This window comes from Falco cherrug, chromosome 6 (genome assembly GCF_023634085.1).
Source record: "Falco cherrug isolate bFalChe1 chromosome 6, bFalChe1.pri, whole genome shotgun sequence".
In the NCBI taxonomy this organism is placed as follows: domain Eukaryota; kingdom Metazoa; phylum Chordata; class Aves; order Falconiformes; family Falconidae; genus Falco; species Falco cherrug.
In genome coordinates, this window is record NC_073702.1 from 1,703,358 (window position 1) to 1,775,446 (window position 72,089).

The 72,089-nt window shown below is 38.5% G+C and overlaps 2 protein-coding genes across 2 annotated transcripts; both read right to left on the minus strand.

Moving 5' to 3' along the window:
* Positions 1–3,170: 3,170 nt before the first annotated feature.
* Positions 3,171–34,881, minus strand: FHL5 (four and a half LIM domains 5). Its single transcript, XM_027800444.2, has 6 exons — positions 31,617–34,881; positions 13,987–14,168; positions 11,562–11,736; positions 8,592–8,761; positions 6,261–6,447; positions 3,171–5,005 (listed from the first exon to the last, which is right to left on the minus strand). The coding sequence occupies exons 2-6, from the start codon at positions 14,143–14,145 to the stop codon at positions 4,854–4,856; spliced, it is 843 nt and encodes a 280-aa protein (XP_027656245.1). The 5' UTR covers positions 14,146–14,168; positions 31,617–34,881; the 3' UTR covers positions 3,171–4,853.
* Positions 34,882–35,018: 137 nt separating this feature from the next.
* UFL1 (UFM1 specific ligase 1) lies at positions 35,019–58,744 on the minus strand. The gene is made up of 19 exons (XM_055713027.1): positions 58,595–58,744; positions 57,670–57,815; positions 56,567–56,595; positions 55,696–55,793; positions 54,713–54,827; positions 53,410–53,540; positions 52,692–52,750; positions 49,239–49,385; positions 47,889–48,064; positions 47,006–47,185; positions 46,465–46,585; positions 44,133–44,255; positions 42,065–42,185; positions 40,923–41,086; positions 39,675–39,805; positions 39,453–39,533; positions 38,608–38,693; positions 37,979–38,159; positions 35,019–37,275 (listed from the first exon to the last, which is right to left on the minus strand). Exons 1-19 carry the CDS (start codon positions 58,669–58,671, stop codon positions 37,063–37,065), a joined length of 2,379 nt encoding a protein of 792 aa, XP_055569002.1. The 5' UTR covers positions 58,672–58,744; the 3' UTR covers positions 35,019–37,062.
* Positions 58,745–72,089: the final 13,345 nt, after the last annotated feature.

Sequence of the window (72,089 nt, forward strand, 5' to 3'; positions counted from 1 at the left end):
TTGTGATGAGGCCTGTGAAATGTTTGAAACCACAGGTCCAGAAGGCCTTTCAAAACATCACCACTCCCCTCCTAGTGTTCCTGGGGTTGTACTGAGCCACTCTTACCAGAAGGAAAGCCCGGGATGGTATCCACTGGTCGGGTACAAGGACCAGTTGAACTTGCATGTGCTGAGATACTGAAAAAAACCCCTACGTGATGTGACGCCCACTTCACTGATATGGCCAGACTATGTCGTAGCTCTTCCCCAGCCTAGACTCACAGATTTTCTTTCTGGAAAACCAGGGGACAAGGAGAGAGGATTAAGGATGTCTAGGTTTCATCCTAGATATGTCAAGTCTGGAGCATGTGCCACTGCCTGTGAAATGCAGGCAAGTGGTCCTGGTTTCCAGCATTACCACTCTGTGTTGCCTGATACTGAAAACACACCTGGATTTTAAAAGCAGTAGTCCAGGAAAAGGCTGATCTCTTGCTCTCGCTATATGAACTTGTCTCAGAGTGAAAAATGTGACATTCAGAAATACGGGTAGAGAAGGGTTACTTGGCAACAATACTGTAGGGCTTGTCTTTGTATTTTAAGCATCTTATCTCTGGGAGTTCTCCGTCAATTAGGCAGTAGCCGAAGAAAAACTTTAGCCTTAAGGACTAAGGGAGGTAATAGGGCACCTACTTCAATCTTCAGAAGTTAGTTCCAGATAGCATCCTTCCTTTCAGTCCTAACTGAATACAGCAGAGATGTGATCAAGGCATTGGAGACATCACTGCACCTTAGGATAATTGGGTTTGACCATAACAAAGGCAATGTGATTACCTTTGAGCTGGGCAGCTAATACACAAGGAAGATCTAGATACGTTTTAAAAAATAAAATAGTGCAATATTAAAGAAAAGCACATGATGTTAAAAAAATTTGACTTAAAAGTATTTTTTTTTCAAACTTCAATCCTCTGAAGTTTATTTAATAATATTGAATTGCACTGGAGTCTGTACCCTGATCATCCTGAATTAAATCAAATATTAGCATCAAAGACTGAAGCTGACTATCTGGTTCATTTTGCACAGTGCTTTGCTATCCCAGGCAATCACGTTGTGTGTACCATTTAACACACTGATCAAACATCACTGTGAAAATGATTGCATAGCTGTTCCCCTCTTGGTTCTGGAGAGAGGTTCTCCTGGACCCTCACTGCTCAGCAGCAGCATCCTTCTAATTTCCAGTTTCCAGTCCTGAGGAGTTTACTTGCCTTTGATCTTCAACCAAATGTAGCCTCTTGGCTTGCAGTAGCTGTCTAAAGCCCTCCATGGTCTACAGTCCTCCAGAGACATACTGTTCCTTCTTGCAGCCCTTCTCTGTACCTATTCAGGTTGGATTTTATCTACATAAGCAAAGGTGACCCAAACTGTACAGAGTTGTATCGGGTCTGCATGGCAAGGTTTTGCTAGTGACTGGGCTACAGGGGCAGCTTCTGTGAGAAGCTGCCAGAAGCTGCCCCTGTGTCCACTAAAGACAATGCCAGCCAGCTGCAAGATGGACCCACCGCTGGCCAAGGCTGAGCCCATCAGTGATGGTGGTAGGACCTGTGGGATAGTGTATTTGAGAAGGGGGGAAAAAAACACTGCAGAACTGCAGCTGGAGAGAGGAGTGAGAATATGTGAGAGCAAAAACCCTGCAGACACCAAGGCCAGTGCAGAAGGAGGGAGAGGAGGTATTCCAGGCACTGGAGAAGAGACTGCCCTGCAGCCTGTGATGAAGCCCATGGTGAGGCAGGCTGTGTCCCTGCAGCCCATGGAGGTTAACGGTGGAGCAGATACGCACCTGCAGCCCGTGGAGGACCCCATGCTGGAGCAGGTGGATGCCTGAAGGAGGCTGTCACCTATGGGAAGCCCACACTGGAGCACGTTTGCTGGCAGGACCTGTGGGCCCCTGGGGAGAGAAGACCTCACTGGAGCAGGGGAAGAATGTGAGGAGTCCTGTCCTCGAGGAGGCAGGAGCAGCAGAAACAACGTGTGATGAATTTGCCATAATTCCCAATTCCCATCCCCTGCACCACTGCAGGGGAGGAGTTAGAGGATTTGGAAGTAAAGTTAAGCCTGGGAAGAAGGGGTGGGGTGGGGGGAAGGTGGTTTTAAGATTTTTGTTTTATTTCTTATTATCCTACTCTGATTTGATTGGTCGTAAATTAAATTAATTTTTCCCCAACATAAGTCTGTTTTGCCCATGAAAGTAATTGGTAAGTGATATCCCCCTGTCCTTATCTTGACCCACGAGCCTTTCATTACATTTTGTCTCCCCTGTCCACCTGAGGAGGGGAGTGATAGAGCAGCTTTGGTGGTGGCGTCCAGGCAGGGTCAACCCACCACAAGAGTATTACTGTATTTTTGTTTAGGCATTGGTTGCTAGTGATAGACACCAGGAAATGTCAACCTGATATCTAATATAACTTTTATTCCAAGTATTTATAGCAATCACATTTATTTCTTATTATTATTTTGAAGTGAAAATGCTCAGTTTCAGATTTGATTGTAGTGTATTTACTGCAGGAGGAATAAATAATTCAGTTGGTATTTCTAAAAATATAATTAGTTGATGAGTCAGAGAGGAATTTCATTTTCCTAAATGTTAAGGCTGAAAGATGGGGATTATCATGATCAGTGTGTCTGACCTGTGACTTTGTCATGTCTTAGGACTCTGCCTGGTAATTCTTGTGTCTGTTTGTAATTAAATTGGAAGATTGCTCAGACAAGACAGAATAAAGGGCCCAACCACATTCTTGCACTTTGCTGAATGTTATTTCACACAACACAAACAAAAGTTATACCCCACAGACAAGCCTGAATCTAGTGATTCATCATTTTCATTTAAAAATTTCAGACAATTAACATTTACTAATGGGCTAATTTCTGATAACTCAGTGCACATTTTTAGAACATCATACATAACTGTGAACCGCTGTATGTGTGTATGTGTATATACATATATATTTAAGGCAATGAAACATATTTCTATTTATGGGAATGCAAGTCTTACCAAGAACCTGTATCAGCCATGTGAAATGTGAAAATAGAAAAAGAAGCAGCTGGGATAAAATGAAAAGGCATAAACTAATCAAACTCTAGACCGCAATAAAAGCTGCCATGAAAGCAGTAACTGAAAACCAAAAATGAACACCATGCAGAGGAAAAGATCAATATTTTATTGACTGGAAAACAGACCGCTATGTACTTGTTGGTCAGTCATTATCCATATTGATTTTATGCCACTGCAGTTCAGCTCTGGCTTAGCTAGGCACACATATTCTTTTTTTTTTTTTTTTTCTTTTTTTCACTTTTCTACCTAAAGTAATGGCTGTCTTCAGTCTGGATAAAGCCCACCACTCAGGTCAGCCCATTAACTCTATGCACTTAAGGTCAGAATCTAAAGGAGAATATATGACTGAAAGACGTGAGAGATGAGGACTAAAACAGTGCTGAGTAATGCAGAATCCGCCGTTCTTAGTATCACTGCACCATTCACAATGTCCTGGTACGGGCACTGTAACATGAATTAGGCCAGTGTAACTTACAGTATGGAAGAAGAAAGAAGAGAAATGCTTGTAACTCAGCTCTAGATGACCTTTAATGATACACACTTGAGTGCTGAAGCTCAGCAAGCAGGTATAACCTCCTCAAAGCCCGGTACCTAGAAACTAACACCTTGTACTACAAGAAGGGTTGCCTGGCTTGCAATGACAACGTTACCAATTCTTGTCATAATATCAGCAAATGCACGTGGCACATGGCAAAATGAGTTGGGCATTGGTTCTGAAGAGCTTGTACCCTGGTATAGACAAGCAGGCACTTACAAGAAAAGGGGCAGGCTGTGCATCAAAGACCTAGCGGGGTGGAAATGGTAAGGCCATTTACAGTGCTTTAATTGCTGGCAAATGAGTTTTGAGGGGAGGAAAAGTACAAGGTTAAAGGGACAAGTGTAAGTTGGTTCTTTGTCTACTAGCAAAAATATATATTTCATGTGTGTATTTCAAGGTCTAGTGAGGACAACAGAGACAAAGTCTTAAGGCATATTAGATATGGGAAAGTGTAGATCAGCACTATCCAATCTGGGGCAATCATCATCTCTTACAGTATCTCAGTGTATGGGTTTATTTACATTGTAAAGAAGCTATGCCTGAAAAATTAAGTACAGTTAACCAATATGGTGAAAGGACCTGTCAGTTTTTTGGATGACTAAAGACTATATTTGTAAGGAGGAATCTCAGTAAGGAGAGGAAAATGACCTTTTTTCCCTTTATCTGGCCCTGGAATGGGCCTCTGTGACTTGGAGGCCCTCTGTGAAAAAGTACCCCCTCCTCCCACTTTCTGCCTGCTTTGTCAACAACTTTTTTGCCCAAAGTATGGAGAAAGCTGATATTTACAAGTTGTTCTTATCAGTGTTATGACCCAATAGAAAAATGCACATGCTTAGCTTTCCACACCAAGGTCTGCATCTCTGAAGCAGTGCTAACGCCTCATCATTAGTCATATGCCATATAGGCTTTCACAGTCCTCCCTGGTTCATAGGAAACAAAATGTAAATTTTTAAGCTTCTAACAGCAGAGTGCAGTGTGTTACAAGGAGAAAGATACTGTAGTTATTTTTAAAATATATACAAACCTCTTCCGCATTATTTCTTAAACAGTATACAGCTGTTTACATTTTTTTAGAAGCAGTTGAAAACTATGATAGAATTAAACTGCTGGTGGAAAGTTACTTCAATGACTAAATAACTGTTAGACCTTTTATATGGTTTTCTTGCTGCAGAGTAAAGAAGTACATCATTACAGAGCAAGAATAATGCAGCTGTACAGCTCTCCACAGAACTATGAAGCAGAGCCACATCTCTGACAAAGGACATCGTCCAGCCGAGTGAGAAATCCCTGGCCCACCAGCGAGACAGAGCATTTTGCACATTTAAAGCATTCCCCATGCCATTGGTGCTCTTCAAATGAGATAAATTTGCCACCTCCAAGAGCTGAAAGAGATTACGAGAAAGAAGATGTAAAGCCAGTATTTCTGGACATGGTTCAGAAACGAAACAGGTTGTTTTCTGATGTGTGATCAGGTTGTCATTCATATAGCAAACAAACAAATCAACAAAAATCCATAATCTGAAATATCCTTTCTTGGCTGAATTGACAAAAACCTTTAAAATTAAATACAGTAAGAAATATTTTAAGCAAAGCCACAACTTGTTTTCATATCCCATTACAAACTCTGAACAGAATGAGTTTGTCAGAATGTCCACTCAGATTTGCTAACTTCCCAACAAACTCTCATGAAAATTATTTGCAATGTGTTGATACATGTAGTTCCTTACAACATTGAGTGAATTTAATTATTTAGACCTAAGTTTTTTCATAATGGAGTCTGTAGGAAATTACTAGATCATGGGATTCCTAACGTAAGTGTCTGAAATAAAATATCGGGGAGTTGTGGGGTTTGGAGTTTTTTCAGGATTTTATTTTATTGGTTGGTTTTGGTTTGGTTGTTTGGTTCTTTGTTTTGGGTTGGGTTTTTTTGGTGTGGTTTTTTTTGTTTGTTTTTTGGTTTTTTTTTTTTTTTGTAAAAACATGCCCATTTGATTGGATATTCTTCATTTCCTTTGTCCACTTAAATATACAGCATGCACCTGTAACAATCAGGTGGTACTTTTCAACAGCTGAGTCCACACATAACAGAATTACGATGCAGAACGCCAGCAAATGCTCCCCGAAAGCTTCAGCTATCACAGACTAGTGACGTATGTCCAACTATAAATCAGCTAAGTACACAAGGATGCATGGAATAGAGCTCTGTTGCATTTGGCAAGCTTTCTAATTTGGCAAGTGTGATTTAGCAACAGGCAGTTAATTCATGTCCAGTTTGATTGCATTTGCATTTAAAAACAAAGCTAAAGAAATTGCAGAGATGAGGGACTTGTGTGTACTGTCCTGAGAAGAGCCAAAAGTGCCTTTTTTGTATTCTTAAAGATGAATTTTGGTGCAGAAGGCACTAAAACAATGGAGGAACTCCTTTTGGCACATAAACCAACTCCTTAGCAGTTAGGGAACACGCATGACCAGTAGGTCCTAGCACGATATGTTGCATGTGATGGGGAGAGTGTTCCTCTAGTAGTTAACTCCTTCAGTCTTTCATTATGATGGGACTTTTAATGCTGTTTTCTAAAGTAAAGGCCTGCTTTGAGAGGATACATCAGTTTCTGGCTCCTTCTAGAAGATGAGACTCACCTGTAATAGGTTTCTTGCAAGCAGCACACTTCTTGGCATACAGTCTGCTGAAACAGTCTATGCAGTACGGGTACTCGTCTTTGGAAATAAACCTTTGTCCAGATAGCTGGGTGTTACACCCAGCACACACAAAGCATTCTTTATGCCAAGGCTGGTCATGGTAGGTCAATCCCCCAGAAGTTATTACCTAATGTATTGACAAACCAGGACAGAGCAATGAGACTGTGAATTGTGAACAACTGTGAACAATGAAAAGTGAATTGTGAAGGATTATCCGGCCCTTCATAAGTCCTTCTGCTTCATTTCTCTCTTTCCACACACACAAGAGAAGACAGTTGTGGTCACATCAACTGTTTTTCATCAGGAATATCAATCTGACTAACTGTAGTTGAGCTGAACATGCCACTGGTTTGTTATTCTCAATTTTCTGTCACAGGATAACCTCATTGTTTGTAATAAACAGGTTAGCTTCTTCTGAAATTTTCCTCTTATACATGTGGATAAAACCTTGACATCAGGTACACTCTCAGAAGAACAATTCTCAGTGACGGACAGTGGATGAGAGAACATACGCTGAGATTATGGCTAATCTCCAGCTGGAACTGGCAGTTTGCTGTCTCCCACTGAAACAGTATTTTAAGTAGGAAGAAAGACAGTAAAGAAGCAAAAGTAAGGCAGGAAGGAGATCTACACTGTCAGAAGAAGAAAAAATGGTGTTTATCAGTGTCATCAAACTTCCCAATCCCTGCAACTCATTCACAGCTCTCCACTGGTTATTTATGAAGAGGGAAATTTCCAGTTGCTTTATGGCTTCCATATGTGTGGTAAAGAGCTGGTTTCACAGAATTTGTGAGAGACTGTTCAGAGAAATTTCTGTAGAGATAAAGATGAGCTGTGAGATAGTGTTTCTACTGTCAAGTCACATGCATGACAGTGAATGGATGCATGAATAATTGGAACAGGAGGAGAAAAATTTGGAGAAGCTTCATTAAGAAAAAACAGTGACACCATCAAATTTCCCAGGGAAATACAGTTTCAGGGAAATAAAGAATAATACTGGGTGATGTCAGGCAACAAAGAAATCTAAGTAGTTCCCAATCCCCCTAGCATTTCAGTATCGGGCTATTTCTAACTCTCATTTGCTTTTCCATTAAAATCTGAAAATCTCTGGCACAAAATTCAAGACTCCAGTTTGGCAATTTAATCTTTTTGGGCTCCATTCTTATTGATGGGAACTGAGGCAAGTTTAAGTAGTAAAATTGCTTTAGCTATTATGTAGGGGACTTGTTGCATTCCTAGAATTTTTAAGAAGCAAATCCTGATTATTTCACATAAGTGCTAACCTCCATGCCTCTAATAAACATAGAGCAGAATTACTATATTTGCCATGTGATCTTTTAATGCAAATTAAAGGCTAGATGTAGAGACATGGGAATATATAAAAGTACTTTCTGAAGTTTAACTACTGAAGAAAAAAAACAGGCAGCAGATTTTTATTACATTAAAAGCTTTTGTTAGAGTTTTACAGATAAACATTAAATAAGTACAAAAATTATAAGTTATTTGATGAAGTGATAAAAACCTAAATAATTTTTGCTTCCATAGTGATACAGGTACTAAAAAATAAGTTAAATTCTGCCATAAAAAGCAGCCTCAAACATTTCCCTAGAGAACACCTAGAAGAGTGTTTTCATCATCCAGAGACAATTTTAAAAGATGAGAAATTGAGGGAGGAATGAATTGATTTATTTGTATTTGGGGGGAAAAAGAAAAACCCATTTGAATTCAAACTTTCTGCTACCCACAGGGGAAGCATCATATGTTGAAACAGTGGAACTCTTGAGTAGTATTTTCACGATGGAATATTACTTAACCTGATTATTGCCTGATACATTTCATGAAAAAAAAACAACCAAAACAAACCAGGCAAGACTGTGAATGCTTTGCTTAGCTTAGGTGGCTTATTATGCATTATATATATGAAAAACATCAAAAAGGGAGGTATGTTTATCAAGGCAAAATCAAAGATTATCAGGGTTTTGCATAACTTTCAGAGAAAAATTCTACCTTTGTTAAAAATCACAATCAGTAACAAAAGAACCCTAAAGTATTTGTTCTGGTCAATAAATTTATTTCAAATATAATCAGGCTTAGATCAATATTAACTAAAGGGGACAGCAGACACTGTCACACTTGGCTTTCAGTGGCCGATGCCAAAAGGAAGACTCTGCTCTTACTCTTAGTTCACCATGCATTTTACATGTTCCAGCCCCTTCCCACATGAGCAATATTGCCTCATTAGGGCAATTTTTCAATTTTATGTTTAATTACCTTTTTGCAAGAGTAGCAATGGTGAGCAAATTGCTTCTCAAAACAGGGCATGCAGTAATTCTCATTGTTTTTGGTGATCAGTGGTTTTGTTCCCAATGGTTGCCGGCAATACTGGCAAACGAAGCAGGATTCATGCCAGAAACTTCCCTTAAATTCCATTTTACGGGAACCTGCAAAAACCCAAAGTGAACAATCCCCCCAGATATAGCTTGTAATATAAGTTTTAAATGCTGGGAACACTCCTGTTTTTAACCTTCTATCTCGGTACTGGATTACCCAAGAAAGCATTTATCCTCTGATAAGTTTCTCTGCATGTACTTGAAATTTCAAGAACACATTTGATGACATATGATCGCCTGGCAAAAGAAGTGCTAAATTGCCTAAGCTGTGATTTTTAGTCTGTCCTTATATAAGTCTTTTAGTGTTACTTCCCTGTGATATGCTTTAGTTGCTCAGAGTTTTTCTCAGACCAGCCAACTCAGTGATAATGTTCAGGTACACAGCACTTTTATGAATTACAGATTAATTTGTTGGATGTTTAGTACATCTGTTAATGCACTAAATTTTGGCTTCCTTAAGTGAAGGCCCTTCAGTTATAAATGAATTATTTATCTTATTCAGCATAAGATGGCAAGTTTTTAAAAGTAAATACTTTTTTGTGATAAAGCACACTACACTGCCTCGTCTCATAGCTCATTATTTCCATCCTAGATAGACAGTTCTTTTTATCATGTTCAACTAGATGCTTTTGATGCGGCACAAGGATAGAAAGTCACTCAGTTAAGTGTCTGTCAGAGGAGTTTCAGAGCTCTTAGCTCTGCGTACAGGTGCCCTGTACACCTTAATGTAGATGTGTAAGTCCAAGATATGCACATATATCCAAAAACGATTTTTCCAGTGACTCTCCACCATAACTTCCTCCCCTGCTGGTAGCATCAGACTGCAAAGGGAGGTGCCAGGTGCTTTGCCATCCTTTCCACACAAAGAGGAGAATTGCTGATACAGCTGATGAATCCTGAACACCTGTTTCCTGCACTGTGAGGCTAGTGGAGAGAGAAACCTCCACTAGTGGCTGTATGTAAACATAAATCAGAAGGCTGACTTTACTGTCTTTGTCTGCTGGGTAGTTTCAGCACAGAGCTAGAAAGCTGATGACAAAGAAGTTAACGATATAGAAACTGGTTGGCATTTTCATGCTACTTCAGTTCCCTATTTGCATTGTTACTCCTAGTCTCAGCACTTGCTGCAAGGATCTAGTCTCCTGGAGTCTGGGGCAGAATCTGTAAGGCAGATATACATCAGAGGATAATAATGCAAACCCGAGTATATTCTTGAACTATTCTTGTCACATCTGGTAAGGTGTACCTATTAGACATTTTTTTTTTTTTTAACTATGTAAAATGTAAGCAGTGTATCATCCTTCAACTGAACACTATTGCTACAATATTCATTTCTGCTAATACGGCTTTTACCTGTAATGAAAAGGAAATAAACTGTAAAAACACAAATTAATGTTACAAGTTGAACCACGACACCAGTAACCTAGTATTTATACTAAGACACTTAATTCTGTCAGCCTATACCTTACTGTTTGGCATTAAGATCTACTGACAAAGAAAATTCCTATGTCACTGCCAAATTTACTGATGTCGTTGGCCAAAGGATCCCAAACTAGTAGTCAAGCAGCCATGGCAGATAGTTTGCAGCTGGTATTTGGAGCTACATATGTGATCTGTAAAAAGGTTCAAGCTTTGAGGGTACTTCACTCTTCCAAATGTTAGGGAGCCCCTTTCCTAAGCAAGCTGCTTTGTTTTGCCACACAAAGTGCTGTGGCTTCTCTTAGATACCTCTGAAGAGGCAGATTTTAGGCAACCTCTCTGCTGTATGAGCTTTACTGGTGTGGTAGCAATGAAAGGTCTAGAGGATGTCCTGAACAGATCCGAGCAAAACCTGAAAGGCAGTTTAGTGGAAAGTGCCGAATTTTGAAGTTTGCTAATGGCAGGAAAAAACCTATTGTAAACACAAATGTGCTCGTATTCTTTTTAGTAAAGATGCCAATAATGATTTGAACACGAAATGCCATGTTTTGACAATTTAAACAAAAAATATTTCTGAGTGAAAGAAATGGTATAAAGAACACAAACTTAAGGTCTGCTCAATGTGACAGACAAAAGTGCAGGTGTCTTGTCTAATCCGGCACTCCTGCTAACGTTAGCTCTGTCTACCTACGCTCACAGCAGGATATGCTTCCTAAGAACAGCAACAGAATCAAGGACTCAACACGAACACATTTTACCCTGTCTTGACCTGGAATACTCCTCATAAGTATTCATAAACCCCGTCAGTGCTAGACAGAGGCAGTGTGTCTGGAGAAGGGCAACGGAGCTGGGGAAGGGTCTGGAGCACAAGTGTTACGAGCAGCAGCTGAGGGCACTGGGGTTGTTTAGTCTGTAGGAAAGGAGGCTGAGGGGAGACCTTACTGCTCTCTACAGCTACCGAAAGGAGGCTGTAGGCAGGTGGGTGCTGGTCTCTTCTCCCAAGTAACAAGTGAGGAAACAGCCTCAAGTTGTGCCAGGGGAGGTTTAGATTGGATATTAGGAAAAATTTCTTCACTGAAAGGATTGTCAGGCATTGGAACAGGCTGCCCAGGGAGGTGGTTGAGTCACCATCCCTGGAAGTGTTTAAAAAACGTGTAGATGCGGTACTTAGCAACATGGTTTAGAGATGGAAGTGGCAGTCCCGGGTTTATGGTTGGACTTGATGATCTTAAAGGTCTTGTGCAAACTAAATGATTCTATGATTCTGTGTTGTGGCGTCTCTTCACTCCCGGGAGGGTACTACAAACAAAGGAGAAGTAGTTACCTGAAAGCTGTTCTGAAAGTCAAGGACCTTGTAGCTTGGTTATTCAAGGTTGTGCTTATAATTAGAAATGCTGTTCCATTTTCCACCAAAGGGTCCCTGTAATCTTACCAGGCATAATAGTCTTCTGGCAGTGGAAACACTTAGATGAATACTCATCAGAGTAGCATTCGGTACACAGCAAGACCTCATCCTTGGCAGCAAATGGTTTCTCCACAAGCGAGCGACTGCATCTGGCACACCTGAAGCACCCCTCATGCCAGTGGCGGCCTTTGTAGGCCAGATCCTTGGAGAAAGTAAGGCCATGTTAATGAATGCATTTCTTTACAGTGTTCTTATCCCTCCGCTCCTCCCAGAAATAAAGTGAAAAATGGCAAGCATTGCAACAGCGACTTGAAGAGATGACAAGTGTGTCCGTTGGGAAGTGTGCTCAGAGATGATATAAGCACTCAACGTCACTGTATCAGTGTATTTTGTAGATCTCTTGCAGAGACCATTAGGAGCCGTGTTGGCGCAGGCAATTGTCTTTCCTTATGTAACACCAGAGATATGCTTTTATTGGGAGAATCATTTTGTATTTTGCAGTTGGCCTTCAAGGGGAAACAAGTGATCAACATTTTTAATGTGCATGGGCCACCTGACAAGAGGTGCATTCTCCACCGACTCCGAGATGCACCTCATGTGTTTTTCGACATTACAACTTTTTCTTCCAGCTGACACTATATGACACTAAAGAAAGATCATATTATTGCAGACAACAGGCAACTAAAATCTCATTGAGAACAAAATGATTCTTGGGAAGATTATTAAAAAATCATTGCTTTTATTTATACCTAATATAACTCCTCCTAAAAACTTGGCAGAAAAATGTTTAAGACTCAGCAGGCTTAGGGGACGAAAAAGCTAACAGTATATGCATGAGACCTTGACTAAGAATTAAAAAAAAGGAGCAAACAGCAGATTTTATTTTTCCAAGATTAAAAAAAAAGGGAAAAATGCACCTCTCCACCCACTCTCCCAATTAAAAAGTAAGCCAGACCCTTCCAGTTCTCCTTTGTAAGAAGCACAAAAGGGCAGAAATCCAACCTCATTTTTCTCCATTGTCAGAACCCCACCCTTTAAAGTGCTACATGCTTCATTCAGTTCAGGAGGTGCTGAGAGCTTCCCACTTTCCTTTGCTTTAGTTAGCACTCTGAACCTTGCAGAAAGTAGGCGAATGACCCCAGTGCAGCCTGAGGCAAAGGCTGGGTAAGAAGGGGAGGAAGACAGCCAAGCTCTAGCACCTTGGCAGAGGTGGGACAACCAGCTATAGATCTCTGTGGTCCACTTTTTCAGCTGACTCTGGCCTGTTGCACTCCTGTCTTATTATTCCTGCTTTTTTCTCCCAGCTTTTCCTTCCAGTTAGTCCAAAGACCTGTTTCTGTTAATGACCTTAGACATCGGTAGTCCTAACACTTAATTTTAAACTTTAAAAGTGAAATCAGTGAGTTCAGAGCACCTGTTCTTCAGGTGACCCTGATTGGTGCTACATGTACAAGTCTGCTGTTGAAAAATGCTGATGAGAGTTTGAGGAGTGTCAGCCAGATCAGCGTTTTCCTTGGATGATTCCTTTACAGTTCTGAGCTCTAGTCAGACAATGTGCTTTGCAAACCATGAAGTGCTTTGGCCAGGGAGACCTCCCGAGAGGCTTGTTTTAATAACTTTCTGACCTTTTATTTCAAAAGAGCATAGGCAAAGCGAGCGTGAGGAGGTGAGCACTACACACTGAACTTGGCAAAACAAAGGCATTTTGATAGGTTTCATCTGAACTTAAAAATTCAAAGTCAAGTGTACAGGCTTTAAATTGGAGTACAGGGTACTGGAAATCCTGTCAAAGGCCACAGAGGAACTCGTATTATTAATTAATGTTCTAAAAAGGGAGAGGTGAAAAGAAAGACAAGCTCAGAAACACTGCCACTAACACGCCTTCTGCGAGATAGGCAAGGTAAGTATGGAATTAAGTTAAAATTAAAACATACCTCATTTCCAAAAGACAGAGGGAATAATATATAAATTGTAAATATGGGTTTTCCTCAGCTTGGCATCTGCATGTCAACACCTATAGTAAAAGTAATTTATCCAATACTCAAAATATTTTTTCCATGGACATCTCTCAGATATTTCAAAGTGTCATTCAACTTGATCCACTGCATTACACCATCCCCCTACCGTCTCTCAAGCACTGCACAGTCTCTGCAGCCAGTGAGTGACTGGAGGGGAAGGATGGAGTCTAGTTGTGCTCCACACATACACCACAGCCTTGCCGTATGTTTGAGGCACATGTATGTGCAGATTTCATGACCTTTGGCCCCAGAGCTTTCCTATTCTTGGAAAGCAGCACTGTTTCTCTTTGCTGTGCGTGGCTGTACAATGGCTATGCTTAGGTCTCTTCACCAGTACAGGGATATGCAGAGGTCTGGATATAGAATCTGCCATTAAAGAAATGGGATTTGTATATAATTTAGAAAAGAACAAGAAGTGAAAGCTAAATGCTTACCTTGGAGTCGCACTCAATAGGTTGCTTGCACTCTTCACAGGGGTTGGCAAACAGGCTGTCATAACATGTAACACAGTAAGCGTTTTCTTCTCTCAATGCATATTTCCTTCCACGAAGAGACTGCAGGCAGTAATGACAGTCTGTGTGACTGCTGGTCATTCTGGTGGGGCTCTCCACGTGCTCTGGAAAGATGGAAAAAATCATTCAGTGGAGGACTATTTGCTTGCTCAGATAACAAGTAATGCTGCCTTACCTGTGGAAGTCAGGACAGGTGTTTCTCGGTCATTTGCAGTGCCCTGAATTTCTAATGCTGGTCTGTTCCATAATAAAATGGTAGTCTTTAACAACGTATACTGTTTATTTTGTTACCTACATAACAGGGAGCAAGAAGGTTGCCTCAGCTTAATCTAATGGTACTTACACTCTTAGGTCAGATGCCTGAAGATAAAGCTGTCTTTGCATTCTCTATGTATTACTGGCATTATGAGCATTACGTACTGGATTGTGCGGCACGGTTTATCGAGAAATCAGGGAACAGAGAGAGAAGCAATAGTTCAAAAAATAAACCAGCTATGGAGTTAAAAGGCCCAAGAAAAGTGTCAAGCACTTTGTAATGTGTTCCTGGCTTTCTCTTGCCATTCCTATCTTTTTGCTCATTCCTTCCTTTTCAAAATACTCCCCTCTACCTGACCAAACAGAAGGAAGACAAAGGAGTCCAAACTATGTGGCTGTTATTCACATAATCCCAGCTATGCTGCTAACATTTGGTGGCAATGAAAGGTGACACAAATACCTCTGGATAGCAAAAGAGCGATCTCATAAAGAGAAATAAACTAAATCGTAACTGCAACTCCCAGAAGGTTTCCCTTGTTGTTATTGGAAAATATTTTCTTTTCCTACATATTTATTTTATTTCTTTATTGCCAGGTTCCATGTTGGCAGTGCCAAAATGCTGTGAGATAGGTTATAGTTCTGTGCCAGACAAGTGCAGGAAATACCACAAATCTACTGAGAGCCACTTGTACGAGTTTCCCATCCTTCGGTTTTCCAGGCTAAGAAGGCTTGGATAAGCATGCAAACATCAGCTGCTTATAGATCTGCAATGCTGACTGTTTTCAGGATCGTGGAGATGAAGACTTAGTCTTGTTGCTGGTTGGATTATCAGCACTTTGCTAAAATTGGGTCTTGGTTCCTGGGAATGAAGGAAGAAAAATCCAGAAAGTTCCCAGTGAAGCAAACCCAGAAACATCTGCTGGACTCATTGGATTGCACTCTTCATTAAACTTGAGTGTAGCTGCAGACAGCGCCAACAATCATAAATTTTAGAGGACTTGAGAATAAGTCCTCTAATGGGGATGGTCTCCTAAAATGTTTAAGTATCAGTGACTTTTAGCATCTGAAATCCTTGTGCTTTGAAAAACAGTTTATCCTAACCAGATGCAAAGCCTGAAAGTAAGGAAGAGACGCACGTGAAGAACAAGATTCGAGGGAGTGCTTAGCCATCACAGAGCTGAAATCTAGTCCATTTAGAGTTACTCCCTCATACTTGTTTTTTATACACTCACTGCCTGTCCTATACCCATGGTTCAGTTTTAAAAAGGCATATCATCTATTTCTGGGTTTCCACTTTGTGAGATGTAAACCAAAATGATCATTTGAACTATGAGAAAGAACAATTACTGCAGGTCTCCACTGGCACCAATGCATAAAGTCAGGCATTTATTAATTTAATCCTGGAGGGATAGTAGTAAGGCAGTGGAAAAGGGCAGGGAGAGAGGCGATAATGCTTATTTCAGACCAAAAGTAATGATTCGATTGTTTGGCACAAGCTATGGAAAACTTGTTGTTCCTGTAAATTGGAAATCTTTTGAGTTGAATTGATTTACTGCCTTTTTCTGACTGCCTTAAATATTTGTGCTAGCCAAGACAGAGTGTAGTAAGGAAATAAAATAATCTGTAACTCAGATCAGTGGGAAACATGCTTTCTTAAAAACATTACAGGTATGTTTTTTGTGATATCCTTGGAACAATAGTATAACAGGGCTTGAATCTGACCTTCCATTTCCTTTAAGACCAGAGATGTGGATGTGAAATGAATGAGGCCATGTATACAAGAAAATGACATCCGTCAGCTTGTACATTTGCACAGCATGACATGTAAAAAGTAGACACAGCACAATGCATTTGGTACACAATCACTACATAGTCATCACCAAAAACAAGTTTAAATTTTGCTCGTTTTCTTCCGTACTGGGGAAGCAGTATAAACTGATGGCTAGGAAGACAATCAAAGAATGTTTGTGGTTAACTGGGCTGCATATTCAAGGTCATAGGGCAGACTTGAAACTGGATTTCAGAGGAATTTTCGTTCTTTTTTTGTGGGAATTAGACTTATGAACTGTCTCTGAGGGCAACCTTGAGTCAATCACCTTTCTGATCTCCTCCCTGCTGAATCAGTACACCAGCTTCCTAACACAGTTTCATCTCTGCCTAAAAGTGGCAGCAGCAAAATCCTAAAAGGGCATGCATGAAGAACCTATGTTACTTACAGTGGATTTTGTTGCACAAAGCTCACCAACAAATAGCTTCTGATATCTGCAGATATATCTCTGTCTTTTCATGCTAATGGATGGTGATAGGTTTTTAAGTTATCAAAAGCTCTGCATACCCATCAATTTTCCTAAAAAAGTGGTCCTCTTGATTATTATTTTTGTTTTTCCCCAGGAAACCAACCTGTTACAGGAAGCCTAGTTTATATGCACAAACAAGACCCACTATTGTAATACCTCAGAACTTCTGAATTTGTAATTATCCTCTTAAATACCTATATGGACATGGGAGCAAAGTGCCATTACTCCTGTTTTACAGATGGCAGTGGTTGCTTGAGAACATTAAAAGAGTACCCTGAGACTACAGTTAAAGCCTGGGGGTGTCCTTGAGCTGCTCCTCTAGTAAAATACTCAAGTCTCCCAAAACTTTGCTTCAGAGAAAGTCTTCAGAGTTCAACAATGATGATATGAGACCATATTTGGCAATGAAGCAGCAATGGTATGAAAAATAATGATGATTTTTGCAAATCTCTTGGCAAATGTCTGGGTAACCTTTGTGAACTACATTTACCATTAGCCATGCAACAAAAAAAAGTGTATCTCATCTGCCCCAGCACTGCTTACCGTTGCTCCAATAAATAAGTAATGGTATGAGCACCATGTAGCTAAGTAGAATGTTTTTCTTGTGCTTTGATCCTAATCTCTAGAGAAATATGTTTACTTTAAGTTTGCTGGAAGCTAGACTTTGTGTTTTGAAGGTCAGTTAAGAAATCTCTGGAGGTCTGATGCTATTCAGTCTCATGGAACCAAACGCTGACTCCAGCATTCCAGCTGCTAACTCGTGTCCTAGGCACAGGGAAAGACTGTGATGTTTCCATTCCTTGGGAAAAGAGGATTTTGCTATTTAGATTGGAACAAAGCTAAATACTGTTGATTTCTATGTGTCTAGTAGGCACGGATACATGATATCATCTGTAGTGTTAGAATATTCCAAGGGGGCACAGAGAGATGCTGCTGAGGATGTGAGGGTATTGCAACTGGAGTCCCTGGGGTCACATTTGAGCATGCAGCAGTGTCACGGTATGAATTATAAAGTAGATGAAAATAAAACAACAGAGCTGGCTAGTCTACCTGCTGTTCCAGCAGATTATTGCAGAAATTAGTCACAAGAAAATAGGAGAGGGACTTTCTGTAAAGTCACGTAGTTTCCTATAAAATGCAGAGCACTAGAAGACGTCCAGTGAAGAAAGCCATAAGAAAATGACTGTGAAGTTGTGAAATCTGATAAATGTGGAACTTTCAGGAAAAAAATGCTTGTTTCCTAACTGGAGCTAAAAAGCTCAGCCACAATGTTAACGTATCTCTTAATAATTTATCTTGATTTTTTCTATAAATGTAGGTTAATCCCCCTTATGTTATATAACTATAAAAAGTCCAGAAACATTAAGACTGCTTAGATGGGAATGAATATACATATGCATGTAGGTATATCCATACGTGAAAAAATATTATATCTTTTGCTTTATGGTGATTCCAATGGAATGTTTCCTGATCTAAATAAGCCTGCCATTGAACTGCATCATCTTTTTCTTTAAGAACATGCAATGGTTGGGATAAGAGTCTATTAGAGAGGCAGAAAGAAAGAAAAATGAAGGCAAAATAAATCATTGCAAGAACAGTGAGGGATAAGAAAAAGAAATTGATCTATTATGAATGGGACATGCCTGCAAGCCATCCCAGGCACTTGTTTATTTTCAGGTAAGCATATATTTTTATCTTGGAACATGGTTTTGCTTATTTACATGAATTTGCTGACTTCATTTTTCCTTTTTTTTTTTTTTTTTGTGAAAGCTTCTGAATAATTCATCACATACATTTTCAAAATACATTAGTGACTCAGGGTTACAACTGCAGTATAAAGCTAACAATATTAAAAGGAAAATTTGCTAACAATATCACTATTTTATAAATAAATGTTTCTAACAATGTTCTGCAAGGAAATTTTTCCTCATTTCAGAAATCACAGTTTCTTGATTTCTCTGGATGCCGGCTGCCCTCCAGAAATCGGCTATATTATCATGAATAGTCCTAATAAAAGTCCTGATCCCTCAGAAAAACCCCAAACAACCCCCAAGTTAAAGAACAATGCATTTTCAAAGCACTGGCAATACCTTTGCTTTGTCTCTTCCCTCCTAGAGTAACTGCATTTCCCAGTGACACCTTTAAGTTATAGTTGAGTGTTTAAGGAGAGTAAAGTTTTACTTTTCTAAAAATGGCTAGAGAAGCAACAGGAACTATGGGCAAATATTATATATCAAGTAAAAAAAAAGTACCTACAGGAAAGCAGCAACACAGGTGCTAACTTTGAACAAGCTGTTTTATCCCTGTTGCACAGCACAGTAACACAAAACCAGGTTCTGGAAGCATCTGAGTGGGTCCAGAGCCCTCACTGATGAAGTTATGCTTTAAGCAGACAGGATGGATGCCAACCAGGACAGTGCTGTCACAAGAGACATGATTTTGGTGGACCATCTAAGCAAAGCAGCTCATTTAGAGGTTGAGCTGGTAACTGCACTGTACTGCACGGCACCGTGTTCAGACACCCCATGACCACAAGCAAAACCAACAAGAACTCTGGCTTAACCAGGGGACTGAGCGTCTCAGGAATTCTGTAACTTTCTCCTTAATTGGTATTGCTGTCTGCTTTGTTTACACCATGCAAACTCAAATGTTGGTGCAGTCATCTAAATTCTTCCTTTATTCCAGTACAGCATAATTTACTACTTACCTAAACATCAAACTAGGACAAATTAGAGCAGTGAAAGTGCCTCAACTAAGTGTTTTCAGCGGTGCAGACAAACAGAAGTGCTGTTGCAGAAAAGGCTTGAGTAGCCTATGTCCCTCAAACTCTCTTTACTAGCTACAGAGTAAGTTGGAAGAGCCTGGCCCCATCGCCTTTATGGCAGCTAGGTAATTTGCTTTAATTCACAAATCATAGAATAGTTTGGGTTGGAAGGGACCATCTAGTGCAAACCCCCTGCAATGAGCAGGGACATTGTCAACTAGATCAGGTTTCTCAGAGCCCTGTCCAACCTGACCTTCAGCGTTTCCAGGGATGGGGCATCTACCACCTCTCTGGGCAACCAGTCCCAGCGTTTCACCACCCTTGTTATAAAAAAATTCTTCCTTGTATCTAGTCTGAATCTACCCTCTTTCAGCCTAAAACCATTACCCCTTGTCCTATCGCAACAGGCCCTGATAGCAAGTCTGTCCCCGTCTTTCTTACAAGCCCCCTTTCAGTGTTGAAAGGCCACAGCAAGGTCTCCCTGGAGCCTTCTCTTCTCCAGGCTGAACAGCCCCAGCTCTCTCAGCCTGTCCTCACAGGAGAGGTGCTCCAGCCCCCTGAGCATTTTCATGGCCCTCCTCCGGGCCCACCCCAACAGGTCCATGTCTTTCCTGTGCTGAGGACCCCAGAGCTGGGTGCAGCACTGCAGGTGGGGTCTCACCAGAGCGGGGCAGAACCCCCTCCCTCGACCTGCTGGCCATGTTCCCTTTGATGCAGCCCAGGCTACAGCTGGCTTTCTGGGCTGCGAGTGCACACTGGCAGCTATTGTCCAGCTTTTCATCGCTCATCATCTGCAAACTTGCTGAGAGTGCACTCGATCCTGCTGTCTGTGTCACTGATGAATGTACTAAACAGTACTGGTCCCAGTACGGACCCCTGAGAGACGCCACTTGTTGCTGATTCACCTGCAGAACTTCCCCCAGAAGCATCCAGCTCATCCAATACAACTTGTACTTGTTACCAAGATCAGCCTGAGCATTTAGTTGGCAAAGTTCAAACTAGTGGTTCTGTATGCATCTTCCTAATGGATATTTTTCCTCTATTACAAGCCTTGCTAGTGAAACTCAAGAATTACCATCACAGTAAACCCACTGTACAGAAAAATCAGAGATCAGAAATAAGTATTTCTAATATAGTAGCTGAAAGCTGACTTTTTATGAAGGGGACAGAAAAGTTGCTAATGGCCTACAGAATTAAATGTAAATTATCTGCTGGTTTTCTTTTTTTTTTTTTTTTTAAATTAATCAACACATGAGTCAGGGAGTGCAATTCATCATTTGATACAAGTACTACAGTAGTGGCCAGAGATTCCATTCCAGAATAACTGGCCTTGTTATTCCGAACACCACAAGCTCTGCTGATGAGCAGTATTGCTGGTCAATAATGCAGCTCCGCCTTCAAGTAGAGACAAACTGTCTTTGGAGTGTTTGGTATCGATTCAAGTCTCTCTGAAGCTATTACCTAAGAACACAAAAGCTTTTCATCTGTTCACATTCCTGGGTCCTGTCAATACCTTCACCAGCAGCAGTACATGAAAAAAAGAGATTAATGCTATGGCTCAGATAATATCTTTTATTTTTCTGAAACTATTCTTACCCACATTTTTTATAGGTTTTCACAGTCTGGTAGAGCCAAAATTTTCTCCTGTGTTCATTATGGAACTCATTCCTTTCTGACTCCTGTCAGATTTATAGAATCAAATAAAGTCATGAAGTATTTCAGCCATGCATTGGTGTACCTTTTCATGTAAAATCTTGGCAGTATTCTCAGTCATACTCTCTATATTCAACCACAAAAGAGGTTTGAGGGTTGCATCTGGTACAAAAGGGCCATGTGATAAAGTATACCCAAATTAGCTGGTAAGTTATGGACTTAGAAGACATTTAGACAGTTTTAAATTGGTTAGCTTCAGCTGCCCGAGTTCCAAAGGCAAAGCAGCCATGAGCCCAAGATGTGGATGAGAAATCATTGCTGTATCATAGGTACAGTGTTAAAGGAGACAATTTAAAGTAATGTCATCAATGGTGTACCCCAGGGGCTGACACTGGGACCAATACTGTTCAACATCTTCAGTAATGACCCGGAGATGGGACAGAGTGCACCCACAGCACATTGGCAGATGGCACAAAACTGGGCCAAGCGGCTGATACACCAGATGGTTGTGCTGTCATCGAGAGGGACCTCACCAGGCTGGAGAGGTGGGGTGAGAGGAGTCTCATGAAGTTCGGCAAGGGGACATGTGAAGTCCTGCCTCTGAGAAGGAATAACTGCAGGTACCAGCACATGCTGGGGGCGAGCCAGAGGGGAAGTAGCTTTGCAGAAAGGACCTGGGGGTCACGGTGAACACCTAGTTGAACACGAGCCAACAATGTGCCCTTGTGGGTAAGGCCAACAGCATCCTGCAGGGCATTAGAACGAGCATTGCCAGCAATTCAAGGGATGTGATCCCTCCTCCCTAGTCAGCGCTGGTGAGACAAATCTGGAGTGCTGGGTCCAGTTCTGGGCTCCCCAGTACAAGAGAGATATGGAGCTACTGGAAAGCGTCCAGTAAAGAACCTCAAAGGTGACTAAGGGACTGGAGCATTTCTCCTCTGAGGAAAGGCTGAGAGAGCTGGGACTATTCAGTCTGGAGGAGAGAAGGCTCAGAGAGGTTCTCATCAATGTATACAAATACCTGAAGGGAGGGAGTGAAAGGGAGCCATGCTCTTCTTAGTGGTGCCCACCACAGGAGAAAATGCAACGGGCACAAACTGATGTTCCAGGGATTCCATTTAAACAGAACAAAAAACTTTCACTGTGAGAGTGGCTGAACACTGGCGCAGGTTGCCCAGCGAGGCTGTGTAGTCTCCAGTCTCCATCCTTGGAGATATTGAAAACCTGACTGGACATAGCCCTGGGCAATCTGCTTTAGGTGATCCTGCTTAAGCAGAGGGTTGGACTAGATGATTTCCAGAGGTCCCATGCCACCTCAACCATTCTGTGACTGTGATGAACCACAGAAAGGTTTATCACTGCTGAATGATATAAGAAGAAGGGTCAAAGAGTCCACAAAATGTTAGTACTCCCTTATGTGCATTTGAGCTGGAGTGGGGTCATTCCCATAACAACAAAACAGGTCTTCTGTAGATGACTTACTGTGAATCCTCATCTAAGCTAGATGTGCACATAGCCTAAACAACGAGACGATGCTATTGCTTTCACCTGTAATATTTACATGCTTGAAGCTGAACTTTGAACTTTGCTGCCTATATACATGTCAGCAATTAGGTTCTTCACAATTAATGTCAGTGTTTCCTGATATTTCACATATGGTAAACATAGTCTCTAAATTCTCAATTGAAATACATTCAGTGGAATTGCACAAATTTGGTTACAGAGGAAAAAGCAGAGGAAAGAGCAAAGGAAACTAGGGATTCCACGTGATTTCTATCAAAGAAAAAACTGGTCTCAGTAGATTCAGCATTTCCACAGGGAAAAATCACTTCCAACATTCTCATGTCCCAGCCATGCGTGAAATGAAGAGAGAAACATACTATTTTCTGTGTTGTCACTGTGTTCTGTGTGGAGCATGAAACGAGATCGATATGTCCTTAGTCAATCATTCTGATACTCAGATGTCAGTACTGCCCAAAAGCCGGGCCCTTGTTGATGGCCAGGAGTTTACCAGCTTGTCTGCAGTACCTGGTTTACCATAGTAAAGAAGATTCTGTTATTTCTGTTGTTGCAGGCTTGTGCAAGTCAAAACTCCTTTTTCTCAGTGATCATTTCACATTGTAAGCTAATGTTAATTGTTATAGACCAGGCTGCAGAAGAGATGTAAAGGTTTGGATGCCTTCAGTAGCCTCGGCTGTTTCAGTGACCTGGCTCAGAAGGGAATGCAGGCAGCGCTCTGCTCCAGCGCTCAGCCACCGCCCGGTACAGGACAGCAAGGAATAAAGGAGAGCTCGCGGCACCAACATCTATACTAAGTGCACTCTCTATGAGGATTCAGCAGAGGAAGCAGATCTAAAAATTATTGTGTGATGACTTAAAGACTGTGTGAAGGAAGATGGCTGTAACTGTACCTATCTTTTTTTTTTCCAGTTCAGCAAGTGAAACCACCCTAAGATGCAAGAAATCCTACAAGCAACAACCTGCTCATGGCGCAAGTTTCCTAATCCCCTTTAGAAGATTAAATTCATGCTCTGAAATTTAAGCATTTATAAGCTTCCCAAACTAATATATATCAAAAGAAAAGTTATTGCATCAGGGTATTTTTGGAATAAAAAGGAGTTTTGCTAACACTTTTATTTCTAAAATTTTGATTTTTTTTTAATAGAAAGTATTTGTGGATAAAAAATATTTCATGGTAAACCTAAGTTTATTTTAGAAAAGCAGGATTCAAAGAAGTGAAATATGAAAAATACTGGTTAAAATTGGATCGTAAATTATCAACAGGAAAATTTCTAGTAAAAACTTAAATTTCACTTTTGATATAAAGTTAAAAATTTCATTTGAAGAAGCAATTTTATTGTTAACTTTTATTCTAGGAAAAAAAGATGTGAATCTAAGTTAGAGTGATCTCATTTTGAGAGAAGAAATTTGGTAGCAAAAGGATGTTTATGCTGGGTTGCAGTTTCTTCAATTTAAATGGTGGGAATGTAGATAATAACATATTGTATTTGCATGGAAATATTAATGTATTTTCCTCCTGTCAACCTGCAACCCAGCAAGTACTACATGTTTTTGAAAGAGAAAAAGAAACATTAAATATCTGGGGCTGAACTGATCAAGATGAGAAGTGATCACTGAGGCCACAGACAATCTCTGGCAATGAATAGGAACTCTTCCTCACTACCCTTTCTGCCTGTTTTTCCAGTCCTCTTTCCTGCCTCCATCCTCACCTACAATCCCCTAATCATAGAAGATACTTCAAAAGTGCTTAAATAAAAAGAAAATGAAAGTTACAAATGAAGACATGTGGTGAAATCCCGATCTGAGACTTTTACCAGTGAGTTCATCCCCAGCGTGCAAATCACAGCAGCTCTTCTGAGCGAGCTCTGCTAGAACAGCATCTGCACATCAAACATCTGCCACCCGATTCCCCTCTATCCGGTGCACTGAAGTCAAAATGCCTGCACAGCTAAGCAGAAACTCACTGAGGAAACAGCAGCATCATAGCTGTACACTAACACCACCCGGCAGGAACACATCTACGTGAAAACAACGTTAAGCCTGCATTTGGGACTGAAAGCTTTCCTGGAGAAAATACTACCCATAGGAAATGATGCCTGGGGAACGATGTGCTCACAGACCATGAAACGAAACAGCCCTGCCACTAACAAGAGGTAACAGACTTTCAATAGGCAACATTGATGCTGACTGCAAACTTTTAAGATCTCAATAAAAAATAGGTAATTTCTTGTCTTTGCATCACCTGCAGAGACTGAATTTCCCTCACCCTTGCGTTTCACTTCAGGGACAGAAAGGTGGATGAAGAGTACCGTGTTGTGTGAGAATGGGTACATCACATGAATTAGAATCCTTTAAAAAAAAAAACAACCAAACTTCAACTGACTATGCAGTACAACTTCTTCTAGCTGGGTTCTTTAGAAGCCTGTGACCTACTTTAGAACTGCTTTAAAAAATAAAATTAACAATAAGAAAAGATCATCACCAGCAGCAGCAATGCTAGCAGCAAGTGAAAACTGGAAAGGATTTTCATTACCCTATTAAAAAAAATAATAATAAAGACCTCCTTCCCCTGAAACCAAACATAAAACCCCCAAGTCGTAATAAAGCATCTGATGCAGTGGCACAGCCTTTCTCTTTTCTCTCCCAACTGCACTGTGCCAACCTGACCTAGTTTTCTGAGGAAAAAATAAACTGAACCGCAGCACTTTTGTAATAAAAATATGACACCTTATAAAAATGAACCAAACCTGAAGATTTCTGATCTGAGCCCCGTTAAAAGATTGTCATGAGCTAGGTGGCATTACAGCTTAGGAAAAGCAAAGGTTACTGTAAGGAGAATTGGTATGTAAGATCTCTACATCAGTTATCGTTGTTTCCAGGTATTTAGATTTGTAGGCCCAATGAACGGCCAGTTGTGTTGCCTGAGGAGCTCCATCAGCCTTGGCTGCCACCTTCTTATGGAACCTGTCACTGAAAACAGAGATGATGTAATTCTGCAGACGAGCCCTAGGCTGCTTATTATGCCCACAGGAATATACAATCTAAGAGATATTGGCAATGACAAATGTAGCATAAATACCCTCTCTTCACGCTACCTATGAACTGTTTAGGGTGACCACTGCTGTGGCCATCTCCTTCCTGTGGAGAGGGACTCCATGATGTGCCTCCACCGACCTTCCCAAGGGAAAACAGGCTTCAAGATGGGCAGTCCCAAGGGGTAGGAGATCAAGGAGAGAAGGAATGGGCAGAAACATTGAGTAGAACTAGTAACAGCCTGATTATAAACCAAGGCATTTTTTTCCTGCATTTTTTCTGGCAATTAACACATAGGTATCGTTATGACACCTAGCAGTAACGATCCTCTGCAATTGCACTGTCTTTGGAATACAGGGATCCAATAATAACACAGCCTTATTAAAATACATACATATATATTGTAACTGCTAGGTGGGCAGACCATGAAAGGTCTAACATGGTGAAGAAAACCTGAAAGATGTGGTCCTTTTTTTGTGCCACTACCACTTTTACAGTAATTAACTGTTATACAATACAACTGAGACAGAGGGTGAGAAAGGTTTCCAGGAAAATGCAGAATCACCAACCAACATGAAAATACATGGAATGTATTTAACTTCCTTCTGTTTCCCTCCGCGTTACACGAACACCTGCTTTGTCTTCTATTAGAACAGGACCCCAAAACCACTTGCATACGTATGTAAATTAATGTAGCTGAATAAGTTAACTCAATTAATGCATGTCAAATTAGGTGATTTAAAATTTTCTGGACTAGGTTTTTACCACTGCATGTTAGGCTTGGTGTCCTCACATCTGTTTGGGAGCTCTAGGCACAACTCACTTATGAAGTCTCAACATCTGGACCGAGGTTGCAGTCACAAACTAGTACAATTCAGCTGCATGTGCATTTTACCAAAGCTGTGGAATTATAGCAGGGTAGCTTTGTTCTTTTATTCTCCACCATGTATTTGGTTTAAACACACTGTAAAGCTGGAAAACATTACTAGTTTAACTATGCAGGTGCATCAAGGGTGGGCTGCTGGTCTTTGGGCTGGGAGAAAAAAAAAATAAAATATGCAGATATACACATTTTCTATGATGTGTCCTATATTCACTGTTGATAGTAAACCAGCACATTTCATTCCATCACAGCAAAAGTATATATGACTCAAAATGTAAAAACTCAGTTCTAGAAGAGAGCTGACAACAGGACTTTTGAAGGCAGTGAACCCCTTTAGGAACGGGGCTGATATGGAAGTAAGGGCAGGAAGCGGAGGCCTTTGGCTTCTTCTTTGTTCTCTTCCAGGGAGGAAAAATAATGAAGTGTTACTAGTATGAGTATAGAAAAAAATGTTAAGTTTCATTGGGTTGTTGGTTGTTTTGGGGTTCTCCCCCCCCCCCCCCCCCTTTTTTTTCCCCTTTTCTTTAAATATGTGGCTTTGTGCATCATCCAATAACCAGAAAACAAATGTTAATTAAGATCTCTTGGGTCTTGAGTAGTTCAGTAGATACTGTCCTGTCAAACAAGAGAAGGGTATATCACGGCATCGATTCTGTTTTAATTTCAATCCTCATGTCCTGTCAGCAGCAACAGAGAGACTCAGCCCTGGGGTTTGTTCATGTCCTGCAGTGACCTTTGCCATGTACTTGAAATCTTTGTGCCCCTTACGTTACCTGTTCTGCATACTTAGAAGATAAGGTCTGCTGAAGGATTACGTGACTGGGTCTCCTAACATTTCCCTTAAGCCTTAAAATCTCTGTGCCAGACATTAAACATATTTCTTTCTATTTTAACATAGTCTATCTTCCTAAAAGGGGCTATGGTTTAAAATTAGACCCTGCAATGAGTAGACCATGGTATTCTGTCTGTCTTTATTATGATGTGAGGTTATCGACCCTTCAGTTACTGCTCTGCTGGGATTTTTGTAATGTCCTGGCAGGTGAAAAGGTCCTTTTTGTTTGTTTGTTTTTGGCACTATGACTTTCAGAATGGATTTTTTTCTATGATTATAAATACACATTACCTAAAAGCTGGTTCCATTGTAGGATTGCCCTATTGTGACTGAAGGAAAATTAAGGACAAAGTTTATCTGAACACCTGAGACAGTCAGGGTTTGACTCGGACAAATAACAACCATCAGCAAAGTCTTAGCGTTCTGGATGAAATTTAGCAAGGATGAATAAATTCCTTTCTAACATTTAGGAACATTTTAAGAACATGCTGTTTAACTCAAGGATATTGTGGAACAACGGAGTTCACCGCAACTAGTAAAGTTTATCAAGTGATGACATGAAGCCTGGCATGCAGCAACCATCTTTGCAAACCTGGAATAGAATTGACCAGTTTTCAGTATGGGATGATGCTCAGAGATGATAACTCTGACCAGCTGTGGGGGATAAGGGGTCTGAGGAGGAGAGTGGTAAGCAGCAGCAGCAACTGCACTAAGGAACAAATACAGTTCAAGCACTTTCTGCTAATTTATGTTAAATTTGGTAAATATTTTCAGTAAAACATCTAAGCAAGTAATTAAACAAATTAAGAATTCTGCTACTGTATTAAAAAAAACCCACCCAAATATTGTGAGCTTTTAATTTGAAATGTTTCTCAATGCTCTTCAATTTGCAAGCATCAAACTAAACAAAGATTGACAATTAGAAGAACAGCATGAAACAGTTTCCCCCCTAATCTTTTCCTTTATTTTAAAATGCAAATAGAATCCCAGACTCACAGAACTCTAATTATGCCACAATTTTGCATGTTATAAAATATAAATGAATCATGATGTAGCTGAAATTGAAACTTGAAGAGCTCACTTGAGGAAGACTGGGCTCCTGATAAAATGATTTACAGCCTAATACTGTTCTGTGTTTCTGATAAATAGAATTACAACCTCTGAAGTATTTTACAGCCTTCCTTTCAAATATTTCAGAACGCTTTTCTAACAACAATAATAAAATGATCCTAAAACACAGTTGTGAGATACTTGTCTACAGGAAAGGTTAATGCTTGTCAAAGCAAGTAATTGACTTGCTCAAGGTTAGAGAGCAAACCCGGAGGACTGGGAAGAAAAAGAGCCAGCCACTACACCTTTGTCAGTAGCTGGGTCTGCTCATCAGTCTGTATCCATGGCACTGCTCCGGGATAGGTAAAAGCACTGTACGAAGGTTGCCGGGTGGTCAGCTTCCAGTGCCAGAGTTCCAAAATTAGCTGAACCAATAAAATGTTCCAGTTGTGAACTCTGCAATTGTCCTTAATGTCTCTGAGGTTATGACTAATATTCTTACGCAAAATGTTCCGAGTGGAATTTCTCTAGTTTTGTGTCAAAACTCAGGGCCACGGTGGTTGAGAGAGTTCTTAGTTATAAAGGATTTGGGTTGTTTCCAGAAAGTCTTGGATAATATTGTTTTCAATTAATACTTTTCTCCCCACTGTAACAAACCCAGCTTACCGATGGGGAACTGAGGCACAGATCAACCGGTCACTCTGGTCTGAATTCTGGTCCCCTGTGTGTGTGCGCTCTATCAACAACTACCCCATGCTGTCACTTGGTCACTCTTTCTATCAGTTCTGCTACCAGGGCAACAAAGACACATTACAGGAAGAAAAATATTTTTCTGAGATATAAAACCTCCAAGTGTGAGGCCAGCAACCAGCTCGGGCAGCCTGTTCAGAACCATTATCTGTAATATGTTGAGATGTGCAAGAATTTACCGGTCCTCATGTATGGACCCAGAGCAAATTCAAACTCAAAGGCAATCACAGCTGAGAAGAAAAGTAACATACTAGCATTGAATGAAGTAGAATCAAAGAAAACTCTTATTCTAAGAAAGGGAAACAAGAAGGGATGATAGATGTGTACTCTACAATATCAGAGAACAGGGATATGCACAGAAGCCAGCCTAAGCCTACTGAGGCTGATGAACAAGGCATTTTTTACAGTTAAAGGAGAGAGATAAATTCCTCTCCAGGGTGACTCCTAGCAGAAATTTAATTTAGCCATCATTATAAAGGCAACCAAGGGAGATCAGTTAGCATTTGTAACAGTCTCGTCCCTCACTGTATCTCTCCCACAGAATTTTATGTGTTGGGGTTTTATTAACTTGTTTTTAATATCTCAGTTCAGTGTTTTTGAAGTAATGTTTGCGTATTTCTACAAAAATGTCCTTATTTCATTCCTCTTACATTTTAAAGGAAAATACAGATATATGAAACAAGGAGTTCACAGCTTCATTTCTAACTAGAGCTGCAGACCCTTTTCCCAGAAGAACAAATTCCACTGCAGGAGCTCAAGTGAACCATCAGCACCATTTCACCATGCCAACTTCCAAACTTGGACTCTAGAGATTTTAATAGAACAGTTGAACTGGAAATCATGAACTTTACCAAGCATCCTCGACTTAGACATAAGACATCATCTTACCCTTAATTGGCAGGGAAGCATGCCGAAAATCTCAGGTCAGTTTTATTCCCCAGGTGATCTAAACTCCTGAACAGCATCTAGAGCTTGTTTGGTCAACAGGAGGGCTGCCCATTCAAAAGGGTCACAATTTCACCCTCTGATACTGGGCTTGACATTTGGAAGCATGCTGGTTAAGATTTTCACATCTTAACAGTCTGTCTGTCTGTGGTTAGGCAGTACTGAAAGCTTTTCACTTTGTTTTTGAGAAATAAAGCTCAGACATGGAAAAAGATGAAGAAAGCTGGGCTTGTTGGTGTAGAGGCCACAGAACATATGTCTTACCAAGTCAATCAAAAATAGACGCTTGGTAAAATATGACTGCCTGGAAATAATACAGAGATGCCATAGTTCCCAACTGATCAGATTCTCTTTCAAGTAGCTTTTGATTCCATTTTGCTCTAATACTACAAGAAAGTTAGTATGTCACCTTAAGTTTCTACCAATTACACAACTTTGAATCAAAGCGACTTTTGTGACACTGCAATAAAATCACATGGGAAGACCATCAGCAATCTGTTATAAAGTTAACATATTAAATCCATTACAGCCTGTTCTGTTAAAATACTCTAGAAACGTCAACTCATCACACAAACAGAAGAAAAATATGAGTGAAAATATTAACCACAAACCAAAAAAAGCATCTGAAACTTGTTTTCTAAAGGTAAGAGGTTATGTGCCCAGCTCCAGATACAAACCCACATCTTCTGAAAACCGGGACAGTTAAAGAAATACATTTTCAAACATTACATTTGATAGTTTTGTTCAAGTTTAATTGTAATCTCATTATCAAAAAGACTGCCATTATAGAATTAGGTAGCAGTACAATTAATATACTAGATGTAAAGGACTATTGCCACTGTTACCCTAACTGTTTCAGTTCTGCAATATAGGCAGACACTTCCAGCACCACTTCAGTAGCAGTGGTATATCCTTTCTATTATACTCTTTCCCTTCAAATTCCAAACCAAAATTATGATTCTAAAACTGTGATAGCTGAAAGATAAGCAGTGTCTTGTGGAGGGAGAATTTAGAGATTATACTTGATTTTTATAACAAGTGAAAATATTGCTATAAACACCAGCTTGGAAACTGGTTTTATTTAAAAACAACAACAACAAAAATCCACATTAAGCATTAAAAGTAGTTATGCTATAAACAAGTGACTTACCTTATCAGAAAAGACACTATCTAGAAAGTTTTCTTGCAACAGCAAATAGCTATGAAAGCTTGCTAAGAGATAAAAATGGTGATTGAAATGTCACAGGAAACAGCATACATGTTTTTTGTTGGATTGTTCTTTGGAGTAAACAAAATTAATCCTCATCTCATTACAAAGGAAACCCCAAACAATCTTCTTGTAAATGAATGAGCGAGCGAAATAATCAAATGAAAACAACTGCATCCAAAACAAGTGTGGCATCTCCCGATACATGTTTAGAATTCTGCATCTAATTTAATTAGCAGTTTTGTGTGTGAAGAAGAAAGTTCCTGCTTACTTGCTCAAAATGTTAAATTAGATACCTTGTATGCTACCACACATAAACATTGTCAGATAAAGGAATAGTGGAAAAGAACCTCAGTACTCACATTTGGTTTGAAGCTGCTTCTCTTGGTCACTTGTGCGGCAAAATAAAGGAAGAAATAATTACACGTCTTCACAGAAACAAGCATTCAAGTCCAAAAGAAACAGAACACTTTGCCAGAGCTATTTGAAGGTCCCATCAGAATTTGGCTGGATGCATGAAGGCTGAGGGTCAGTTTGTTTCCCTTAGACCTCATGACATACAAATAGCTGGCTGCCTCACCACTGAATCAAATCATTCTCTGACATATTGTGTTTACAAATTGCAAATACATACCATGTAGGAGGTTCTTAAAGGAACATATTTCAGACAGTTGTCAAAAGGAAAAAGGCATTTGTGTTAAAAAACCCCTATGGAATCAAACCCCCCATGCCCCAAACTGTTTAGTACTAGGAAAAAGGAAAAAAACCCGATTGATCATCATTCATCACCAGATACACTCTGGTCCATGCATAGAAGCCATGTGGGCTTCTAAATCAGAACAGAAATAGACAAGTTTGGATTACTAGAGTCTGATGGTTGTGTACAGGAAATGGGGGGCACGGAGAAACACTCCTCCAACTTCAGGACAAACTTTCAGGGACCCGTCAGAACTCTTCTGACACTACTAAAGCAGTTTCTGGGCTGGAACAATCTGCTGCTCTTCCAGCAGGCAGGACAGCATTCATATGGCATTACCATCAGGGTGGCAGCAATGGCCACCTCTGGGTGCTCTCAGGATTTCTCAGTTTTGGCCTTCTTTGAATTGCAGTCATCTCTTTTCCTTTTTGCTTGGACAGAACAGGGGCCAGCTAACTTTCACAGACAGTCTGCCACATGCATAGAGCATGCAGAAGTGTTTATGCTTTGCATAAGATTCTTTGCAGACCTTTAATTAATCGCAGCTGAAATTGAGGATATTGTGTCCATTTGAAAATGCAGACTGAAGTTAAGTGGCCTGAAAAAAAGGATGGCTGCTTGTGGTATGAACCACGACTGACCTCCAGGCAGATTTTTCCACAACCAAGAGCCAATAGGTCTGAATCATTTAGTCTATAATGTCAAGCGGGTGGGAGCTGCTTTATACCACAGATAGAGGAAATGTTTAAATGGCTTAAAGATGTATTATGTTATCTGAAGACTTCAGTAAAATTGCCAAATCTGGACATGTTCTGGAGGTTATCTGTGTCTAGGTAGTATCTTTACAATTAAGACTGATGCTCTGATTACTACTGCCAAGTACTGACTACCTCTATTTGTGGCTAACTGGTTTATTAAACCTCTGCAGACACTCCTTTCATCATAAACTAGACTGAACTCTCTTCTCTTATTTTCATATGAGCTATAAGCTTTATTTATACCAAGCACTTTTCAAGCTTGCAATTTTTTCACATTGAGAAGAGGACAAGTTAGGTGTGAATTTGAGTCCAGAATGAAAACCATAAATAACTTCCTCTTGCCTTTACTTCCAGAAAGAGAAAACTGAAAGTACAATTCTTGACCAAGTACCTTTTGAAGTTCACAAACCACAGCAAGACAAAAGTAGTACCCAAACAGACCTGTCAAAAGAGGTAATGACACTTAGAAGTACTTCTAACACAGTACGTTCTTTCTGGAAAGGATGAGAAGCACAGACACCTCCTCCATCGTTATCACTTTCCTTAAACTTCAAAGACTATCCTCAAATTTGCCTGACTGTAGATACAGATCATAACTATGTTAATAGCCAGAGAAGCATTTAAAACAGAATCGGGTTTTGCCCATAGGTGCAGAGTGCAACTCAGGAGGTCAACAAAAATACTGTTGCTTCTTCAGAGTATCAGTTAGGTGATGACTCCCACAGCTCTCACATCTCTTCCTGAACTAGAAATCACCTTATTTCATCTGTGCCCAGATATAACATGTCTTGACCTACCTTCCTCTTCATATTGAGGATTTGGGAAATTCATCAAGCAAATGGTTCTCTTTAAACTACTCAAGATGCTCTTCCCAATTCAATTATTATTTTTTTAAATTAAAACAAAAAAAGGAAATCTAATTCCTTAAGAATTCCTATAAATAAATAAATAAATAAATAAATAACTTGTTTTCCTGAGAAAACATCTTTGGCATTTACTGAGTATGTTGTTACTTGGGTCAGCAGAGAAAGGAATTCTGCTCTCACAAGTATCCTGTTTATCCAAAAGCTTCAGATAATACTATTTTCTATGTTTAAAGTATAATCATCACTGAAAAAGTTTGAATACCATGTATTTGGAGGCTCTAAAAGGACTCAAGGGAAAAATCACTGCATGCCTTGTTCTTATATTCCTCCCTAGGCATCCACATTTGGCCCTTGCTGGAGACACAATCTGGGCTACACAGACCTTTGGTCTGACCAGGTTCAGTCACTCTTGTGTCTTCTGCAACAGTACTACACTTCCTATTAAAAACCCCCACAATAACCCCGTTCTGTAGAAATTTCCATTTTCCTGGCATAAGGAAAATGTAACTTACGTATTAGTGAAAAAATTCACGGAGCAACCACTGCACAAGTAGCCTACTCATAAGCCTACACAGAGAACAGAAGTATTGCAGTTTTATCTGAACAAGCTGTAAGATGAATTCACAGGCAACTAATCCCAGTGCTATTACTTAGAAACTTGTGTAATTATTTTTTTTAAGAAGCTGTGAAACAAGAGAATTTGAAAGAAGGCTGCAAGTTCTAACAGAGCAATAGTTTGCTTATTTCCAGTAGACCTGCAAATAACCAGCTGCCAAAGTCAGATTTTGCCACTTAAAAATAGGGAAACACTGTTGCTGAGAAAGGTATTCTACCTATGGCTAATACACCCATTTCAATTTGCTGAGAGTAGCAGCAAATGAGGCTATGAGATTAATTTCTATAAATAATTGTGTACATATGCATACATGCACAATTACACATCAGCTATATGAGTCTATAATATAATGGTGGTGTTTAAGTACCGCAGCTGAAGGGCATATAAGGCTGACCACTAAATACCTGAAACTAAAGCAAAAGTGTTGATGTGTATACTTTATATTGCCTTTCATTTCCCTAGACATTCCAAAGGCAGTTTTGTTTTGTGAACTGAACCTCTGATTTCTAAGACAGGATTACTCTTTCTCCTGCATACATTTCTCCTAGGTAGAGGACGCCTCCCCCCCAGGAATTAGCAAAACATTCAGGAAATTGTGAATATTTAATTTCTTTCTTTTTCAAAATACTTGTATATCATAAACTAAAGACCGATTTTCCAATTCTAAGAGACAACAGGAATATCTGGGAACGTTTTCAAACCTTCTTGAATTCTGTAAGTAGCCAGAAGACATCTCTGAATTTTAGTGCCTTCCTTATATCTACTTCAAAGAATATGCTTTTTTAAGTAATTCTTATAACATTGGCTACAATATAGCAAGTCTAACACATGATGTAATAAATTTTATAAGTACATTATTATTACAGCATAAAACAGTATCAAACAAAAATATAGGGACACTCATAACAAATCAAATAGTGCATACTACCAATTGCTGTTTCAATGCTGCAAGCTGCAAGATGATCAACCACTGGTTAAGTCAACAGAATGCATTTTAAATACTTCATCATTTTATGATATTAAAATAATTTCATATTTGCATACATAATTTCACATGGTGTATGACTTACAAAATAGCTCAATGTCATATAAAATTGCTTACGTTCAGTATAGGAATTAAAATAATTATTTTGGCTGAATAACCAGAAATCAAACCTATTCCTTATATGCAAACTCTATTTCTTAAACAGTCTTAATATTTTTCATCTCTTACTCCTCATCCTTTACTGTCAGCTGATAGCTTCAGCTGTGGAAAGAGAAACAACTACCTTTCCTTCTGCCTTGCAACTGCAAACTATTTTGCCTTCCAGTTGGTAAAAGATCAGCATTGATGTGAAAATTGTTAAACATTACTGCTTTTATATATGTATAATGAATTTTATATCAAAAGATTGAATTATCTTTTACCTTACCAAAATCAACTTAACCTTGGTTAGTCTGTTACTGAGCTTCTGTACTTGACCTCTTCAACTTTCATTTGTTGCAATTTCAGGCTTAGGTATATTTAAGATTAAGCTTATTGAATACATGAACTGTGGGAAAACAGAAACATTTGAACAGAGTAGGGCTTAAACAGAATTTGCTTTCTTTCAGCATCAAAGAATTTTAGCAAGAATGGGTGAATGACAAGTTTAGTAAAAAGAACTATTCAAACTTGATTTTATGCAAAAAACTGAAATCACCCACATGAAATCAATGGGTAGTATTGAAGTAATACAATTACAGTATTTCCAGTTTGAAAATTATCTGCTCTTGTAAGTTAGGAGTACATTTAACATACAAGAATTACATTGCTAATAGTAGCAGAACTCTATTTTACACATTTTTCCACTTTCCTGAAGACATAAAGTACGGCTCATGTAAAAATAAGGTTGGTAAAAACTTGAGGGAAACACTTTAGCCAATATTTTGGTCTATAAAGTATATGTAGAAAGATCATGAACTAAATTCTGTGATTCTGTGTAACTTCTTTTCAAGAAACTCAGGATAAACAGAATACCACAAGCTCTCTCAAGAAGGTGACAGAATGCAGCAAGTGCTTCTAACAGCTCTGGGAAGTGGACTAAGAACTCTGTAAGTCTGCTGAATGAACATACAGCATGTAAAATATGGCAAGCGTAACAGTATTTACCTTCTCCCAAAACATCAATGCAAAAGGGTATCATTTCCTCTGTTCAGATTACAAGGTGTAAATGAACAGCTATTATGGACATTAACAGCATGAGTGTGCCGATTTCCGTAAGCTTTCAGTACATTTACGAACTCACATTAGTACTAGGTCAGCTCTCTCAAGTTTAGCACTATACACTTGTACTCAATGTTGTGGCCCAGTGAACAGAAGCTGAAAACATCCACTAGAGGTATCAAAACCTAAAGATGGCATTTCATTGGTATACTATCAGGGATCGGTATATGTTTCAAAACCAGTATTTGAAATTAAGATATACAGGCTTATATACTTATATGCAATCCTTAGATCACTATAAATCCAAATCAGAAAAGTAAAACTATACGCCTGTGTCTGTATGGAACAGAATGCATTGTTATTTGAAGAATAAGCATTTCTTGAGGCCTCACATGAATATGCCAGTTACAAACCACTAATTTCTTACCCAAAGTGTCCACAACTGTGCTCTGTCACAACTACATTTAATGTGTGTTAAACGTATGTGTGTGTTAAATGTACGTTGCAGTAGTACGTAAAAACCCTCTATTTGCCACCATTACCCAACAACTGTGTTCACTGGCTGTTATTTGCAATTGTTAGAAGCCAAATTTTAGTTTGTCAAGCATTTTCTGCTATCTTTCCCTTCAGGATAAAAAAAATAAAATCTGACTGTATCACAGATGTCGATGCACGGAACAATAATTTTATTCCTCTGTTACAGAAGATTTCCTAGGTCTCAGAACAAGATCTTTGATAGAGGTAGTGATTTCCTGGAGCTCTTTTCGAATGGTGTCTGCTCCTTCCTCCTCTTCCAGGTTATCTGTTGTGTCACTGTCTCCGTGTTCAGTTTTCTTAGTCTGGCTGATCAATTGTTTCACTACTAATCCCTGGTATTTGACTAACAGAGAATGCTGATCCTGAGGGGAAAACCAGAACAAAATAAAGGAACGTCAACGTTACACATTAAGAAGGTACACAGACCTTTAATTAGATATGAAGTTTTCAAAAAAGCATTCTCCCATTCTTGCCTAAGGAGGGTTAGAGATATATAAATATATTTCTATCAAGGTGTCTTGCAACGTAAATTCTGAGAGACATTCAAAGAGTCAGAAAAATGAAAGTGCATCCATGCTGCAAGAACAGGGCAATTAACCACTGAAGCGGGAAAGCAATGCAGTTAGTAAACAGCACTAGTTTTGCCAGTTTAGAATACAGAATTTAAATATTTTTCTTTTGAAGAGTTGTGTATTTCTTTAAAACTGAATTAGAAAAGTTTCAAAAGCAACCATGCTCTAGCTGGGAGGAAACAGTGTAAAAAATTTCAGTTATAAGAATATCCCCCAACACATAGCTGTCTCTATGGATAAAGGCAAAAGCTACTGTACTAATAACAGATAGATTTAAAATTTCATTTTAAAAATCTTGAAGACAGATCCCTGAAATGATGTCTGAAATACAATACAGATGATCAGAGAACTTTTATATTATGTACATAAAGTAGTGATTAGACATGAAATACAAAGGTGCCAGTCTTATGCAGCAGAAATAATATAAGGCACCACTTTTATGTTCTGTCATATAAAAAAGGTACTTTCTCCTTGAAAAGCTACACAGGAATACCTCTGGAATCTTGCCACTTAGGAAATTAATGATCTGTGGTACTGATCTTCCTGGTGCATGAAGCATACAGTGGGTTGAAAACTGAAATAACAGTACTGATGTCAGGTGCAGAACAAGAGCTGGATCTTCTGTGACTTTTAGCTGTTCAATCAGAGCTTGTCTATGCTGAAACAGGACTTGCCTAAGGAACAGGAATACATTATACAAAAATATGCTTCTCATTCTGTCTTAGAGTAGTTGATAATAGACTAAAACATATCTGAATTCAATTAATTTTAAGTTTCTCCTCTGACTGACCATTTCATGTGAAATTCTACATCAAAAAAAAAGAAAAAAAAAAACCAAAAAAACTAGCATTGGTACACCTCCAATTTTGAAAGCCCCCTTGAGAATTTATGAGTTGTTGTAAGCAGCAACTCAAGTAACTTAGCTAAATATGAACCTTCCCCTCCTTCTGCTCCTATGGAATTAAGACTGCTTGGCTTTGTATTTTTCAGTTAAATAGTTTGGAAAGAAAGACTTCTATGTACGCAGTCTGTATGACTGCTACCAAAGTAACCACCTAACATTTGTGCAGCAACAAAGCTAAGTTTCACACACTGTGCACAGAATAAATAAAATTAAGGTACCTTTCCTTCTTTTTGTCTCCTTTTTTCACCATAATACCACATATATCCACTGCAGAATCAAGGCATGAAAGAAAATCTTCTATACTCTATTAAAAAATTATATAAGTATTTAAAACATGTTAGCAGATTATGAAATAGGTTAACTACTGTTCACAATTAATCACATGAGCAGATGACTGTGAATAAATTTGGAATAAACTAGGGAAGAAAGGAGAAAGTAAAAAGTACTTACTAGAAATTAATGTTATTCATCTTCCAATAGTTCATATACTTAAATATTAACAGCAACTATAATCCATTAGTATTAAAAATAGAATTAAAAAAGGAATACATGTTCTACAATTATTTACAGAAATATTTTTTCTTAAGAAACATATCATTATGGCCCTTCACATAAAAGAAGTAATAAACGGCTTTCTTTTGTATTTACACTGACATAATCTGAAAAGTTTTTTTTACATATCTAGGATTTTTATTAGTTAAGGAATACATGGGAGAACAATCAGGAACTTCAGGAAGAAAATCCAGGAAACACCAACAACTTCAAACCACTGATTCTCAGCTTTTACTTTTCTCACCTGCACATAAAAGACACTCTGGATTCCACCTGGAAGCAAAAAACTAGGTAACTATCAGTATAAAACTGTAAGGCCACCTTTTCACCTCTTAACATTCACAGATATGAAAATGTACTTATTCTCAATGACTTACACAAATGCAAAATATTATTTTGTCTTCATCTTTCACAGCAGCAGCAGTTACGTACTACACTATGTATGTCACCTGTTTCTTGTCACTGCATCAGCAGAATGGAAAATCTGAACTCAGACACTGGATCACTTTACCTTGCCATTCAGAGAAGTATGCAGTTTAGTTAAAGGACCTTTGGTGTCTTCTGGCAATTTACCTAAAATCTTGATCCGGACCTATATGAGACAAGAATGGAAATAATCTGTAATATTTATTACATTTTAGCTGTAGGCATATTTAAACAGAAGATAATTAAATATTAAATAAACATCACTGATCTACATGAGACTGTTAAAAAGGAACTGTTATCTGTGTACCTCACTTGTGATTGTAGAAAAATTTTCTGTTGTCATCATTGAATCAGATGCTAGGAAGTTGAAAATAAGATTTGTAATGTCTGTACAGACAGTCTTCAACAGGTGTTTGGCAAGGTTAGTCTGAGTCTCATCTGTTAAAAAGAAGTGATTAAAAGTAACTTACTATAGTTATATAAGTCCTATGACAGTTATCACAGCACCTCCTAAAATGTGGACTCTTATCAACCATGACTAGTCTGAGAAGGTTATCTGGATCCATGAAGCTAACATCCCTCATTTGCAACTGCTTATGGAACTTACCTCAGTGAAAAATATCAGCCCTCAGGTCTGTAGGAGCATTTTAATGCATTGTTAGTGTTTCAAAGGTGTATCTGTGTAAGCAGTAAACTAATCCCTGTACAATCCTCCTAAACCACTAATGAACAACCACTGCTATCCATCAACAAATAAAAAGTATGTAAAGGAAAGGTCTACAAGAGAAGCAGTTCAAAGAAGAGCAAGCACATGACTTTAAGACTGAAACAATAGACTTTTAGAAAAAAGAGCCTATGGAACACATGTACAAGAACAAAGGCTAATGGGAAATAATTCCATTTATTACTAAACATAGGAATAAATGGGACATTTGCTTATGTTTCTTTTTGTTCTAAGTTTTCCACAGGGGAAGGTCTAGAAGAAAGCTGAATACAGCAGAATCTTTGAAACGGCTACAATATTTTCCTAATGCTACTTTTCTGTCACAAAATACAGTACCTAAAGAAGACGCTTTACACAGTAACTCACTGCAAAATGAATCTACACCTTGAAAAACTACCCTCAAGGAGCAGCTACTTTCAGTACCAAACCTAAAAGAGGTTTTAACAGGGGCTTCTTAGAATCAGGTATCCAAATGTTTCATTAGGGGGACAGGTGACAGAATGAAGCAAGCTTACTAATTTGTTTTTTGTTTTTCCCCCATGAACAACCAAAACTGTGAAGACATGCAAACACTCTGGAAGCAAGGACAAGAACACACAATTATCTTGACAGCAGATATAACCGACTGGACATGAAATAAAGAGAATATATTTTAAGGAAGTGTGCAAAGCAATGCACTCCAGCATAAGGTCAGTGTTAGGAGGGATAAACACATTTCGAAGTTTTCCTTTTTAAAATGTTGCTTTTCTTTGCCCTTGAATATAGATTCTGGAATAAATACAATTTCCTTGAAGAAGCATATTCATTTTTAAAAGTATATATTCATTGTACCTGTGAAATGCTTTGTTCCCTTTTCAAATAACCGAATGTTGCTGTACAAGTTTGAGAATTCCTCCTGTAAGTCCTTGATGGTCTGTCTTCTGCTAGCTCCAGAGGAAGATGTTGAAGACGTAAAAACAGAACGTACAACTTCCTGATAAGTTTTTGTTAAAGGTCTTGGAACAGGGAAGAAGAAAGGAGAAAAAGGGAACACTGAGCAAAGTATAAAACTATAGAAGCTTTTCCAAATATACCAGCAACAGAGAAAGCTGCCTCGTTACACAGTAAATTAATGGGACATGAATGCCGGAGAATGGTGAGATAAATAAAAAGCAAATTATGGAAATCAGAAAAAAGGCACTAGGAAATTAAAATGTACATTTGTAATAGCAGAAGTACTGTTGGTTACAGTATGCATGGTACGTATATGCTTGCCAAGATTTTAACTCATAACAACTCCTAAATGGTAACAAGATGAAGATCGAGAAGATTTCCAGAAGCCACACTATTCACAAACTCTTTCAGGGGTCTCTGTACAAATTTCAGATCAATAAGAGCTATAAGAGGGGAAGACTTAAGTTGCATTAAAATAGCACAGGGCCTTCTAAAGATAGAGTTACCTCTGCACTCCAACTTTATTCAAGCTTGGGCTGTTATGGTCCTATCCTGTTCTTTTTGCCCTGAACACATACACTTGCATTCTCTCTCTTGTAAGGAACGCCTTTTAAAAAAAGTTATTCATCTTGGCTTAGATCACTTTGCTGACCTAGCTTACCTAGTTCACATAGGTACCAGTAGAACCACAGAAGACAGAAAACATGAACATACACCAAGGGTTGTACACAAGATGGGACTGGTGAAACCCCAGCATGGGTCAGTTTAAGGGGATGGAAATACATCCACGAACCTGAAAATACGCTTGCTGATGAAGGATGCAGAACCACCTACTGCTAAGCAGAAGCATTATTTCTCTTTACTGTGTCAGCACAGCTTTCTGATACATAAGCAAGTATGTAACATGGTGCTGTACAAAAAATGAATACTGTGGTTCACTTCCATCAGCAAAACATTTTTTTCTAAGAAAACAGATTGAAGAGAAGATTCATCTGAAGTGAATCACACACTTTCTAATTCTAGCTGAATCACAAAATTACCTTTCTAGATGTTCAGCAAGTTCTGCAATAAGCTCTTCAGGGCAATCCTGCATGTAGGTCTTTAAAACATCCTGAATTTCCTCTTGTGACATGAAAGGGAACTCCGGCTGCTTATTCCTACCTGTAGTGGCCATGAGCAACATTCACTGAGAAAACATCATATTAAGTTTTGCTACAGTACTCTGTGGCATGGGACACTGAAATGCCTCTAAGTCGAAACCTCCACAGAAAAAATGCGTTACCAACAATACAAAAAAAGGGATGACTACACATGACAGTTAAGTTTTACACATATGAAAAACTTACAAAATTTATCTTTTGATCTCCTGGAAATTATTTTCTGTAATAGACAACTTAAGCAGTGTATTAGGACATGCATTTTTGGTGAGACAATTCAAACTGCCTGGCCCATCAATTAGGTCAGAAACGATGATGTCACCAAGACCAAACACAGCTTTATAAAACACCAAAACTGAATAGAATGTTCCTATTTGAAGGATTTCACAAGGTTGCTGGAGCTTTTTAAACCCCATTTAGTAAAAGAGTATCCTACAATTGAGGTTACAGTATAAAATTTGAGACATGATAAAACAAGAATATTAAACTAGAGAAGAACTCCCAGTAACAAAATCAACTTACATGCTGTTTGTAAATGCATACAAATTTTTGCATCTGCATTTTGGTTTTAGACAAAGTACGAAGCTTGTCTGCATGCTGCAGAATTTAGTTTTTTACATATAAGAATGAAATCAGGATGATGACACAGGGAACCAGAAAAGGACAGACATTCCATGTTCCAGATGCACCATAAAACAGGTTCATTTTGCAGATAAAGTAACTGAATGAATGGAAATCAATGATGTTCCTAGCTGTGCCACAGCAGCAACGAGCAACATACAAGGCTACATAAACAGGTGGAAAGGGGAGGTTAAATCAGGTTTTGGAAGGTTCTTATTTATAAATGAGAAGGCTACATCGGAGTTTATATTGGGAATTTGGTTCAATCTGTTTATTTACAATGCAGCAATACAAACATCAACAATCATAAAAACATGTAAGGCTACAACAAAAAAGGTGATTTAACACTGTTTTACTCAGTAACTGAGCAGTCTTGAAAAATAACTTCATTTATATGTGAATTACGGTAATCTATGAGTAGTATCATACAAAATTAAAACTCCGTACTTCACAACTTCAAGCATGATGTTTAAAAGTATTTTTCAGTCAGTGTTGAAAGTCTAGATACTATATATAAAATGGAAGTACACAGTTCTGGTACTCCATCAAATGAAAGAAATAACACATAATTAAGATTTTTTCACTTGCAACTACTGTTTGCTAAAAGACTAACAATGTAGGCATCTACTTCTGAGAAAGCCATCCATGCTCCTTCTCCTAACAGTAAAGGTAGAGAAATGTGCACCAATGGGAGCGGTTCAAACTCATCCTGTAATGCACATCTAAACCAACTGTGAACCGACTAGGCCTTCAAAGTACCTACTTCACTACAAAGTCAACAGTTACAAAGGTAGATAGCTCAGATACAGAAGTCTCAGTTTGACATGATGAATCTTATTTAAAATATTAAAACCTTGACTGCATATTTTATCCCTATGAGGAAAAATATCTAAATACTGGTTTATTGCTATGATTTGTTAATTTAAACTAATTAAGCTTTGGAACTGGACGAGAACTCCTCCATTTATCATACACTAGTTTGTTATCTTACACTACATTCAGGAGGTGTTAAGAAACCAAGTGTAATATTAATCCCAAAATCTAAAGCATTTCCTACACAAAAGCAATATTTTTAAAAAAGAAAGCTCTCATTTCCTTTATTTAAATTTATTTTTTAAAGACTGAGTTATACTTGTCAGTGAATATAGTATGTCCGTTTCATTTAAATAGCAACATCATAGCCACTGATACAATTCTAATTAAACAGCATTCTCATCTTTGATATTTTACCTGACTCTATCAATACAGTGGGTTAAAACAGAGATGTAGAAAAGTAAATGATAAAAACATGTCAGTATGAACAGACAGCGCCCAAAATAAAACAACAAACCTGTGTTAGTTGCTTGTGTCTCTTCATCACTGTCAGCGTCCTTTCTTCCTTTCTTCTTGGTTTTCTTAATCTTGATCTCTCTAGCATTACCACCTCCTCCTCCTCTCACACTCCCACTGCCCTCTGGTGGAGAATTATTTGCTTAGGTCACAGTCAAGTTGTAGCACTTAAGTTTACAGTATTATGGTAATTTATCTGTGTTACTTGTTAATGCTAATTTAAGAAACCACAACCAGATTGTAAACATTACCTACAATACATATTCCACAATCTTAGGGCCTTAAATGTCATTTTTATGAAAAAAAAGCAACTACGGTCAAAACTTTATTTAAGCTAATGTCGTTAATAAACACAAATACTAACCATATCAAATGTACAACTCTCAAAAAAAAAAAAAAAAGAAAAAAGAGCAGTATCTTTTTCCAGCTGAAAACAGATGAGCTACCAGCACCCACAATGTAATGGGAGATTTTCCGTTGGCTGAAAATAGCATCTTAGAAAGCATTTATTCTTTTTATTCAGTGAATAATAGACCAGAATAACTGACCTACTCAAAAATATTCCAGATAATGTAACTTTGCTAACTTTCAGAGGACCAATCCTACATAGTAAGCATTTATCCAAAATATTATTGGAAGCGTGCATTCAATTATCTAGAACACTAATTCTTTTTCAACTACTCTTAGATGATTATAAAGCAATGAGATGTTCCAGTTCTGACAAACGTAACAGATTTCTTAGTTCATAGGTCCCGTAATCCATGTATTCATGCTGCAGACAGGACCTCAATTTAGAATCCAGGCCATCCCCACAAGGTAAACTGTTCTGCTGTTTGTTCCCTTCGTTTTCCACTTGAAAGAAATTTAAACTCCAGAATAATTGGTTCTATATATGTATTAAGTCTTGAGAAAGTACTAATATTTCCATTTAAATACATGGTCCAAGTTTTCACATAACTACATTATGCAATAGTACTATCATTTAAGAAAAGGAAACACAAAGACAAGATGCTATTACTCACAAAGCTAACTGCAGCTGTTACATGCTATAATGGATTTTTAAGCATTACTTTGCAGGAACAGCAAACCGGTTCACCAACTCTTCCTTTCTTCAGGAACCACTTCAGAGTAGTTCCTGCTGATAGCGCAGCATATGTTACCTGTGGATATGAATGTGTCTAGACATGTAGTACATGCTCAGTAGAGTCTCACTCCTCAGAGGGCTGGAAGCTGAAGTAATTCTATTTATGACAGTTCAATTAAAGTTCAAGCTTCTGTGCCTCAGCTATGGCCTAGAAAATCTGCTGTCTCTTTTGACAAGAAAAAGTTTCGTTTCCATGTCAACTCAGTCATGGCCTTTTTAAGAGTAGAATATAATGTTTAATTTTGCAGATGAGTATATTCCATTAAGCTAGATGCATCAGTGCTCTAATCCTCACATGAAACTCAGCATAAGAGTTCAACATAGATTGCTCAGCTGTGCTGTAGCAACACAAGAGCCACATAAAGTTTTTGGGACTGAAAATACAGTCTTTAGTCTGAATAATATTTTAAAACCCAGAAAGATTTGAAAGGGTTAAACCCACACATTTTTAGTCTTCCTCAAGATTAAAACCTATTCTGAACAGCTACCACAAAAATGGAGTAAGACCTGGGATTAATTTAACCCAGAATATACCTTAAAGTAAACTGTGTGAAACTCCAAATAATTGTTATGCATGCAAACAACAGAAAATTGTCTGCATGAGACTCCCAGAAAAGACATCCAATATTAATATTCTCCAAAAAATACCCCAAACTCCTCATTTCTCAATTTAGACAGAGTGAGTTTGGAATTAACTTCTCAAGACTATTAAGAAGTATTTTCATTTTCTTGGATCCCTGAAAAGTGGAGAGTAAGAGTGTATCTACACTGTGTAATAAAAAATAGTACAAAGGTCCCTGTGCTAATACTTGTTTGGTCAGCCCTCACTGCACAACTCAATGTTATGTGACCATAGCGTACACACCAATAAGCGAACATGGACTCCTTGCTTCTAAAACCAGCTGCCTCGTGTTGGACAAACTCAAGATACCTTTATGGTACTCTGTCTGCACTTCTAAATCTGAAATTAGTTCTCACGGACATAGCTCAGATATATCTACATCTACAGTATAATGATGAAAAGTGGTTGGATTATTAAATAACTTCAGCAATGAACTGGAGGCAACTAATGGACTACAAAATGTATTAACTTCATATTTCAATATCTCCAAGGCTAAACAAGCCTTTTTTTTGTTTTTTTTTTTTTTTTCCTGTTGGTTTTGGCTTAAGCTAAATATTGATGCCTTACCTGTTGCTTTCTTTCTTCTTTCATCCTTTTTGTCTTTTTTATTAGCGTATGAATTCTCTAGACTAGAAGTCTGTTTTAAATCTTCTTCAGTGATTAAATTAACAGGGTTATTTTTCATTTCCTAAAATGAAAAATATGCACTTAATAGCAAAAAGATACACACAGCAACAAAAGATACATATGAAAACATTTAAGCCATTTTTCCACTTTTATTTTGTTATGTTATACATTAATATATATATTATATTAATATGTTATATCAATGTAACATTATCTTTTCCAAGTGCAACACATGAGACATTTACTCTTCTCTTCAAAATTCAGCATCTGATCATACAGTTAGTGTGATGGTGTTTCCTGAGTGCAACTGAATATACATTAAATTACACCAATTACATACACAAACCTTTTCTTCATTTTTGTCCTTCTCAAGTTGTATTTCAGACGAGATGTAAAGAGATGGTAACAGCAAACAAAGTCATATAAAGTATAATCCAACACTCAACGTATATTGCATCTTGACCAATAAAAACACCTGTACCTTTTCAGCTTTCTGTTGCATCATACCAGAAAATAGATCGGCACAGCTGCTTATAAATTTTTCACTGACTACAATGGTGTCACTGAAGACTAAACCTGAAGAATTTTTGTTTAAAGATCTCATCACTTGCTGAAGCAAAATCCCAGTATCTTCTACTGACAATGAGCTGGGCAGAAGAGTCTAGGGTAAAGAAAAATCAAAATCATATATATACAATAACCTGTTCTAGAAAGGACAGACATACTTGTATGTGGACAAAAAGAATCCACAGACAACCCATTTGACATCTGTTAAGTATTTAAAATATATTGCACTTTTAAAATTAAACTAGTATTTTAAGAGTAAACTCTATTTTAAATCTTCTAACATACAGAATCAACACTGCTTTAGAATATGTGCTACCTCTGAGCAAACCCCATTGCAGCTTCTTCAAAATGCAACTCAACAGATATAGAGTAATACCAAACACAAAACAACAGCGGGTCTCCTTACAAACAACAAAGTAGTGCTGTAATGTCTAAAATTAGGATTTAGCCAGGGCAAAATAGCTAATAACCCTCTGCTTAACATAACTGTCTCAAGAATTCAGTTTAAACTTTTTCCAAAAAAACCCCACAGAAATATACTACTCTCTAGCAAAATACATTAGCACTAATTCTGAAATGAAAGTTAGTCTTAGGTATCTATCAACTAAATATTGATATGTCCTTCCCCTGGTTTTGTTCAGACCAACTTAAAAGGCAAATAATGCCTTTTTACTTGTTATTTTACTTAAACTGAATATTCTTCTTTGACAACATGGAATTTTCATTATACATATGTGTAGTTTCAATAAAGTACCATATGACACAAAAAAAATCCAACAACTGAAAGGATTGCTTACTGCTACATCTATCCAGTTTCCAGAGCTGATGGCTTCCTCTACAGAGGCTTCAACTTGATCCACAATTTCTTGACCAACACAAGCTGCTCTGAGAAATAAGAGCTGTGTGGACTTGTATCTCTTTTTGATGTAACCTGCTGGGTCGGGGATGCCAAGTCTGTACAATGCATCAAATTCTATAAAATAGGATGTCTGTTACATTTAAGTACCTCCATATACATACAGGATCTTATGTGGTTATTTTTTGGAAAGCAGGAAATGAAGAATTACATATAGTTTTCATACAAGTAAATGCAGCCTCAAGCTGATGCTGACCTAAAACTTAGTTCAGTACAAGCTACACCTAAACATAGCTATTAGAAATATGAAGATTAAATCATGGACACTTTGGTCTGAGTTTTAGAAAAAAATTAAAATGTGCAGGTTCTTACACCATTAAGTTTAGCCTTGCAATTATATCTTTCCAAAGTATTCTAAAATTACATGAACAATATTTACAGTATCTACAATGTCAAAATGTTTTGTTTTCAAGTTACTCCAATATACTCGTAGAATTGTGCAATGCTTCATAAGCAAAGCATTTCAACTATTTGGCAGTTCAATCTTAGATGTTCTGGAAACATTCAAAGACTTTGACAGATATTCTGTCAGTCAAGCAGTATTACAGAAACACTTAATACTACCACAGTAAATTATGCTGAACCTTTTCAAAGTGCCAGACTAACTGTTATTTAGGGGCTGGCCCTTTGGGACCACAGGGGTACCTTCCTCTATTTATTCAGGTCCCCATCTTCCCATAGCTCCTGTTTTAAAACACCATTGTCCAGCATCACTCAGCTTTAAGTTAGACAGACTTGTCTGGATTCAAACCAGGACCCTAGTGCTACCCACTCCAGTTCTTTAAATTTTATTTTGGAAAAGGTTCTTCCTGTGCACTGCGCGCTTCGTTATCTGGATTATTAAAAGCCAAAGTTTGGTTGTAATTTGGATGCCTGGACTGAAACCCCAACCACGTGGGTCAAACATGACCATCTGAGAAGTCTACAATGGGCAGTTTAAGAAATGTTTTCAGAACAGTAATAAAAGTAGCATTTATAACTCTATTTGTGAGAAATAAAGTTACTGTTTAGCAGTATAGTTCTTTCTGCTGAAATATGTTTTTTTTTGTGATGCAGTAATATATATGATTATACGCAAGATGGACTTTTAACCATGGAGTATCAACTACTGTATTGATTTCCACTTATTCTTGTGAGGCTTCACTCTAGACACTAGCTATATTAGGGTAAGACAAATTATCTAAACTAGTTTTAGAAAGATATTTTATCTACGAGAATACAGATTAATTACCTAAATAACCATTCTGCTTGAAAAAGGAATCCACCCAGTTGCTCTGCGTTCTGGCATAGATGTCTGGAACAAACACAGCCTTATCCTGTCTCCCACCAACTACTGTGCCTTTTAGACGACCAGTGTTAACAAGTTCTTCTAGCACAGCTACAAGAAGAAAATTGACATTTTCCACTTCAATATACCCATTAATCAAAACATAGTAATTATTTCCCTTGTTTTGTTTCTTCTTTTTCCCACCCATTAGTTGTTTGTGCTTGTTCCAGTGAAACATTTCTGAGTTCTATCAATTACTTTTAACACTTACCAGAATGTCTTGATAAAAGCTTTCAAAATAATACAATGTTTCAAAAGAGTGAGCCACAATGGCAGGAGTAAAACTTACTGAACACACATATCGACAGTTTGAGCTTTTAATTTAGAAAAAGAAGTCATAAAAGAATCTTTCTCTGATGAGCCAATAAAATATGAGCATTTTATGAAGAATGTTCTTTTCAAATTCACTGTTTGCATGTTAAACAAGATGGAAAAAAGTGAGATCTGGACACAGTAAAATGACATGAAAAATTTCTAACTAAACTGCATAAATATGAGCACCGTCTACTGGTGACCATCTTCATGGTTTACAACACTGTTGCCAATAATGCACAAATACTGCTGATAAAAAACGTACTGGTAGCTGGTAGTACCAAAGTACTAAGCCTTTCTCAATGCGAAATATTTTCTATCCATTAAAGGTGCACAGAAATACCTGATTTGCCTCCCATGTTCTGCTTTTGCCTTTCCGTAAGTCAGTATAAAAAATAGTGACACCAACTGCCAAGCTCTGCTAATTTTCCAGAGCTTTGCTAGATAGCTTTATAATCTCACTTTGCTTTGATTTTTATTTCATTAAAAGACAGAATTTACCCTGGAACAGAATATTAAATGGTATGACATGGTACTGCTTCTTCCTCATTAAATATGAGCAGCAGTTAACATTAACACATGCTTAGTGCAGCCTACGGAGGTTTAGCTCACCTACACAGGAAAATTTACTTGAAAACCTGGTTCCAGAAGACATACTACATATTAAAGCATTATTCTTTTTTTTTGTCAGATATGCCCATAGTGTAGACAAACCTCTATAAGCTAGCAGCTATTGAACAAAACTGCCACTAACAAAGCTAAATAGTACTTATATTGCTAAAATGTAGAAGATAAACTGATTTAAACAAGATATAGCTTTATGTAATCTACGACAAGAGCTAGAAATCATATTCTGCTGTGGTTCAGTGACCTTGTATAAAATTGAGCTTATATGATAGATTCTGAAAATAAAATTCGTGTTTTATACTAATTGTTTAGTTACCCTAGAAAACAGAGTCAACATACCTATTCTATTTAAGCAACTGTCAGACAACGCAGTTTGGCTCCCTGCAATCTGAACTTCTTTTTATTAATAGATTTTCAAACAATTTTGTGGAGCACTAGCAATGAACCGGTCTTTAAAGAAATGGGGAGAACTTAAGATGCCAATTAATTTTTGTTTTATGCCAAGTGCCTGTTCTAAAACTCCAGGGCAGAGAAGGTGCTTTCATAGGAAATTTCACAGCCCCTACTACAATTATGTCTAGACAGTCTTTGTTTTAAAACAAAACAACAGGACCTTTGCAGAACTACTGTAATGTCACACCGAGTTTTAAAGGCGATTGAGTAGTCTGTAGTGTCCTATTAGGTCTCAGCCAGTCTGGCAAAGATACACGTCCCTCCATTTCTGTCCTACATCAGCAACACAATATTCAGAAATTATGAACATCTGTGCTTTCATCATACTTTGCAATTAGTGTTTTAATTTGAACAGTTTCTGATTTCAAAATTTTTTTTCTATCATAACTGCATGCCAGTTTTTCATGAATAGCAACACAGCTATGTGACAGAACCAAAGAATATTGTTCATCTTGTGTAATACTGTGTTGATTAAATAATAAGCTGTTTGTAAATTACACAAACAGTACACTGAACTTACATTTTTTTCCTGGAAGAGGCACAAAACTGACAAAGACAACTTTAAAACAGATTGTTAAAAATGACAAACATAAAAATCACAGAGTATAAGTAACATAATTAAAATAAATTTTTCAAGTTTCCAGCATTTGCGAAATTGAAATGGTATCTCAGCAAATGGACAGAATAAAATCAAATGTGTACTAGCTCAGCTCTTTGAAACTTTCAAAACTGTAGAGAAAATGAAATACAGTAAGAAGAACCACAGAAAAAGATTAATAAAGTCACTAAAAAAATGTATGCATATAAAAAGAAAGTACTAGCAACACACTTAGCCATCATGATGATTACTGGTGTCAGGAAAACACTAGAACTTCAATTCACATTAACACTGTACATGAGCAAAACATGATCATGTACTTGCAGGACCTGTTTGAAAAAGATGATAATTTGCTGGGTACTGCAACATTATTATAATGCAGTTTAACAGATTTTCCTTTTACTCTATGAATACCTGGATGGCACATTAAAAAAAAAAAAAAAAAAAAAAAAAAAAAAAAAAGAGAAAACCTTAAATTGGTTAAGTGAAAGTAGAGTGTTTATACAATTTTATTTAAATGCTAAGATTTTAATTCTTAATGAATAAGTTTGTTGCAAAGAACGAGAAGGTAAGCAAGGAAATATCACAGGGAAGCTAAAGTGGGCAATGTCCTGAAGGCAAAAAGACCCAATCAAACAAAAGACAAACATTAACTTTTGTAAGAAGAGATAGAAAACCATTAAAGGATTCTGAATACCAGTAGCACTTGGTCTGCCAGCATGCAAGGCTAATGATGCTTGAAGCAGTATTTTGGACAGATGGGAGGGGGTAGTCAAAGAATAGCTGCAACGTTAGAAGTGAGAAACAATTAAGTATTGCCTAAAAGTTTCAGCAGCTGGATAGGAAATCTTTACACATTTACATTTTAAAAAGGAACTGCAGAAAATAAAAGCAAACAGTTAAAGGATATGCTTTATCTCTCAGCACGTACAGACATTTAACTAAGAGCATAACAAAAGCTATGCCTCCACTATCGCAGAGAAAAGTCAATAAATAAAATCCAGAGTAGCTAATGCCATTTGGCTACATAAAATCTGTCCCCTTTTGTGTGCTTCACTGATAAAACTGCCAGTAGCTAAGGGCAAATACGGAAACAGATGACAAAATGAGTACTGTACTTCTTGCATCATTCTGCCCCCAAAGGCATTTCATCAACGTATGTTTCCATTGCTTTAGATAAAAAGAACATCTCTTCAGTTATGGATAGCAGAAAAGGTTTAACACTTTTTACACTAAAGAAAACCATATTATTCTTTATTCCAGAAGTAAGTCTATATACTAAAATGCTGTTATGGAAGCATACTTCTCATAATGAAGAATCTATGAATTAACTAACAAAAATACAAAACAGTCTGAATGAAACTCACAGTAAAGTAAATGTTCTTGAAATCCATATCGAGTGATTAAGTTATTTACAGGTGTAGGCCTTGGAAAAAAGAAAAATAAAAGAACATACATTAATGACCTGAAACTGATGTGGAGAATCTAGCAGTAAGAGAGGTTACTTTCAGATGGACAAAACTACACAGTGTATTAGCCTCAGGGTGCTACACTGATGTTTACCACAGCTTATAAGGTTTTACTTTTGAATCACTATGAAGTTGTATCTTATAACAAAGATACAACAATTATTGCAAAGGAACTTTTGCTGTCCCAAGTTCTTATCTTCACACAAATTAACATAGACGGTTATTGATTTAATAACAAAAAATTATCTACAATCACATGTGTTGGGTAGACATCACCATGTTAAATAACTGGGGAGTGGTAGTATGACAATAAGAATAGATAATCTCCAAACAGATGAAAAAACTACTGATTAACATTTTCTTCAGCCAAAAAACTTACATATGTTTTCTATAGTATATTGTTATACTTCCCTTATTTTCCTTTCAAAGGAGGTCACCATGTAAAAAACAGTAAGTAAAATAGAACTAAATATTTCACCCCAGGAACTGAATTACACTTGAAGAAATCTATCCATTGGTCTTTCTTCTCTTTTCTTTTTCAATCGCAAGTGAATCTGGTCCATAAAGACCTATGGTAACAATACTTTCATATGTGGTTGCTGGTACTGTAACTTACCGAGTAATCGCAGTGAAGAGACCACGAATGCGTGCTCGATGCCGGGACACAAAGGCTTCTGTAAAAATCACCCCACGGTTTTCCTGGTCTAGTTGTCCATGAATAATTCTACCCAAACGCCTCGATAATGCCTGCAAATAGAAGCTGGGATGACTGCTAAAATTGTATATTAACAATATTAAACAAAAATTAATCAAAAAATCTGTATTAACAGATCAGCAAGTCAGTTTCGCCAAGATAGACAAAATATTCAGAAATGAGGAGTACAAGCAAGTTGATGCCATTATGGTCCAAATTCCAAACTCAGAGAATTCAGCTTTCCTAACAATGCCCCTCTTCTATCAGATACATGTGTATCTGATGATGAAAGAAAACTTTGCAAAGAAGTAAGTATGGTTTGGAGATGCACAAGGAAAGCTAAGGTGTAACTTTTGTATTAATTTTGTACAAATCAGTGGCAGACAAACTCACTATCCATTTTTTCAAACAGTCAAAATAAAATTAGCAACAATAAACACAAAAGAAAGAGCTGTAAACAGTTTATAAATGTGCATCTTTGCAAAGTGAACTAAACCCAGGAAATATTGCCCAGGAATTATAATTTTTTTATGTTACAAATGTTTTTGTAGAAGCTGATCATGAGAAAAATCTTAGAGGAAATCTGCTCATAAATTGAGAGTCAACAAGGTTGTCTGTGGTACCTAATATGACTGTTCACCTAACACATACCACAGGATTACCCTTTGAAAACAGTACCTTCCAAACACAACCCAGCCTTGACTGGAAGTCAACAACGGTAAGAGAATTCTCCCTAATTCTTTTAAACGCTACAGTAGTCACTAACAAAGGTAAGTAGTTTTTTGTTTCTAGTCTGATTGTCTGGCTTCAGCTTCTAGAAACGAACATTTATTTTACCTTTTCTGAATAAACTGAAAGATCTCTACCATTGTATTTCTGCTTCCTGGTTAGCTAATAAGACTGATGAAATTACCCCTACTTTAATATTCCAAACAAATAAATTTTCAGATCTTACACTAATCTAACCCGTTTCTAACATTACTAATCCTAATATGTTCCTAACAGTCATAAAGATTCTGAAGAAATTTTGCCCAGTAGTGAAAAGGCAAACATCAATCTCAACCTGTGAATAGCTGTTACACTGCAACCTTTATATATCTAATACTTTTCTGCTTAGAATGACAAGCAGCTCATCACCATTAAAGCCATGTGATATTGTAAAGATAACAAAAGAAGGTAAATGCCATCAATTCTTTGCATTTGCTAGGTTGGTGGCTTGCATCACCTGTATCAGGAAGTCTCCCGGAAGGTCATATGCCTTGCAGAGTTCTGATATTGTCACTTGGCCAGTTTCCTGCAGTTTATCATTTATTTCTTCTGCTAATTGATCCAGGTAACTCCTTATTTAAAAACAAGAGGAAAAAACACCATAACCCAACACATTGAATGTGAAATTCAAGATTAATCTGTCAGCCCAATATGGAATTCTTAATTGACCTGGTACTATACCTCTTTCTGTTGCATCTTTGAAAAAATAATCTGAAGGTTATTTCACGTAAAAAAAGGAGAACAATGTAGAGTGAAAATATGTTTTTTTTAAAAAAAAGCCTGCTAACCAGGTAGCTACTATTAAAATCGGCCATTTATCTGCTTGTATGAAACTGTCAAAAAGCAGCAACAGGAAAACATTAAATGTCAATGAGACTTAGGAAAGGGCTTTGGTGAGCAAGATAGGTCTTAATTACTTCAAGAGAGCCAGGAACTTCATGCCCTTTGCCAAGAATAAATCCTGCAGTGCAATCAGTAATAGGAACAACCCCATAAGAGTATTATTTCAGTGGTGGTTTGTGTGCTGAATGCCATAAAATAACTTGATCATACATCTTAGGCTTGTGAGCTAAAGCAAGAGGTGGGGAAAAATGAAAGGGTTTGTCAATAGCTGAGGAAGACAGCGAATCTGCAGAGTAAATGAGATCTGGCTGCTGTACACAAAGCCACTAGGTAAGAAATAAAGCCTCTTAAGTGCAGGATACTGCGCAGCGACATTACGTAAGGCCTTTGCTCTATGGATTCACTGCAGGCTCTGCTGAGAGACGCCTCACTTGCCATTTGGAAAAGAAGCACTGACCACCACCAAGCAGCCCTAGCAGCAGTCAAGAAAAATGTATTTCACTTCAGAAGCAACAAAGGCTGGCCATCGCTTCTAGTCTGCGTTTCAAAAAATAGAGAGAGATGTGAATTATACATAACGCTCCTGACAGTACTCACTCGTTGATAAGCTGTCCCAGTACAAGCTGAATAGTTTTCTCAGATTTAACAATGTCATTAGCTCTGTTTTCAATGTGCAGAAGGTCCACATTTATTACCTAAAAAAATAATCCAATGAAACACCTCATCAGAACTTTAAATTGAAATTAATTCTCAAACATTCAGATATTATACTCACATATTCCTATGTCTTGAGAAAAGCTGGTTTTTATTTTTCTAGTATTGCATACATACAGAGTTAATCTGTGATTTGGAATAAAGCAGCAATGCTTTAGGGGGAAAAAGCTCTCTTTGCAACTGTGACAAGGTTAAAAGAAACCTATATAATACAAAATTCCAGAAGGCTATGAGCCGAAAATACAAAATTGTCTTTCAGAAAGGTTTTCTGATTCCAGGCCAGTTCTGATACTCAGGCCAGAAGGGAAAATTAGACACAGAGGAAGACCACTGGAGGATAAAGATTAGCAGAGACAAGAGATTAATGAAGGAAGAGGGAAGATCCAGAGAGACATGCAAAGTTAATTATACATGCTCCTGCAGCTTTAATTTTAAATAGAAAACATATTTATTTTCTGTTCCCTCCCCCCCTTAGTTTACAAAGAAACAGTTCATAAAGAAAATCTGTGTATTTTAGTGGTGATTTCAGAGGTCCTAGATTATCATTAAGCAGAGAGAAGCTTTCAATAAAGCAGTAAATGGACAGTTTCAGTAGTCCGCAGTACTCTGACATGAGCTATAAGCTCTTCATAAAAAGTTTGTTCTCTTTTACAAAAATAACTTGGCTGGAATATAACTGATGAAGTCCATATTTACAATATACACGTTGAAGAAAATAAATAAATATATAGGTTTTTTATTACTAAAAAGTTACCTGTTGTAAGTCAACAATGTTTACTCGACCTTCAAAAAAAAGTACAAATATACTTTTAGTATACAAAACATGTTTGAACAGTTGAGAATATAGCATAGTCCATCATGTACAAAATATTTCTTCATTACTTTTTTGTAGACCAATTAAACCAACTTCAGCTTTATATACTGTCAAATCACAGAAGCCACAGGTGGTCAGTGCAAGATATCCCATAGTGTTCTACCCTATGGCCTTGCTGACAATCCAGCACAGAAATTCCAGAAGTAAAAATCACTGTTCAAACCGCCTGCCAATTAGGTTTTGCCTTGATGCTGATCTGGATTTGATCACTAGTCCATGAGTATCAAAATGGAGATTGCCAAAACCTTCTACCTTTGTGTGTTCCTACTAACAAAAAATAGGCAACTCTGAATTCAACTCAAGCTATCAAACTGATACGATACACAACGGTGTAACGCAAACGAAGGCATACTTGTGGTAATCCTCAGAAAATGACTAATCTGTCTAAACATAAGGAAGTTAATTTTCCAAACAATGCCTTGAAATTGACCCTTAAAGACCTAAAGGTACAAACACCACACTGTTTTCTCATTAAAAACATTGACAAAAAGCAGTCTGAAGCATATTCACTTTCTTATATACCTGTTGGATCTTACAAAGCAGATGGCTCTTCATACTGGTAAAATAAAAGACTTGTCAATTGCCAGTGACTATTTAAAAATATTATTACTACTAATGACATGCAAGAAGAATGATTTTGAAATTCTGAGTCAAGGCTAAACATCTGCGACAGATACTTAACCATACTAAAATTACAAATTTCCTTCAAAAGAGTTGCTAGATTGCTTCTACCTCAGAAATTCTGTGGTGAAAATGAGTAAAGTAACGTATCTTCATAGGCTTGCCTAAAAGCTTAACACAGATCTGAAGTGAAAATAAAATACCAGTAGGTGAATTAATGTGTAGAAAAAGCAACAGGAAGCAAGCTCTTTTTTTTTTTTTTTTTTTGCAAGATTAAGGGTACTGAATAAAACTTTCAAATTCTTTCTTGACTTGAAAATTCACTTCCCAATCCAGAGGAAGAAAGCAAATGCCACACTTACCACCGCAAACATGAAGTTCATCCCGGATCTCCCTACTAATCTGTGCTGGAGTGACATACTCTTTTCCATCAAGTGTGTGCACTACTTCCAACTGCTTGTCTGCAATCAGTTTAGTGACAATTTCTATACAGTTCCGTTCTGACAATCTATCAACAACACAAGGAATAATCAGTTATCCTAAGTAAGTACATGATAAAATTAACTTTAAAGTGATGTTTCAAAAATACTAAACACAGGAAGTGTAATGAAGATTACTTGCTGCTTTGTGTGAATACTTTTTAAGACAAAAAAATAATTTCAGGATCCAACTTATCACCTCTGAAATCATCCATATGGCTTCACTTATGTGGGTCAGCTCTCTTAAAGAGCTTTTCTCCTGAACAGCCACCAGCCCCTTTTGCTAAGAGAATGCACATATGAATGACTGTGCTTACAGAATTTGTGTTTTTGATCTTTCTGTACTTTTTTAGGGTTTTTTGGTTGGGGTTTTTTTGGTTTGTTTTTTTTTTCTTCTTTTTTTTTTACGTGTTTGGTGCGCTTTCCATTCTTTAGTAAACCAGAGTTCTGGGCAACCTCAGCTGCTCAACAACACACAAGAGCCGTGACAACGTTTAGCAGCTCGCACTTCACGGCGACTACAAAGCCGTGCACTTCCGTGGACCTGCATATCTGGGGGCCCCAGACGCCCCCGCGGGCTCACAGGCACTGCCACACAGGCCAGCGCCAGCCAAAGGGGGCCTGCAGAGGGGCAGCGCCTGACTGGACCCGCCGGGACCCCGCTGTGTGACAGGACCGGGGCCCGTGGCACACCGCCCCCCGGGGCCGGCGAGCAGAGCAGGGGAACGGGGGGGCGCCGGCAGGCGGGCCGCAGCGGCAGGCGGCGAGCTCCGGGGGCCGCAACGGGTACCGGCACCGCCCTGCTCACCTGTGGGCCACCTCGGCAAACTGCGCCCGCTGGAAATCGGCCGCCAGGCGCCGAATCTCCTCCCAGGCGGCCGCCATAGCCGCCTCGCTGCTACACGTCAGCCCCGCAGGGCGGGCTACGGGCCGCCAGCGGAGACAAACTCCTCCCCGCCATCGCCACCCGCAGCGCCACCTTTCGGACGGGAGGTGCCCTGCGCTGCCGGCCACCGCCGCAACCACGGTCGTGAAAAAAACAAAGCCCAATTCAAAAGGAAAAAGCGGTTTCCCCACGCGGGCCTGGCTGGAGCAGCCGGGGCCTGGCTGCAGCAACAGTTGGGGCCTGGCTGCAGCAGTTGGGGCCTGGCTGCAGCAACAGTTGAGGCCTGGCTGCAGCAACAGTTGGGGCCTGGCTGCAGCAACAGTTGGGGCCTGGCTGCAGCAGTTGGGGCCTGGCTGGAGCAACAGTTGGGGCCTGGCTGCAGCAGTTGGGGCCTGGCTGCAGCAGCTGGGGCCCGGCGCGTGCAGCCTGACAGCGGCAAAGGGTGCTGTCCGTAGCGAGGGCCAGCGTTGTGGCACCGTGGCTGACAGGGGTGCTGAGGCCTGGGCAGCGCGCTTGAAACCTGTGAGGGTGGCGTTGCTGGCAGGGCAGGGGCTAAAACTGGGTCTGACATGTAATCCCGGCTTTCAGCGTATGTGTGGAAATACAAGCAACGTTATAAACTGACATTACTGAAAACTGAAATGAAATTTAGACTGGAAGTGGGGCGTGTGGTAAACAGTGTCGCCATTTAATGGCACCATTATTACGCAGAGAGGGGTGAACTGAAGTTATTCAGCTGCCTGATCAGAGGTTGGCCACACAGTTTTGAAGCCTCCTTAGCTTCAAAAGCTCTTAGGTGAAGCTGGCTGGTCTGTGGTGACAGCCCTGTGTGCTGCACAGGCCTCGGGGCAGGCAGCAGCCATCACGGTGTGCCACCTCCCGTGGGACAGCAGCTGGCACGGTGAGCCCCCGGCCCGGGCAGTGTGGTCCGTGCTGCTGGGGCTGTGCCATTGTCTTTCCGTATTTCTTGCTGGCAAAATTACCTCAGTGGATATGGCTCTGGCATGGCCACTATTTTACTGACACTGTTTTCTCTGCCTTCCAGAAGTTACAGGGAAGTGTCTCTGGCGTAGCTTGTGTCATGCTGGGTGTAGTTTAAATGCAGTGAACAACAAATACTTTGCAAGATACTGGCATAGTAAATTATAGAAGCACGTTTTTAGTGGGATAAGTATGTGTCTTCAGCTTTAGTGGTAATTTTCTTTGTGATGAGAAACTAGAGGCAGGATTCGTTTAGCTTAGGCATCTGAAGTTAGCTGCTGAGGTCTGTCTTGGAGCCTTCACAGACAGTGAGACAGGCTCTTCAAATTGTTGTTCAGCTCTTCCTAAAATATACATCTAAGACAAGTTAACCAGTTGGTCACTGGAGGTGCCTGTTTTTCTCCGTTGCCAAAGACGACAGGAAGGAAGGTTCCTTAGATCCTTGATTTAGACTTCAGTGTTTTTGTGGAATGAATGATGTATTGGCAGAGTACAGGAAAAATGTGAGAGCAATTGTGGGGACAACTTTTATGAAGATTACATAGAAACAGGCTATCATAGGGAACATCAGGAAAACAAACTGGGAAGTTAGAACTGGATTCCTCCTGCCTATCCTTAAATGTATCTGAAGTGCTTTAATTATGGGTATAGTCTACAGGCTATGGAGAATTCCAGCTAAAGTCTGAATTTCTCTTGGGGCTAGCCAAACTGGGCATTATAGTTAAGATCAAAAAGTGAATTGTAATAGTTTTGGCCTTCACTTCTGTGTATATAACTTGAATTCAAGCCACAGTTGCCAGATCTGTGGAAGTAGGCATCTGTAAATAGAGCTGGGTTGTTGTTTTTTGTTGAAGTTTAGAGTTGTGTTTTACCAGTGTGCTAAGGGGCAGATGAATCACATAAACACAAAACAGCTATAAGCATATTGATATTTCTAAATTGCAAGTTCTGTACTGAGTCTGCAATCAAAGAGATTTTATAAGGACCCTTTTCTTTTGAGGTATATGTACAAATGCACAACATGTGCTTTAATGTTTTCTATACCTAATAGTTATTCAAGTACCAATTCAGATTTTTTTTCCTGTAGAAATCAGTTTTCTTTAGATGGTTTACAAATTAAGTTAAATCTTCTGTTAAAAATACAGCAACTGATTCATTTCACTATACATGCCAAACCTCTTGCAGTTAACTGAACTCTAACATTATTAGCATCTATTTTATGTGATAAGTATGTTGTTTTAAAAAAAAAGTTGGCACTATTTCTTACAGTACTCCAAAGTTTACTGATTCCAGAGCCACCATGGTAACAGAAATATTTTTATTTCATTGTTGCAGGTATATAAACAAATTGTGAAGGTTTTTGTAGCTTTAATGATAGAAAAGGTTTAAATAAACCTTTACATAACGCTTATAATATGGATTGATGGCCATAATTCATTGACACAAAACAAAGCAAATAATTTCTTATGAAGGCTGTGTACAATATTGCATTGATTCGCTCTGGGAATATCAATTACCCTGTTAACTGGGGACAATAAAAGCAAATGGTGAGGTTATTTATGCTGTCAAAATGAATCAATACTGTCTGTATGACATAAAGCATGTTATAAAACCTCATGTTATAGTATTCATGTACTTTCATATGCACTATTCTGAACTTTCTCTTCGGCACGGGAAACCTCAGTTCTGCAGTTGCTCCTGCTTGCTGATGTAGTGCATTAATCACCAAAGGAACATAACTTGAAGAACTGGACTGACTCACAGCTGGCTGCCAAGTGCTACAGAAAGTTTCAACTAATGGTTGCCCATTCCAATCAGCTGTAGATATTGTCTTCTAGCTAAATGGCCGGTGAAGGTTCATACAGTCATTGCATTTAGAGTAGGAGACAAACATGACACTCAAGTACACAAACTTATTTGTGTAGAAACACCTAGCTCTGTTTCAGGATTGTGTTCAAAGACTCCAAGTGCTTGTATTTCCATACACTGGAGCACTGGTTCCTAATGCCAAATAGAAGTGTCCTTTGAGTTTTTGAGAACTCACTTCGCAACTCTAGAAACCTCCCTGGGAGAAGGCAAGAGGTTTGAAAAAATCTGTGGTTTTCTATTTTCCATTTTGATCTCTGTGTACACACATATTTTTGTTGCATATTTTATGGTGTCTGTCTGTTGCTTTACAGCAATTATCCTGAAAAAGAGATTAATTAATAAAAAATAATTGAAAGAAGACATTGATGCAATGCTTGTTTGAAGTAACTAGTGAACCAGCAAAAATGCCCCTGGTGCACCCTCCTTTACTGCAGAGCAGACTCTTTGAACATTGATGATCTTTGAAATGTTTAGTGTTCATTTAGGAAAGAAGAGAATGTAAATGTGTCACAAAAAAGTATTATTAATGCCATTGAAACCTGAATACATAGGGATAATGTCTTAAATGACCACTGTGTTACTCAATGTAGCTCCTGTTGATCTCAAGATAGATTAGGAAATGAATCTATTGATAAAGGAAAATCCACAGGATGAGAGGACAATGCTACAATGTTAAAGTACCGTGCAAAGGACATGATAAATGTGTTGTACAAACAAATTCAATTGATAATATACTATGGGTTTTTTTTGACCACATAAATTGTTTTTAGCTGTATATAGAAAATACATAGAAAGAGTGAGTAATATGAAATAGAAAGAAAAGTTCCTAAGAGGTATGGTTTATCAGAAAACTTTTTACTTGACAAAAAATTAATTAGAGCTATTTTGATATGCATTGTATATTTTCCTTTCGCTCAGAAACAGCAGTGTCACAGCTTCTTCATCTGGGAATGAAATCGATCTGATATTAACAGGGGAATAAAGCATAAAGATGTGATTATTTGGTTGACTGGACTGTGTGTTTTGATATGGGGCATTTGGTTAAGATACCTGCAAAGACAGGAAATAGCCGTGTAACCACAGTAATGATGAAAAAGTAGAAATGATGCAAGCAGAAATGAGTAAATAATTGTCCAACAGGATGCCTGAAAATAGTTTTTAAACTGGTGAAATGAATGTAAATTTGAATTTTATTACATGTTTCTTTCATTCTGCCTATGTCATGGTAGTATCTTCATCACTTGCTGCTCATCTTTTCCTACGAAACAGCTGAATTTGTGAATTTAAAAGGTTTAGCTTTCAGGTTTTGCTCATTAATTTGCTTACTTTGATTTTAGCAATCAAAAAGATTACCTCATATCTCATTTGTGATGGTATACAAAATTTAAGTTTTGGTGTGGTGATTCAGAGTTATTACTCTGATGAAGGAACAGGTGCATAACAAGCACTTCCTTTATCAGAGGGAGTTGGCAATATAAAGCACAAGCTTTTTTAAAATGATAACTGGACATTGGATGTACATTAGAAGGACAGGGGTTTCACCCTGGCTGTGTGTGCCATGGGTAGCTTTGGCTTTTTTCATTTTTACAGTCCCTCTTTAATGCACAGTTATAAATAATGTAATGTTTTGCTTTTCATCATACTTTTTTTCTTGTCCTGTTGCACAGTGGCTGTGCTGTATGCTAATGAGAGGGTATTTAGTTCAACCTCAGACAGCCTTTCCTACATAATTGGTTTAGTTATGAAACACCATACTTTCAATTAATTAGTGTGATTACTTACCTAGCTCCAGATAGGAGAAATTTGGTATTCATTTGGTTCTTCCTTTGCAGTGAATGTTCATATCAATAATAAAGCCTCCTCTGACTAAAATATTTATAGATGTGCAGGGCATGGAACAGCACGTGCATGTGGAAAATCTCACAAGTAAAACTGAATGCTAACTGCATCAGCAGCTGCCCTGTTCATAAACATTATGCAGGTGTTTCAGATGTATTCAGAAAATTATATTCATACAGATACTGTTCGTTGGGGTTTTTTACTGGTTTAAGTAACTTTCTTCTTTTTTTTAGTACGTGTATAGAGCTAAGGAAATTTTTTCACCTTCAAAATATTAAGTCCAGTTTATATCCTTGTTTGGCAAGGTTGTTTTCTCCACCTGGATTAGAAGACTAAATGTACTGAAATGTTTAAATGAGTGAAGTTCCACACCGTGTTTGACAAACCCCCCTTTGATTTTTTTTTTTGAGGAATGATTACACATAATATACAGAATTTAAATTAACTTTGTTTCACCTGATCTTCAAACATAGTACAGAATATTTAGGGGAAGAAGGACATATTTCTGCAGGTTTTCAGCAATATGCCCAGTTAAAAATCAAATGTGCTGCTGTATTTGTAGAATATTTGTAGAAATTTAAAAGAACAAAAGCCACTGTAAATACCCATGTTTTGCTATTCAACTGAATATTTTGATTTATTCTAAATATTAGACCAATTTGTCAGCAATAATGTAGCATGTCATAGTGAAATACTGCAAACATCAACTGTATCTTACTCTGATATACTGAGCCGTCACAGAACAGAGCACCGTAGTAGCATGTAAAATTTTTATTCATAGTAAACCAGAAGCACTTGTAAAATATTGCAAAAAATAGAAAATATATGCTGTTGTGTAAATAAATGAGCGTTTATACTATCAAAGGCAACAGAGAAAGTTTTAAGGTGTCTGTCAACAGAAATTCTCAAAATCCAATGCCAAGCAACGACTTGAGTAGCAATTAAGAGCAGACAAATAAAATAAAAGCACTTAAAGATAGAAGGGAATTACAGATTCATTTTTAATATAATTTCAAAATGCAATATTAACAAACATGCAAATAAAAAGAAAACCAGGTACTTTCATCCCCAGAATATTTTTTTTCATGGTGATATATTTTCAAATAGCTCTTTCTGATGCTTCTTCTGTATTAGGCTTATGTTGCAGTTGAGGTGTCATCAATCCCATCCTAAAGCAGCAGTGCACTGAGGTTTTGCATATTCTTGACAGACACTGAAGCATCAGCAGAGGTGCCGGCTCAGGGCACAGTGTGGGATCAAGTATTAAAGGTGCTGGAAGTCCAGTGCTGTAACATGGAAGAGTACTTCAAACAAGTATAGCATTCCCTAACTCATATGGGGGGGAATTTTAACGGGAAGGAAGGAACCAGGTTTCAAAAGCCTGCCTGCCTCTCTGTCACCTCTTGACCTCTGAAATTGCCCCTTTGAACTATGTGGTTTCCATCACTTTACATGGGAGCAGGCTTTTGACCTGCAAATAGCAGTTGGGTTGCTCCCTCATGCTCTCTTCCGTCAGGAAAGCTGTTTTGGAGTCAGTCTATCTAGATGATTAGAAATCATCTGATTTCCAAACTGAACTAATTTATGAGCATTAGTTTTTGTGTCACCATAGCACTTAGTTGAATTATTCAATCACAGAATCAGCGTGGCCTAAAAATGTGCAATATTTGTGAAAAGGATCAGTATGATGCAAGGGTGCTTGGGGTAAGATATGTCTAGTAAAGATGGGAGTGTTAATGCCACGGTGAAGGACGCTGGTTATCAGAATCATGTACAATTCTAAGTGTCCAAGTTAAAAAGAAAAAAAAGTCCCTGTAAGAGCTGCAGGTACAATTTATGAGGACAGGGGAATGGAAAGTCTGTTTTACAAGAAGATTTAAAAAGGCTAAAGTATGTTAAGCCTTTAATTAGAAGGTAAAAAACTGACATATAGGGAAAAGCTATAATTAAGTTAGAGACAAAATTGGTGCAAACACCCAGAACAATGAGGTTCTGGAACTACCTCAAGATGTCAGTTATGAGGCAAACAACTCTACTGGTTTCCAATTTGAATTTTCAAAGGGAAAATTATGAGACTTGGTTGTCTAAAATATTCAGAGTCTAGATCACTGTAGGAGATCTCATTCTTATGTGTGGTCTTATGTGCGGTTCAGTGGTTTTGTAGGAAGAATGAATCACAAATGATTCAGAGATCTGATAATTTTGTAAATGTGAGTAAAAGAAATTGAAAATCAGATTCAAGGTCGGTTCTAATATGATTATTTTAAATGTATTGTGGCTGAAGTCCCTAGTAAATCAAGCTTCAAAACCCCTAGCTTTATGCTGTATTTAAATCAGGTTCTGTGAGTGGAGACACAGTCAAAAAAGCATGATGATATCTGTGGATAAAAATGTGCTCTGACCCTCTCCAGCTGAAAGAAAATAAACTCAGGGTTGGAACAACTGGATCTTACGTTGCAATTTGGACGGGCTAGGAGCTTGCAGTAGTCAGTCATCACGTCTCAGGTAATGCATGGTAACTTGCCAAATTGCAGTAGTCCAACTGCTTCTGATCGTGTTCTTGAATACTATTTGCTAGTCCATTTCCTGAGTGCTCTTACAAGATTAATGTGAATTTTGTACGGTTTTGTTTTTGTTTCAACTCAGTCCTGCACCAAGCCTCTGAAATTACAGGCATGCTCAAGCAGAACAACTGTGTTCTGTTTTAGTACAAGGTATTAATCCATTCCATTCTGTGTCATTTTGTTAGAGGGTGCCTTCATGATGCACACACTGCAAATAGCACAGATGTGCTAGGATAAAAACACTTCAGTATCTTTCAGATGGATCTTTATGAAATGCCAACGCATGATGAGAAGCAAATTCATCCTTCTATTAGAAACAAACAGCAAAAACCAGAAGTAACAATAAATCCCAACTTTCTTCTGCTAAATTTACATCTGCAAATATTAGATTTGAGAAAACAATTCTTCCTGTGTGCTCACATGACAGCCACTGAAGCTAAAGAGTCAGATATTTAGGTAGGAAAAATAACCCCTAAGATATTGGTCTTCTGCACAATATAATTATTATCATACTGCTTTTTTCCAGGACTGATGTAAAATTTAAATCTCAGAAAATTAATTTGTAGAGGTTTTCCTCTTCTGTTTTCTCTACGTGCCACATCCTCTCAGTATTTTGGATATTACATGTTTAACTCTTTCCTTACAGAAGTCACTCTCTTTTAGTAGTGTCAGTCTAATGAAAGAGCAAAGAGGAAGCTGGTGATAGGAGGATTAAAAGCAAAAAAAAAGGAAAAAAAAAAAGAAAAAAAATAAGAATTGTAGAATTCATTAATTCATCTTACCTATTTCTTTATTCTGCAGTGGGAAATCATGTCAAGAGTAGTGGGTTTTATGGTACATTCTAGATACAGTCTACAATTTTTTGAAAAAAATTGTTTAACTCTGTTTCTGAGGTCAGTTTTTTAAAATTGACTTCAAAATAAGGAAAAAGGTTTAAAAGCAGTTTAGGAACTAAGAACTCATAAAAATTATGTTTTCGTACAAGACTTAACAGTTAGATTGCTGGTATGCAGAGAGCACTTGACTTTGTAAAGCTGTGCTGTGGTTTCACTGTGCTTCCTTTATTGCAACTAGTCTCCATCTGTTATCTGCTGTCTTGTTATTCCATTGCAAGTTCCTAGGGCAGAGGTTTGTCCTTTTGTTGACTATATATATATATATATATATCTCACATAATAAAATGGAGGCTCAGTTTCGGAAAGGAGTACCTAATAGCTGTGACAGTGCAAAGTAGCAAAACAATGTCACTCAGTTTTTAGAAATGGAGGAATGTGCTGTTGTCTAAGGAAGAGCCAACAGTTACATTGATGTGCAACTGAAGCTCTGTGTATAACATTGGCTCCCATAGCGCAAGTACAAATTTTACTCTTCTTACTAGCAACAGAATACTGTTCTTGAACAATGCCCTCAGGTGAAAGTTCCTGAGCACTTCATGCTTTTTTTCCCCCTCTTCTAACAACCTCCAAGTCAGTTAATTTTAAGTATTAGATGAGGAAAGTTGGGTGGGATTTGGTCTGAGATTAATGTACCTAAATTTGTCATCTGTGTATAGGTACTTGTAGGTATCCTAGATGTCTAAGGTGCCTCTCCAGTCAATGGAGAGCTAGGGCTTGATTCAGCTACTTAAATAAGGGGGAAAAGAGCCATATGAGGTGCTATAAAGTATCCAGAATATCTGCATGGATCTGGTAAGTGTGACAAAAGGCCTAAGGGAGACCTTGGCAGTTCCGGAAGCCACATGGAAGGCCTTTAGACATCTCAAATGGAATTAGGTTCTTATGCTTAGGCAGCTAAAATGAGCATCTAGTCAACCTAGTTAGTGGAGCCCAAAGCAAGCTTAAGGTGACCTGCTGTGAGAGGTGGTTGCACAGGTATTTAGTACTATTTGAGATACTGAAAAACTCCCCTGCTGGCCTCCAGCCACCACTCCAGAAGGACACTGGTCTTCCTCAAGTCCTGTATCGTGCTTGGCAGCCATGAGTCTTTAATAACTTATGACATTTGAAATAATACTGGGTGTCTACAGATGGGCAACTAAATCAGGCTGTCACTATCTACTCAGTGAGACGATGCTTGCTAGGCTCCTTTGATTATGCTGCTTAGATGTTTATTGATTGTAATGAGAGCTTAAAGAAGCAACATGCTTGTAGGCACCTACCTTTTGGAAGGATTCAGTTGCATGTGAGTAGATCCCTAGTATCATTTAGGCTCTATGGGATATTGCCTCTGCTCTCTCACTGCCCCTGTAGAAGCATGTGCTTTCTTCAAGCATCGTGTCATATTTAACTATGCAGATGTTTTGAACAGCTGAAAGCGTTGCATACGCACAAGATATCTGCACTTGGGCAACTAAATTAGTCTCCAGCTTTCTTAGCCTCAAGCTGAATCGCAGCCATTATCTCCATTTTATACACAGCAATAAGAAGAAAAACATTTCCTAAGATGGCTCCAAAATGTGAACAGAAGTCAAATTTCCAATTCCTGTCAGTATGCAGTGACAAAAAGATTGGGAGAGGGTGGCCAACCTTTTAGCCCAAAGGGTAACACCAGTTAACTTCAGTTTGAGGGACTGACGAGCCAACTCATTATTTCCATAACAGCTCTGTGCTCTTTTTGTTTTGTTACATGCTTATGCCCTCTCTCATGACATTTGCTTACAATGTCTGTACTTTTGGCATTTGCTGTATAAGAAAACTGGAGAATTCACTTGTCTCATCTTGTATATGAGGAATTCCAAGCATGATAATATTAAAATGAATTATATATTTTAAGTAGTAAAACCACAAAAAACCTGGACACTTTAAGTGTAGATTTCTAACTACTGCAGCCTTGTCAACAGCTCCTCTCCTTGGAAATTTGGTTGCTCATTTTGCAGTGTCTGAGACAGGATATTTGAAAAGTCCATTAGCAGAATTCTGCAAAATCATGCCTTTTACTGAAGGCTTATATGTATTATGTAGCACTATATAATGCCTTCAGATACTAGTAACTACTGGCTATGTATTAACTGGGCTGGATTCTGCAAGATTTGCACCCAGAACATGTCTGTCATTATGGAACCTGCTTTTCTAAGTGTTTCTGGACATACATGGCCGATGAAAATGCCTGTGTAGATGTCTGACTAACAGGCATCTGTTTGTCATGACATGAGCCTAACAGAGCTCAGAGAATAGATGTTTTGCGCAACCTTTATCCTGCCTGACATAATTTTGGAAGTTGTCTAAGTTTAAACTGAGTTTCCTAGTCAGTGAAGTGAAACAAGTGTCTGCAGGGAGACATTCATCTTGTCTAAACCACCAGATTTAGGATGAGATGAACTACCTTCTGGAGGTGCCTCATTTATTCCCTTGATACATATAGGGCTTAAGGTTACTCATTTTCAAGGAGTCAAGTAACTTTCAGGTGACTGAAGTTGATAACATTAATCTTCACTTTTGTAATTGGAATGTCCGCAGCAGAGAATGTGCTAACAAGCTCTCGGGCTTTTCATCAAAGCTGTACAGACACTGAACACCCAGATTTAGCTTACAGATGGTAGATGTTTCTACTGGTCTTTTGGTATTGCCTCCAAAGCAGTATCACAGGAAATTTCAAGTTTGTCCAATTCTCAGCTGCTTGGAACAGCTTAAATGCATTTTGGAAAAAGACAATATATATCGTGTTTGATTATTCAGCACTCAGACTACCACACCAGGCAAAATTTGTAACCGTTATCTCTGTTCCTTTGAAATTTCTTATTATTTTACTTGAGTTTGCTGTGAGGTTAGCATGGACAGAAGGAGCATGTGATGGTAATGGTGTTCATGAACTAAGTGAGCTGTGGCCAGGAGGCACATGGGGGGCACGTTTAGTTTTATGAGAGGGAACCTGCTGAGTAAAGGTCTCGTACAAGAGTGGGAGATGCCTGTGCCTGGCTTCTGCTTGCACTTTAACTGGCATTTCAGGAGCATGGTGACCTGTTGTGCTGTAAACAGGAGCCACAGAGACTCAGCAGTTAACTTCATTGGTGATAGGGTGAGCAATAGTGGTCCCTAATGTTCAGCAAAACTGGAGCTTAGCCCCAAAATTATTAGTTTTAGCTTTCTATTTATATTTTTCTTTTTTTTTTTTCATTAAAGGAATATTTTTTGAGTTCTTTATTTGCCTTCTTAGTTTACAGCCTTTTTGGTTCACTCCTTACGTTTTCTCAGAAGCTATGGAGGCTGGAGATATGAAGGTTAAGACTCTTCCAAGAATAAAAATTTAAAATTAGTTAAGGTCTAATTAAGACGCCAGATTTCATGGCATTTATGGTTCTGGACTTTAAACCAGAAGCAGCAGAGGAACTCTAGACTGCTTTTTAAAGACAATTTCCTCCATCTCAGTGGCAGATGTTTTCGCAGAATCACAGAATGGTTGGGGTTGGAAGAGACCTCTTGAGATCATCTAGTTTGACCACTCTCAGGGTAAAAATATTTTTCTTCTGTTTAAATGGAATCCCTTGTATTCCAGTCTATCCTGTCAGTGGGCACCACTAAGAAGAGCCTGCCTCCCTCTTCTTCATTCCCTCCCTTTAAGGTATTTATATACACCAATTAGATCCTCTCTGAGCCTTCTCCAGGCTGAACAATCCCAGCTCTCTCAGCCTCTCCTTATCATTTTCATGGCCCTTCACTTGACTCACTCCAGTAGCTCCATATCTTTTATACTGGGGAGCCCAGAACTGGGCATAATACTTCAGGTGTAGCCTCACCAAGGTTGAGCAGAGGGGACCTCCTTCAGCCTGTTGGCAGCACTCTTCCTATTGCAGGCCAGGATGCTCTTTGGCCTTTTTTGCCATGAGGGTGTATTGATGGCACCTCTTGATCCACCAGGACCCCAAAATCCTTCTCTGCGGAGGTGTTTTCCAGGTGTTCAGCCTCCAGCATCTGCTGGTGCCTGGGACTGTTCCTCCGCACAGGCAATACTTTGCATTTCCCCATGTGAGCGTCATGATACTCCTCTCAGCCCCGTTTCCGGCCTGTTAAGCTGCCCCTGCATGGCAGCACACCCGTCTGGTGTAGCGGACACTCCTCCCAGTTTTCTGTCCTTTGCAAACTTGCTGCAATACACTTTGTCCCATTCTCCAGCTCACTAATGCAGATGTTGAACAGTGTTGGCCCCAGTATCGACCCCTGGGGTAACACCACTGGTGATTTGCCTCCAGCTGCAGTTTGTGCTCAGATCGCAGCCCTCTGGGTACAGCTGTTCAGCCAGTTTTCAGCTCACCTCACTGTCCACTTATATAACCTGTACTTCCTCAGTTTGTCTGTAAGGATATTATGGGAGACTAAAGTCACAATAAACAAGATCCACTGCTCTCCACTTGTCCACCGAGCCAGTCACTTCATAGTAGAAGGTTGCCAGGTTGGTGAAACATGCTTTCACCTTTGCAACTGTGCTGACAACTCCTGACCACCATTGTGTCCTTCGTGTGTTTGGAGCTGTTTGCCAGGTCTAGTTGTTCCATCATACCAAGGGATTGAGGTGAGCCTGACTAGCTTGTCATTCCTCAGATATTTCTTCTTGCCCTTCTTGAAGTTAGGAGGGGCATTTGTGACATTTTACAGTTGTCTTACACAAATCAAATTTAGAATAGGCCACCTTGGCTGAAGAGAGTGAGCAAGGTCCTCACTGTTTCTTTTTTCTACACTGTTCTTTATCCTCAGCTGCCTCACCATTATAATAATAGGAAAAGCTTGTCAGGACAGCACAAGATTCCCTATGGTGTTGGTATCAACTTTTCCTACAGGAAAAGGAAATCTATATGGAGGCAAAATACATCTTGGGGCAGAAGTCTCAGGGAATGGAATTTAAAGAAATGGAGAAAAAAAGTGAGATGATTTCACAGAATTCTGTGGATGATTTCACAGAATCCTAAATGTAGAAGCAAAATCTGATATTTCAATTCAAGCGCCCTATAACAAACTTGGATCTGTTTGCTGCTGCTTTGGAATTTCAGAAATCAGCTGTGACTTCTTTAAACCTTTTTTCCTCTCCTTGTAAAAAAATTTATTTAATGAATTCAAGGACAGAGACATGTTTTAAGGCAGGCAGTCTAGTTTCATATAGTAAAAAAACGCTCATGGCATGAGGTATGAAATACCTAATGAAGCAAATTATGTGCACCAATGGATTAAATATGC

Excerpts from the sequence above, each read along its gene's own strand:
- FHL5 (XM_027800444.2), bottom strand. The coding sequence starts at position 14,145 with ATGACCAGCAGTCACACAGACTGTCATTACTGCCTGCAGTCTCTTCGT. Across the intron at positions 11,737-13,986 it reads CTATTGAGTGCGACTCCAAG|GATCTGGCCTACAAAGGCCG; the intron begins GTAAGCATTTAG and ends ACTTTCTCCAAG. Across the intron at positions 8,762-11,561 it reads CCAGAAGACTATTATGCCTG|GTTCCCGTAAAATGGAATTT; the intron begins GTAAGATTACAG and ends GGGTTTTTGCAG.
- UFL1 (XM_055713027.1), bottom strand. The coding sequence starts at position 58,671 with ATGGCGGCCGCCTGGGAGGAGATTCGGCGCCTGGCGGCCGATTTCCAG. Across the intron at positions 49,386-52,691 it reads TCAAGAACATTTACTTTACT|CTGTGCTAGAAGAACTTGTT; the intron begins GTGAGTTTCATT and ends TTCTTCTTGTAG. Across the intron at positions 39,806-40,922 it reads GGGAACAAAGCATTTCACAG|ATGAGACTCAGACTAACCTT; the intron begins GTACAATGAATA and ends TCTTTTTAACAG.